Source organism: Triticum urartu, chromosome 1A (genome assembly GCF_056163025.1).
Source record: "Triticum urartu cultivar PI428250 chromosome 1A, HENAU_Tu73, whole genome shotgun sequence".
Lineage (NCBI taxonomy): Eukaryota > Viridiplantae > Streptophyta > Magnoliopsida > Poales > Poaceae > Triticum > Triticum urartu.
The window spans coordinates 62,200,390-62,265,755 of record NC_141873.1 but is presented as its reverse complement, the minus strand read 5'-3'; the positions used below and the strand labels follow the sequence as shown (position 1 = coordinate 62,265,755).

Here is a 65,366-nt window from a genome sequence, read left to right as displayed (position 1 = left end):
ATTAAGCGTCTTGATCTATCTCTATAGATCTTGATGCCCAATATATAAGCAGCTTCACCGAGGTCTTTCATTGAAAAACTCTTATTCAAGTATCCTTTTAAGCTATCCAGAAATTTTATATCATTTCCAATCAATAATATGTCATCCACATATAATATTAGAAATGCTACAAAGCTCCTTGATACGTCCATTTTGCATCATGCTTTTATATTGATATTTATTGCATTATGGGTTGTTATTACATATTATGTCACAATACTTATGCCTATTCTCTCTTATTTTACAAGGTTTACATAAAGAGGGAGAATGCCGGCAGCTGGGATTCTGGGCTGGAAAAGGAGCAAATATTAGAGACCTATTCTGCACAGCTCCAAAAGTCCTGAAACTTCATGGAAGTCATTTTCAGAATATATAAAAAATACTGAGCGCAAGAAGTTCACCAGGGGGGCACACCCTGCCCACGAGGGTGGGGGCGCGCCCTACCCCCTGGGCGCGCCCCTACCTCATGGGCCCCCTGGTGGCCCTCCGATGTCCATCTTCTGCTATATGGAGTCTTTCGATGAGGAAAAAAATCATAAGCCATCTTTCCGGACGAGACTCCGCCGCCACGAGGAGGAACCTTGGCGGAACCAATCTAGGGCTCTGGCGGAGCTGTTCTGCCGAGGAAACTTCCCTCCGGGAGGGGGAAATCATCGCCATCGTCATCACCAACGATCCTCTCATCGGGAGGGGGTCAATCTCCATCAACATCTTCACCAATACCATCTCCTCTCAAACCCTAGTTCATCTCTTGTATCCAATTCTTGTCTCCAAGTCTGGGATTGGTACCTATGGGTTGCTAGTAGTGTTAATTACTCCTTGTAGTTGATGCTAGTTGGTTTATTTGGTGGAAGATCATATGTTCAGATCCTTTATGCATATTAATACCCCTCTGATTATGGACATGAATATGCTTTGTGAGTAGTTACGTTTGTTCCTGAGGACATGGGAGAAGTCTTGCTATTTGTAGTCATGTGAATTTGGTATTCATTCTATATTTTGATGAGATGTAAGTTGTCTCTCCTCTAGTGGTGTTATGTGAACGTCGACTACATGACACCTCACCATTATTTGGGCCTAGAGGAAGGCATTGGGAAGTAATAAGTAGATGATGGGTTGCTAGAGTGACAGAAGCTTAAAACCTAGTTTATGTGTTGCTTCGTAAGGGGCTGATTTGGATCCACATGTTTCATGCTATGGTTAGGTTTACCTTAATACTTTTGTTGTAGTTGCGGATGCTTGCAATAGAGGTTAATCATAAGTGGGATGCTTGTCCAAGTAAGGACAGTACCCAAGCACCGGTCCACCCACATACCAAATTATCAAAGTACCAAAAGCGAATCATATGAACGTGATGAAAACTAGCTTGATGATAATTCCCATGTGTCCTCGGAAGCGCTTTACATCATATAAGAGTTTGTCCAGGCTTGTCCTTTGCTACAAAAAGGATTGGGCCACCTTGCTATACTTTATTTACTTTTGTTACTTGTTGCTCATTACCAATTATCTTATCACAAAACTATCTGTTACCTATAATTTCAGTGCTTGCAGAGAATACCTTGCTGAAAACCGCTTATCATTTCCTTCTGCTCCTCGTTGGGTTCGACACTCTTACTTATCAAAAGAACTATGATAGATCCCCTATACTTGTGGGTCATCACTCCCACTCACTTTCTTGTAAATACAGGCTTCTCCAAAAGTCTGTATAAAACCATATGCTTTGATCACACTATCAAAATGTTTATTCCAACTCCGAGATGCTTGCACCAGTCCATAGATGGATCGCTGGAGCTTGCACACTTTGTTAGCACCCTTTGGATCGATAAAACCTTCAGGTTGCATCATATACAACTCTTCTTCCAGAAATCCATTCAGGAATGCAGTATTTACATCCATTTGCCAAATTTCATAATCATAAAATGTGGCAATTGCTAACATGATTCAGATGGACTTAAGCATCGCTACGGGTGAGAAGGTCTCATCGTAGTCAACTCCTTGAACTTGTCGAAAACCTTTCACAACAAGTCGAGCTTTGTAGATAGTAACATTACCATCAGCGTCAGTCTTCTTCTTGAAGATCCATTTATTCTCGATGGCTTGCCGATCATCGGGCAAGTCAACCAAAGTCCATACTTTGTTTTCATACATGGATCCCATCTCAGATTTCATGGCCTCAAGCCATTTTGCGGAATCTGGGCTCATCATCACTTCCTCATAGTTTGTAGGTTCGTCATGGTCAAGTAACATGACCTCCAGAACAGGATTACCGTACCACTCTGTTGCGGATCTTACTCTGATTGACCTACGAGGTTCGGTAGTAACTTGATCTGAAGTTACATGACCTTCATCATTAGCTTCCTCACTAATTGGTGTAGGAGTCACAGGAACAGATTTCTGTGATGAACTACTTCCCAATTAGGGAGCAGGTACAGTTACCTCATCAAGTTCTACTTTCCTCCCACTCACTTCTATTGAGAGAAACTCCTTCTCTAGAAAGGATCCATTCTTAGCAACGAATGTCTTGCCTTCGGATTTGTGATAGAATGTGTACCCAACAGTCTCCTTTGGGTATCCTATGAAGACACATTTCTCCGATTTGGGTTCGAGCTTATCAGGTTGAAGTTTTTTCACATAAGCATCGCAGCCCCAAACTTTAAGAAACGACAACTTTGATTTCTTGCCAAACCACAGTTCATAAGGTGTCGTCTCAACGGATTTAGATGGTGCCTTATTTAACGTGAATGCATACATCTCTAAAGCATAACCCCAAAACGATAGTGGTAAATCAGTAAGAGACATCATAGATCGTACCATATCTAGTAAAGTACGATTACGACGTTCGGACACACCATTTCGCTATGGTGTTCCGGGTGGTGTGAGTTGCGAAACTATTCTGCATTGTTTCAAATGAAGACCAAACTCGTAACTCAAATATTCTCCTCCACGATCAGATCGTAGAAACTTTATTTTCTTGTTACGATGATTTTCCACTTCACTCTGAAATTCTTTGAACTTTTCAAATGTTTCAGACTTATATTTCATTAAGTAGATATACTCATATCTGCTCAAATCATCTATGAAGGTGAGAAAATAACAATACCCGCCGCGAGCCTCAACATTCATCGGACCACATACATCAGTATGTATGATTTCCAACAAATCTGTTTCTCGCTCCATAGTTCCGGAGAACGGCGTTTTAGTCATCTTGCCCATGAGGCATGGTTCGCAAGTACCAAGTGATTCATAATCAAGTGATTCCAAAAGTCCATCAGAATGGAGTTTCTTCATGCGCTTTACACCAATATGATCTAAACGGCAGTGCCACAAATAAGTTGCACTATCATTATCAACTCTGCATCTTTTAGCTTCAATATTATGAACTAGCGGGGTGACCCGCACATTGCGCGGCTGGATTTTCTATCTATTTCCATATATGTTATTTTTATTTACCTATTTTATTTCATCTTATTTGCATTAAATTTTGATATACATATGGTGTCAAGGATGTTGATATGTCACACCGAAAGACCAACTACTCTTTTACCTCATTCTTGGATATTTTGTAACAATTTATTTTATGGTATTTAGGAAATATGTAATATTTATGGCTCATATCTAAACTTTATAGTCCATTCAATTCCCTGCCTCATCACTTGCGACATTGCATTTTTCTTATCCTATTAATACCATATGGTACATGATCCACATGCCGTGATATCTCCCCATCTTACTCTAGTTCTCGTCGTTGTTCAGTCTAAGTCAACATATTTATTAGTGAATTTTATCGAAATCGCAAAAATCTTGTGTCTGGCCACATTGCAATCATGGTTTTCTATCAGTACTATATCGTAGATCCACATGCTTGGATGTCTTCTCATCTTACTCTAATTATCTATGTTGTCCAGTCATCATAAGTTTTTATTTTCTATTTTTACCCACAGTATTGCTTTGTCTACCATTATCTCCCAAGCAAACACCCAATTTAATTTTTCAGTCATAGTAGCAATGGTATATCACAAATTATGGAATAAAATGACACAAATATATATATATATATATATATATATATTAACTACTCTATCTATTTGATGAAATATGCAGGACAATTAAATTAAACGCTTTCACTTAGGATGAGATGAAATTAAAGCTTTTTGGCCAGACGATAACAGCCAAAGCGAAAACATGGATATTAATTTATCCCGCGAGTACTTTTGCCACATGTGAATGCTATAAAATGAGTGATTTCTTATGGCGGATCACTTTTGTCTTGTAAAACCATCTTTTCACTTAAAATGTGTTTGTGACGGTTTTGGAACGTCACGCCGGCCCTTTGGTTATCCACATCATAAACATTTGGCTATTATATATTACAAAATAATAAGCACAATTGACGCTGATCAACTGATAGGTGGCCTTCTAAAGATCGTGATTGTTTGGAAGGAGAAGGAGAAGGAGAAGGAGAAGGAGAAGGAGAAGAAGAAGAAGAAGAAGAAGGAGAAGGAGAAGAAGCAGAAGGAGAAGAAGCAGAAGGAGAAGAAGCAGAAGGAGGCTGACTGATATATGAACCTTCAAGAATATCAATCCGTACAGTAACTTGAAACTGATAACGAACACATATCTATGAGATTACCTCCAAATAAGTCACTTGCTTTCCTTCTAACATAAAAAGAGCAAAGAGGCCTGACTGATATATGAACCTTCAAGAATATTAGAGTATATAGATTCATTTCTTATCGTGCTTGCTTGATATGCCATAGTAAAAGTAAAATGATCGTGTACATTGTGATTAAATTATACAATTTTCTTCCCTGAAAAAATAAATCAATATACTCTCCCACATATCGTTTCACGGGCATTATTATGAACTTAAATTAGTGATTTTTACTGATGCTTCCCATTCTAGACCACAAGAAATTCCTACATTGTTGAAGCAATCGCTGAACTTTGCAACACCAGCATCAAAACATAAATAAATGACAAACAAAAATGCAGAGGAAATATTTCACGGAAAAGAGGAGTATCGAATCTGAATCTAGTTCACCATCTTGCTGGCACGTATGCTACAAAAGGAAATATTTCAGAACTGTAACTTGGCAAGTTGTCATTTTTTTTCATATGCTATTACGATGAACTGCAAAAGGTGAAACAAATGGCTATCCTTATTTTTAGATAAAGTATATAGGGAATATCCAGATAATCATACATCTAACTGATCTTCAGGGATGCATAAGCAGCAGTAAGAGACAACCTGGCGAATTGAAACATCTTAGTAGCCATCAAGTGTGTCAACCTCACGATCCCCATGTCACTTAAAGTAATAAATTTTAAGGAAGCGCCCTAGTGGGGAAAAAGATGACAAATCCAAAATGGCTGGCAATTTAGTGTCATTATTCTTTGTCAAACTCAAGGTAGTAGTACTATCTTTATCAAGTTAATATGCAAAATCACTACAGTCGGTACCCTTGACATAGGTTGTAGGGAAAGTGCGTACGTGAAATCATTATTTTACCTCCTTTTTTGTTCATACATTCATATATGGCAATGTCCTTTTTTCACGAATATGCAAAAGCCTTGCATATCATTGCATTGATAGGAGAGTGTGAAAATACAGGGTTTAGTTGTTACAGGATATATGCCGCAAGAACAAAAGGCCGCCTACAAGCATGTGCGCATGGATGGCATGAGTAAGCTGCCTCGACGCATGGATCTCTGTGGAAGCGCCTCCCACGATGGACCAGGACTGCGTCTCCGGGATGATGATCGCAAGGCCTTTGGCGCCGGCGCATGCTCACAAGCAGGCCTCCTCCTAAATTGTTTGTATGGCGCGTGTGAAGGATGGTTGATCACCATTGAATAGGTAACTATGCTTAAAGAAAAGTGCCTAGGCTATAAATCAGATTACGTGAATTAGTAGCTGGAAGAACTCTGCCCTGTATTATACAGCCTAAGTACCAGATTGACACCTAAGAAATGGATATCCAGCGTCCACATTTCCCTATTTGTAGTAGAACATAAAACTGAATCAAATCGAAGGTCCCCGTGCATTGCAACGGGATGACAAAATAAACACATGGATATACTTTGATAAAAGAGAGAATCATGCATAATGTAGCATATACATTTTGCACACAACTTTATTGTAAACAAAACATACTCGTGGAAATTGCTAAGCTACTGGCTATGTCCTGAATATACTGAAATTGACTTCACTGGATTTATGACTTCAAGGTGGGCAGGATCTGCATGTTGATCCAGCACAGGAAAATTCATTACCCCTAATATTTGATAGAGACAAAGGCACCGACACATGATCATGGAAAAGCAAAATCCAGTTTTATCACCAAAAATAAATGAAAAAACAAGTTATTGGTGCTTTCTTTCTCTGTAGTCCTGAACCACTGCTTGGATTGTGTGGATAATAGGGAACTTACATATAACAAGAACTCTTTATAATTTGGAAGTATACGATATAACGTGGACAACAGTGTTCTCTCAAAATCTGTAGCAATCAATGGAAAAAAGTAAAAGCTAATCTCCTAACACTACAATATTCTCAGGTATGTATTCTTAAGAATAGGGGTCATCTTACTTTGCCAGGTACAAAATTGACAAATACAATGGTACTGCTAGTAGCCTATTAACGATTTTGAAGATGTGCAACAAGACAAGTTGTGCCATTTGAAAATGAGTGTAACCATGGACAATTAGGTCAACATGTTCTAGTAGTAATAAAACCAGGGACACCTGAATTAGTACTACAATTATGTTAATGTCAAATTCTTCAGTTTGTTCCTATAAAAAACGCCCACTGTAACTATGTTTCAGTTCTTCATCACTCCTTCCACTTTCATGAAAAAGGGAAAAGGAATAGGGCAGTATTAAGGAAGGGGGATATCTTACTGGAGAAATAACGATGAATATCTTAAGACTTTTCTCTGTAGTTCTGAACCACTACTTGTATTCTGTGGATAATAGGTAACTTACATACAACAAGAACGCTTTATAATTTGGAAGTATATGATATAACGTGGACAACAGTGTTCTCCCAAAATCTGTAGCAATCAATGGAAAGAAGTAAAAGCTAATTGCAATTGGACAAGGATTCAGATTAGCACCTGATCGGCACCAATGCAACCGATGCGGGGACAATCTTGGACTCTTCGATGACAACGACAAAGTGGCTGACGGCGCCCTTGGACCTTGGTCATCTTCTTGTTGAAAAGAAAGCCACTCCTGCTCGCGGCCCTTGACGGGGTTGAGCTCCGAGTCGTCCATGCCAATGCTGTCGTTCCGCTCTCATAATTTGAAAAGGAGGTAATGTACCGCACCACCAGGCAAGTAGTCAGAATCAACTTTCACTTTTCATATGGTTAGATATAGTGGACTAAATTAATTAGGCAGGGTTTGTGTACACATTAGTAACAAAATCAGTAATCAATAAGGCATAGTTAGGCAAATCGACACACTGAAAAAACATTGTTAATGCAGTGTGAAATAAGAGAGGGATGGAACATAGTACCTATTCATCGTATGGTAAGAGAAGATGTGGCAGCAAAACAAGTTGTGCCATTTGAAGATGAGTGTAACCATGGACAATCAGGTCAACATGTTCTGATGGAAGCAATATATGAAAGGAACTGATAGTAAATGGATGGAGCAACATGAATCTAACCAACAAATCCTAGCTAATGTTTCAATTTTTTCCATTAAGACCGCAGATTATCCTTTCACATTTATTCCAAGGGTGTGTTCATAGTTATTTGGCTTTATATAGTTTTCAAATTACAAATCTCATAAATGTTCGCACACTTGTTTGGTCAACCTCAGTGCTCGATGGTGCCGGGGAGCCAATGAGTTCCTCTCTATGTGGCAGACCGAATTTCAAAAAAGGTTCACTCGCTATTTTTCTAAAGTAAAAGACAGAACGCAACCTGAATTCTAACGAAGTCATATAATGTGTGAAAAGTCTGATGGAACAAACCCAAGCTGATGACATACAACGTCAAAGCTAGAACAGTTAGTGAATCAATCAAGACACCCTCCCCCCACACACGTACACGACCAAAATAATAATAAAATTTACCTCTAGAAAGGGCACCGAGTAGTAAATCAGAGCGCCGGCACAATTTTAGTCATAGGAGCAACTTATCTCGCCAACAATCTATAATGAACGGTTAGTGCTCACCAAGATGAATCTCTGTTTTCTTCAATGCATATTATATATTCTGTAGATGAATCTTCTTCTTCAGAACTCCTTTGTCCCGATCTCTGTACGAAATGAATGTATGAATGTACATTGTAATGTGTAAATATTAATGCTGATGCATAGTCCAATAGTTAATATGCGTGTACGTACATGTATATATCCACACCAAAATAAAAGGGAAATAGTTCTGATATGGTACAGAACATAGCACCAAATGCCAATGAATTTGAAATAGTAGTTCTGATGTTCGATGACAGAAATGTAGGGAAATCTAATGTTTTTAATGGTCCAGCGTGAGATATACATCTTATGTTTCGATGTTAGCTCAGAAACCGTTGGTTACAAAAATCTCATCATCCCCAACACATCAATGAGTATATACTATTGCACAATATTGGTTTGTAGATGTTCTCATGCCTTCAAAAGGGCCTTTCCAGTTCCATCATGAAACCTGCATCAATGTTTCATGTTCCAGTTTCGTGTTAAGCAAAGTATCCAACACTGTAAGTATGAGAATCAATATCGAGGAGAAGCTACACACTATTGGCTAAACGCAAGGATTGTTTTTCAAGTGTGCGACAATGTAGAAAAAAAACAATATCAAGGAGAACCTACACACCTTGCTTCCTCGACTTAGCAATTAGTATCGCATATATATCTTATCTCCAAATAAAATTAAAATATGCATGCATATCTTGTTTATCATGTCGGCATATGCATCAGCAAAGCTAGCTGCCCCTGCAAGTGTACATATGATTAGTCTTAGGGTAGTTCATACAGAATAATTATATGATGTGTCTTGAACTGTGAGGCTGCTCTTATCACCAATTAACATTAAAAAGTGGATGAACCACCTATAAATTTGTACATGGGATCTTATGTTGAACATGATATCCAGTTTGTAAATTAGAAGTGAGTGATGTAGTCCATAATCAACCAATAGAAAAGAAGCGCATAACCAAGCATGCAATGGTTGTCTATAAACAATACATGATAAGGAAATTAGCTATTGCATAATAATACGTATTTTTGTCTCTTCAGTGTTACTTGGTTATTACATCTCAATAAGCTGTCTCTTGTTCGCATGATATATTCACACACCAAAATTAGAAAACAACATGTGTCGTTGTTGCTTGATCCAGCAAACACTACACACATGCATGCACACGCAACAAGCATCCATCGGCACCCAGCAAGCAGCAAGCAGCACGCACACAAACACGCTGAGTTCATACAAGCATCAATCGGCGGAGAACACGCACGCACACAAGCTAAGCTAGCAAGCCACACACAGAGCACGCCCATCCCATCACTAACGCAGAGCACACACGCACACAGCGCAACACATACACAAAGGTCAGATTTGGCGGAGAGGGAAAGGGAGCCATACCACGAACGGGCGGATCCTATAGGCGGTACGCGGCGGAACCTTGAAGTGATCGGCGGCGGATCCTGTAGGCGGTACGCGGCGGATCCTAGAAGTGGTCGGCAGTGGATCCTGGAAGTGATCTGCGGCGGATCCTGAAAGTGATCGGCGGCGGATCCGGGAAGGGATCATCGTGCGACTCCACAAGTAGATCGTCGTCGGCTCATGAAGCAAAGCGGTGGCGGCTTTGAACTGGGAGGGCACCGGCGAAGGGATGCAGCGGCGGGGGCGAAGTGCAAATGCCGTCGTGGATCTGGGCGCTCCCTCTCCCTTCCCTTCCCTTCCCTTCCCTTGGGATTCCCTTGGGAGAGGAATAGAAGGTTGGGGGCGGCGGTGCAGGGATGGATCGATGGCGGTGAAGGACCGATGGGCGGCGGCGGGCGAAGGAGGGCACTGTCGGGCGACTGTTCCTCGCAAGAAGAACACGAGACCTTGCTCGAGGGCACGAGACCTCGATCGAGTCCGCACAGTGTCCCGTTTTTTTTCGCTGGTTAATTTTTGCCGGTTTGTGGTCCGTGGTTTATTTTCGATCCTCTCAGTTCATAACGACAGGAGTTTGGGCGTGGGCGGGACTCGATCGCGGGGTTTTCATTGATTTTTCGCGACTGAGAGGGAGGTGGGAGGAAGTACCAAAGAAGTACCAAAAAAGACCGGGTGAGGTGGGACGAAAATAAAATCCGGAACGCAACCTACCAACTGAGACATTAGAAGTAGAGACAAGGATAATTTCGTCCTAGATAGTCCATAATTATGTGTCTTGGTTAACGTGCTGAAAATAATACACCTTAGATAAAGGAACGGAGGAAGTATGGTGTATATGTGTAAACCCCAAAATACTATGTATTCTAAAATTACTTTTCAAGATAATTCTCCGCTTGTATGAATGGTTGGCAAAGTTCTTATAGCATCTTGACCTACCCAACCGAACCAACGGGGTATTTTGATAGGGTCTTATTGGTGTAATTACCAATGGAGTGGATCTTGCTAGTTTTTTGTATAGGTGAAGAAATTAAATATGTAGGGATGTAAGTCCATCCAATAGAGATAGGTCAAGGAGAAATAAAGGAGAAAACTAACCTTGCAAATCGGTACTTCGCCTTCCTCACTGTACACGCCATAGTAAGCAATATGAAACGAGTAACTTCATACTAGACTAAAATTAATGATCAATAAAGTTTCCGGTGAGCTACCCAAGGACAAAGTCACAACAAAGAGACTCTTAGACATTGACCCACCAGAGGACGAATAACTTCATGTCAATGTCAACTGCCCAAGCCTTTTATATAGGGTCAGGCTTTTCTATGCGGATAATACATAGCTCATTCTTATTTGTGTTACAGTTTTCCTATTTTTGTGGGTTATTTGTTGTGTGCCTGCTTAGTGGAGATGTGAATTTGATATCCATAGGCATAGAAGGCATCAGGAAGTTTCAATGAATCGCTAGAATTACAAGAATTACAACATGCACAATATCGGCTGCAGTCGCTGCTTCCTGGTACAATTTATGATGGTGATAAAAGGTTCTCAAATCAAAAGAAAACTAAGTGTTAAGAGCGGCTGCCACTGCTTCCTCGACTAGTGGTGCATTTTTCTATAGGCAATCAGGGTGGGGGCCATAGTTAGTCATTTGTGTATATGTGCAGCTTAAGGTTTGGTCTTAGCAAATCATGCAGTGGCTAGCTGGTCTCCATGTTTGTTAATCCTGAGTTATACATTATGAAATCAAATTTCATACATCTATTCCAGTTAAAATTGTCTGTATGCCAGATAAACCTCTTCGGGCAAACTAGTAGGATTTCCACCAACAAATCATTGCAGCACCAAAATATCAGGTTTTTCTTGATGCACTGCAAAGAATTCTCGGCAAAACAATTATACTCATTAAGCTGTGACAACAGTTCTGCAAGAATTTTGTTGTGATACAAGGATGAAGAGAAACTAAAACTACAAGGTTTGCATGTAGAAATCTTGCGCTCTTGGATGCATGCAATGAAACGTAGTAAACGAAAACCACATCAGGGACGCCATTCTTGCCCTTTCCAAAATCTTGCGCTCCCGGATGCATCCAAAAGCATCAACCACCCTCCATTCCCCCCTTCAAAATGTAGCCCCCAGCCAACCGGGCAATAGATTTCGTTGCCTATTCATCATCAGAAAAGTTGTCCAAAGGGACCTCGCTCGGTTTAGCCACATCAGAATCCTGTCGAGTAAACCAAACATTAGTTAATTATACAGGTGCATGTGTTGTTGTACTCGCACAAATAATGCTATATCCAGATGATTTTTACCTGTGCTTTATCCCAGTCCTTCAATTTGGAACCAAGCATGTATGTGTCACGTAGAGGGGCCCACCCTGGCTCATCTTCACCTTTGCCAATATTCTAATAAGTAGATCAATTATGAGTTACATGCACAGAAATCCACAATTAAAGTTCAGTTATATATGCAACACTGTAGTAAAAATATGTTGCAAAATACTTAGAAACCTGCAGTTCAGCTACTTAATTACTCCAACCAGTGAACTAGCAGCTTAATTGGATAAACCAATGATCCAGCTTTATTTTACTATACTGTTAGGCCCTGTTCACCCGATGATTATGGTAGGTATACTGGTATTTATCCCCCAACTACTCATATATCTTTTTCAAAATTGCTAGCCTCAATAAATTAGACAGTGTTCAAACTCCACTATGCCACCACGGTCACGTTCATATGCAAAAGAGAATGGGGACGCAACGGGCTTTGCTTTAATGTCTAATGTCAAGTTGCACTGTGGTAATTTTTCCAGCTATTAGCTTACATGTTTCAACCATGCATAGTATCATTTTCTTTGTACACCAAATAACTAGTTTCAAAATCAAGTCTTGTTTGAAATTTAGTGTGACTGCTTGATACACTAGCAACGATGACTTCCATTGTCCACAAATTTAATCAGACAACAGAACATTAACACCTACTCCCTCCGTCCCATAATATAAAAACGTTTTTGACACTAGTGTAGTGTCAAAAACGTTCTTATATTATGAGACGGAGGGAGTAGTACATAAGCCCCTAAACTGAAGGGACAGACTTTTAGGGGTTGTTTGGATAGCATGTTCTGACAGAATCCGTTTAAGTAAAACTGATTTCACCCCGAGGTTGTTAGCCCGAACTGAGTGCTCAGAGCCAAACTGCGAGTACTCGGGGGACACTATGAGCAAGCTAGCAAAAAAATTGTGGACTAGCACAGGGGAGACTCTTGATTGGTGAATGGAAAACTGATTTCTATTGCCAGCAGTTGGGCTGTATTTATAGTACAATGGAGGGTCGGTTCCTGAAGTTTAAACCGACTATGGCTGCTAGTACAAGCAAACCCTGAATTTGCTACTACCTGTCTAGATGCATTCACTTCCTTATTAAGAGAGCTCTACCTGACCTGTATCTTATCCTGAAATGCTGCTACGATAAGATAACCTGCTCCTAGCAGCATATTTTGACTTATGTTGCTGTGTTGAAGAGACTTCTGTTGACAGGGTTTAACCCACAGAGGTTAGCGCAAACTCTGTTTGCATATCATAGTCCATCTGTGGATTACTAGAACTTATTTTGTCTAAACTCATAATTTTGCGTTTATGGAAAATCGACTATCGTTTTTACAAAAACGCATTCTCTCATGAAGCAACAAAAGCCAGTCTCAGATAGTTTCTTCCGTGACATTAATGCCGCCGCCATGAAGGATTGTGCCACCTCTTGCCAGTCATCATTTTTGCAACGATTACTCATCGTCGCCACCGACGTTTCCCCCCTCCACCACTGTCGGCCCTCGGTCATCGTCGCCGTCGCTTCCGCCCCACGCCACTGCTGGCCCTCGCCCATGGTCATTGCCGTTGCTTCCGCCCTACGCCACTACCGGCCCTCGCCCATTGTCACCAGCGACGCCTCAGCCTTACGTGGCTATGCCACTGCCGACCCTCACCCAGAGCCGCCGACGCCACTCCCATGGTCCTCGTTCAGTAACTACAGTTTCTATGTGAATCTGCTGTTTTGGCTGTCCGTGGAGGATGTATAAGAGCAAGCTACTGCTTGAGGAGATCGAATCTTCCTACCACAGAGCATGCGGACGACGTGACAATAGCTCCAGGGAGTCCCTTGCTGGATGTTGCTGCCACCAGCAACGCTGATGCTACTTCCTACAGTTCACATGGTGCTGCTCTCAGGAGGATGGAGAAGACATCTTGCTCGGCCAAAGCTGTGATTTCGATCTCAGCGAGATAAGCAGGATGCAGCTGCTTATCGCAGCGGCCTCACAATCAGAAAGGTAATGCAGTATTTCTTCAATAGCATCATCATGCTCGGCCAAAGCTGTTGCACAGAGTCGATGATTACATGTGTGTCCGTCAAGGGAGAGAGAGTTCAGGGACAAAGGAAAATCTATTTAATACTCTCGTCCAAATTTGAAGTTTTCAAGTCCAAAGGACATCCTATAAATCAGCTTCAACAAAACAACAACCTAAAACTGGTTTTCCTAAAAAATCCTATTAAAACTGGTTATGCTAACACTTCCTCCAAATACTAGTTATCCAAACAATCACTTAGTGAAGAAAGAAGTAGGTGTAACTACCTTTGAGAACTTGGAAGATCCCTGGCCTTGTTGTCCTTCGTTAGATGGTACAGAGTGTTTTGCCAAAGCTACAAGGACGAACAGGAAACCAATCAGCCCAGTTGGATATCATTCACAGTTCAAAAAAAAAAGTATAGAAATGGTTGTGAGCATCAAAACTAAACACAGAAGATAGGCATCATGTGCACAATCATGCGTCAATATGATGGTGTGCTAGCATCAAAAGAAATATAGCATGTGACATCTCCAGCTGTTTTCAGTTATAATTGATTTTCAAGGTTATTTGCAAATTCAAACCCTCTAAAAATGTAAGCAGTTATATGCCTCTCCCAACACTTGGTCATTCAGTGGCCCATGAAATGGTGATGTTTATAGAGTAGAAAGCAGACATGTATCATGTCCATTGCAACACTAACTAACATCAAGCTGAGCTTTGAAGCTCCAGATTGCACCTAATTAGTTAAAGGCTTGATAAACTATGAGTCCAGATCTGTTTTCCACAAGTTTCACTCTGCAATTGAGATGTTTGGATTTCACATAATTCTTTTCAAGCTTGATTAAACAACAACCACTCTTACAAGATTTCAGAAATAACAACACCCGGATCGCCAAGTTATATGTCATATTGTGATAACATGGGGTCATGGATGCATGCTGATATTTCATTCTTGGATACAGATTGAAAGCGGAAAGGAAAGAAGAGGCAGTTAACATGTTTTGCATAAGGCTGATCTGTTTCAAACAAAAATGGATAAAGATAACCAGATTGTGATAGTGGTGACTAACTGGCATTTCATACAGCAAATTGTATTTCAGACTACTATCCTGTCTAATAGGAAACATGTTCGATCATCCTGTCAACAAATTATTTGAGTTGTCCCATGCCCACTAAAGCTTTTCTTTTCAAGATAATTAATAGATAATGATAATACAAAGTTTGACCATCCACAAATTAGAAGTCCAAAAAAGTAGGCAGAATCAGATGAATTTTAAAATATTGGAGGAAGTCAATAGCATTGAAAAGGAAAAGGTCATACATTTGACATCTTTACTTCTTGATGGATTCAAACCTTTCCTAGTCTGTCGCTTGCTCACCTGAAAAAAAAAACAAATTTTAAGACCTACTAATTAGCTAACACGAGGTTTTCCAAAGTATATACAAAATAGAGTGCAGGACCATATTTAGGAAAGAACCTAAACGTTCCAATAGGTTCCAATTCTTAAGGATTCCAATGAAGTTAATCAAGTAACCTACACCGGAAGAACTCCTAAGGATTCAAATCCTCCAAAACCGTAATGAAATTCGTTTGAATCAAATAAGCGCATAGTAGGTAAGTAACTAAGTGTGGAACTAATTGCAGCTTGAACTAAGCAAATCTCTTTCTCGAATATATACAGGCAACTGAACCGAGTGTGATATGTATGAGAGAGAGTTGCCCTATGTTGTTCATTAGAAAGCGATGTGAAAGGTATCACGGAGCCCCATCCAAGTCTTAGGATAACTGGCGTTGCATAGCATATTTTGCTGAACGCCCAAAAAAAATTAGAACCACAAATTCACCTTAGGATGAGAATCCATGGAAGATCCCTAGAATGAGTAATTATATACACAACAAACAGAGCAACATATATGTCTAGCAGTTAAGAAAAGACAAGTGTGCTTACCTCATTGAACAACCTGACAACTGCATCATCAATAGAGTACATGAAAAGATGTTGGAGAACAAGCGGTGAGTTTAGAGAAGTTTGATATTAGACGGAAGCAAAATGACATAGTAGAAAACAGAACATTACCTCCTTGGGTTGCAACCTTGATAAGCATCTTTTCTTTGTTGTCAATAGCATTCTCGGGTATTTTATGACCCTTCTGCGCAGCCTACATTTGCCACGAAACAAGAGGTCATGCCCTGAACACAAACGCATTCTAAGTGCAAGGTGAATTAGCGAGCAAGCGAATGAGGTGTAGCATACAATGCGCTTCTCCTTGCGGGCCTCTCCCTTGGACTTGTGCTCGTCCGCCTCCTCGGCCAACTTGGCGGCGACCAATTTCTTGTCCGCTGACAGAATCGGACCCTAGCAACAAGAAGAAAAGGTGTTAGCCCCCCCTTTTATGTTATGCATCATCATGACAGAAATGTAAAAACGTTGAGAACTAGCGGAGTATAACCAACCAATGGGTTGTCGGCGAGCTTCTTCTCCATGATCTTGGTGAAGGCGGCCTGGAAAGCCCTGCAGCCTTCCTGGAACATGGTGACCGCCCTTTCCCCGTCGGATTCCCCGCCGGAGCTGGAGGCCTCCTCCTCGGACGAGGGGGCCTCTTTGAGGTCGTCGTCGCCATTGGGAGCAGCATCACGTTGCTTCGGCGGCGGCCGTGGCTGCGACCTTCGTGGTCGGGCTTCGGCATCGTCGTCGTCGTCGGAGTTGTAGTCGCGGGCGCGCTTCTCGAGCAGCTTGAGGAACTTGGCGCTCGGCTTGCGGCGGCGGCGGGTGGCGTCGTCGGGGCCCTTCAGCTTCTTGTTCTTCTTGTTGGGGTTGCCCTTCCCCTTGTTCTTGCGCTTGTGGGGGTTCTCGGCGGCGGCGGCGGCGGCGGCGGCCGGTGCGGGTTGCGCGGGGGAGTCCGCCATGGACGGAGCCCGTTAGGCTGTAGGTTTTGCCTCTCGGCGGCGGCCTCCTCTTACTTCGCAGGTCAGTGACGACGGCTAGCGTAGCGTGCGGCGGTGGCGAACTTGGTGAGGGCACGGCGGTGGCGGGCTCGCGCAATGGGGAATTGGGGAACGGGGATTTAGGATTTAGGGTTTAGGTGCGGTAAGGCCGGATGGAGAAGTACGGTGTTGCCCTGGGCTGGGCTAAAAGCAAAGGAAATGTGCCGCTGGTAGTCCTCGGTTTTTCTCCTGTGGAGTAGCAGTTGTTATGGGCCGTAGTGGTTTATGTATCTCTTCCACCGGCTTTTCTCCTGTTTTATGTGTTTCTGCATTGGTTTTTATGGGTTTCCCTATTATTATTATTCTTCAACGCATCACATGGAATTTTTTTATCAGTTTTGCTAAAGCACATCTAGATGTGCCATAAATATTGCACATCTAAGTCATATGTCATTGATCTTACATTGAGATTCGTGTGAATATTTTTTTCTCTTTTTTCTTTTTCTCTTTATGTCTGATTCACTCACTTAGATGTGCAATAACTAGAGCCCATCTAGATGTGCCCTAGACACACCTTTTTTTATATATGTCAAACACTTTTTAAATGCCTTATGTACATTTTTAGATACATGTTTTTGAAATTTTAAAAATATGTGTTAAAACATTTAAGTAGATGTTGAAATGTTTTTTCAAATGATAAAAGATAATTTATTTAACTAGGTCAACATTCTTGTCACATAGTATAAATATTATTTAAATATCACCAAAACTTAAAATTTTGTTACAATTTTCTAAATGTGACTTATATTTTTGTGAATTTTATGCAACATTTTTTAGTTAAGTGAAATTTTTTACATCGTATAAACTTCTTTTGAAAATGTCACCAACATTTCTACGAAAAGCTTGGACATTTTTTATGTACATAATTTTAATGCCATTAAATTTTTAAAAGTTGCATCAATATGTTTCTAACATTGAATAAACATTTTTTAATGTCACAAACATTTTCCTGAAACATGTGAACTTTTTTATGTATAATTTATTAATGCGATTAACATATTAAAAATTCTGTGAAGATTGTTTTAGCACTGCATAAACATTTTAAATATAAATAATTACAATCTAGGATATTTCATAATATAAGTTAAATTATAAAAGAACAAAAATAGGAATAAACGAGCGAACGAAGAAGCATCCCACTCAGCTATGTTTAATGGGCCAGCTGTAACGCCCCGAGACCGAGACCGTTGCGCCAGGTGTCTTCCAGTTATTCGTTGTTATTGCATTGTCATTCGCTTGCGTGTTGCATCTTGTCATGTCATCATGTGCATTTGCATCATCATGTTTTCAAAACTTGCATCCGTCCCGGCCTCCCCGTTCCTTCTATTGTCCGTTCTGAGTCCAACCACGCTTGCACGAGCCCGCGGCATGTCCGAAATATTATTTTATAAGTGGCCGGAAATGTTCTCGGAATGGGTTGAAAGTTGGCGTGTGGTCTTATTATAGTGTAGATAGACCGCCTGTCAAGTTTCATTGCATTTGGAGTCCGTTTGACGCCCCAACGGTTAACTATAGCGACAATATAGTCGGTCAAAACGTCGGACGTTTTCGGTCTCCAGAAACAGATGCCGGGCCCTCTCTCTCTTCTCCCCTCGCAGTCTCGCCACAGCCCACCTAGTCCATCCTCCTACCCCCCCCCTTCGCGTCCGGAGCCGTCCGATGCGATCGCACGGTCCGAAAACCCTCTCTGCGCAGTGTATCGAACCCCTCGCGCGCGTCCGGAAGTTGTCCCGAACCCGACCCGAACAGTTGTCACCGTTGGACTCAAAACATCCCCGAACATCTATAAAACGTCTCCATTTTTTCTATTTGGGCTACCTAACCTATTTTTCCCGTCCGTTCGATTAAGATCGGAGGGACCAAATGCCCCTATCCAAAAATCCACTTACTATATATAGACCAATCCCCTAGGCAGCAACCCTAAAATCTAGGTCTTTTGTCCCCCCTCAGCCGCCGCCACACTCCACCGAATCCACATCGGGATCCTCCCATTCCTCCTCCCACCAACCAGAGCTCGAGCCCGAGCTCTTCGATTCGAAGCCACCAGAGAACCTCGCCGTCGGTGACCTCGTTCCTCTCCCTTCCCCGTTTTTCTTTCAATTCCCCCTTGTTCCTCTCCCTCATCCCGCAGCCATGGGGCTTCGCAGGTCCCATCCATGGCCGCCCGATGGAGTACAGCACCGTCAACCGCAAGAACCGTCTGCCTCATCTCCGTCTATGATCGGAGCCGCCGTCCTCGCCCAGATCCGCGCCGCCTGCAATCCTTCTGCTCGATCCGGATGGGATCAAGGCCGTGCCCCTCGTCCGCACGCCCCTGTTTAGCTCGATCCAGAGGAGAGGACCCCGCCATCGTCAAGCTCCTCTCGAAGCTTTTCTTCGCCATTGTTGTTCGGCGCCGTCGATGCCCGTCATGGGAGAAATTCAAGCAGCTCCTCCCGTGAAGCCCTGATGCGCCAAGTTCCGCCTCCGGTCGATCCTGCTGCGGCAAGTCCCGCGCCGCGCCGTTCTGCTCCGCTCCTGGCGGCCTCCACCTCGCCTGCCCGTGAAGCTCCATCCGCCGCTGCTGCCCTATTTCGCCAAGCGTCGCGCCCCTGCTTCGTCTCGCTGCGGGAGGAGCAGCGAGTCAGCGCCCAGCCTCCCTGAACAAAGGACGAGCGCCTCGCCCGCTCGCGTTGACCAGCCCTGCCTCGCTGACCTGCTCGACCGCCAGATCCGCATGCGCCTGGGCCGGCCTCGCCTCGGCCCAGCTGGCGGCCTACCAGCTCCTCCACTAACTGGGCTTGGCCCATGGTGTGGCCCAGTCCGCCCCAGTTTTGGCCCTGTAGTGTTTTTTTATTGACTGACGATTTGTCTATTATTCCAGAGACAACAGTTTTGCAGGAAACCCCCTAAACAACATGCATATAATAACTCTCAATTGGTGCATCGGATTAAAATGATTTATATATGAAAAATGCTTAGAATTATGTGTAGGTTAATTATATCCAACTTTCATGCATGTTTGAAATGTTTAAAATTGTTGTTTGTTTAATTTTGCCCCTATGTCATGTTAAAATGCTTTAATTCATAACTTAATAACCGTAGCTCGGTTTTAAATAAACTTTATATGTAAATGGCGTGGAAAAATGCCTAGTTTAACATGGTGGCATCACTTTGCATGTTTAACAACTATAAAATGTGGTTTAGGGCAGAACGGTATCAAACCTAATATATGCATATGAGAATTTTCCGGACTTGTTGCTTGTTGTTCCGGCCTCATTTAAACTTGCCTAGATAGGTAGTTTTCATTTGCTTCACCCTCTTGCCATGTTTAACAACATTTAATATTGTTGGGTACATAAACAAGATCGAACTAAATAAGTCACGTGGTGTTTCGTCGATATGCAACGGAGTTGCATGTTGAGCTCCACTTAATTTGTAGGGTTGTTTGTGCACTTTGACATGCCATGCTTCAATAAACCGGACATGCATCATAATTTCTTGTGCATCATGCCATGTCTATGTGGTGGTTGTTTAGTATATTGTTTGCTTTCTTTCCGGTGTACTTCTTCTCGGTAATCCGGTAATGTCGCGTTTGTGAGAATCCGTTTGACTTGTTGGGGAACGTAGTAATTTCAAAATATTTTCCTACGCACACGCAAGATCATGGTGATGCATAGCAACGAGAGAGGGGAGAGTGTTGTCTACGTATCCTCGTAGACCGGAAGCAGAAGCGTTAGCACAACGCGGTTGATGTAGTCGTACGTCTTCACGGCCCGACCGATCAAGTACTGAAACTACGGCACCTCCGAGTTCTAGCACACGTTCAACTCGATGACGATCCCCGGACTCCGATCCAGCAGAATGTCGGGGAAGAGTTCCGTCAGCATGACGGCGTGGTGACGATCTTGATGTTCTACCGTTGCAGGGCTTCGCCTAAGCACCGCTACAATATTATCGAGGATTATGGTGGAGGAGGGCACCGCACATGGCTAATAGATATCAAGGATCAATTGTTGTGTCTAGAGGTGCCCCCCCTGCCCCCGTATATAAAGGAGCAAGGGGGAGGGGCGGCCGACCAGGAGGAGGTGCGCCAGGGAGGAGTCCTACTCCTACCGGGAGTAGGACTCCCTCCTTTCCTTGTCCAACTAGGAGAGGGGGAAGGAAGGGAGAGAGGAGAGAAAGGAAAGGGGGGGGGGCGACGCCCCTCCCTCCTTGTCCAATTCGGACTAGAGGGGGAGGGGGCGTGCAGCCTGCCCTAGCCGCCCCTCCTCTGCTCCACTTTGGGCCCATGAGGCCCATTAACCCCCGGGGGTTCCGGTAACCCCTGGTACTCCGTTTTATATCCGATAACTCCCGGAACCATTCCTGTGTCCGAATATAGTCGTCCAATATATCAATCTTTATGTCTTGACTATTTCGAGACTCTTCGTTATGTCCGTGATCACATCCGGGACTCCGAACAACCTTCGGTACATCAAAATATATAAACTCATAATGAAACTGTCATCGTAACGTTAAGCGTGCGGACCCTACGGGTTCGAGAACAATGTAGACATGACCGAGACATGTCTCTGGTCAATAACCAATAGCGGAACCTGGATGCTCATATTGGCTCCTACATATTATACGAAGATCTTTTATCGGTCAGACTGCATAACAACATACGTTGTTCCCTTTGTCATCGGTATGTTACTTGCCCGAGATTTGATCGTCGGTATCTCAATACCTAGTTCAATCTCGTTACCGGCAAGTCTCTTTACTCGTTCCGTAATACATCATCCCACAACTAACTTATTAGTTGCAATGCTTGCAAGGCTTATGTGATGTGCATTACCGAGAGGGCCCAGAGATACCTCTCCGACAATCGGAGTGACAAATCCTAATCTCGAAATACGCCAACCCAACAAGTACCTTCGGAGACACCTGTAGAGCACCTTTATAATCACCCAGTTACGTTGTGACGTTTGGTAGCACACAAAGTGTTCCTCCGGTAAACGGGAGTTGCATAATCTCATAGTCATAGGAACATGTATAAGTCATGAAGAAAGCAATAGCAACAAACTAAACGATCAAGTGCTAAGCTAACGGAATGGGTCAAGTCAATCACATCATTCCCCTAGTGATGTGATCCCGTTAATCAAATGACAACTCATGTCTATGGTTAGGAAACATAACCATCTTTGATCAACGAGCTAGTCAAGTAGAGGCATGCTAGTGACACTCTGTTTGTCTATGTATTCACACATGTATTATGTTTCCGGTTAATACAATTCTAGCATGAATAATAAATATTTATCATGATATAAGGAAATAAATAATAACTTTATTATTGCCTCTAGGGCATATTTCCTTCTGTCTCCCACTTGCACTAGAGTCAATAATCTAGTTCACATCGCCATGTGATTTAATACCAATAGTTCACATCACCATGTGATTAACACTCATAGTTCACATCGACATGTGACCAACACCCAAAGGGTTTTCTAGAGTCAATAATCTAGTTCACATCACTATGTGATTAACACCGAAAGAGTACTAAGGTGTGATCATGTTTTGCTTGTGAGAGAATTTTAGTCAACGGGTCTACCACATTCAGATCCGTACGTATTTTGCAAATTTCTATGTCAACAATGCTCTGCATGAAGCTACTCTAGCTAATTGTTCCCACTTCCAATATGTATCCAGATTGAGACTGAGAGTCATCTAGATCAGTGTCAAAACTTGCATCGACGTAACCCTTTACGACGAACCTTTTGTCACCTCCATAATCGAGAAATATATCCTTATTCCACTAAGGATAATTTTTACCAATGTCCAGCGATCTACTCCTAGATCACTATTGTACTCCCTTGCCAAACTCAGGGCAGGGTATACAATAGGTCTGGTACACAACATGGCATACTTTATAGAACCTATGGCTGAGGCATAGGGAATGACTTTCATTCTCTCTCTATCTTCTGCCGTGGTCGGGTTTTGAGTCTTACTCAACTTCACTCCTTGTAACACAGGCAAGAACTCCTTTTTGACTGTTCTATTTTGAACTACTTCAAAATTTTGTCAAGGTATGTACTCATTGAAAAACTTATCAAGCGTCTTGATCTATCTCTATAGATCTTGATTCTCAATATGTAAGCAGCTTCACCGAGGTCTTTCTTTGAAAAACTCCTTTCAAACATTCCTTTATGCTTTGCAGAATAATTCTACATTATCTCCGATCAACAATATGTCATTCACATATACTTATCAGAAATGCTGTAATGCTCCCACTCACTTTCTTGTAAATACAGGCTTCACCGCAAGTCTGTATAAAACTATATGCTTTGGTCAACTTATCAAAGCGTATATTCCAACTCCGAGATGCTTGCACCAGTCCATAGATGGATCACTGGAGCTTGCATATTTTGTTAGTACCTTTAGGATTGACAAAACCTTCTGGTTGCATCATATACAACACTTCTTTAATAAATCCATTAAGGAATGCAGTTTTGTTTATCCACTTGCCAGATTTCATAAAATGCGGCAATTTCTAACATGATTCGGACAGACTTAAGCATAGATACGAGTGAGAAACTCTCATCGTAGTCAACACCTTGAACTTGTCGAAAACCTTTTTGCGACAATTCTAGCTTTGTAGATAGTGACACTACTATCAGCGTCCGTCTTCCTCTTAAAGATCCATTTAATATGAATGGCTTGCCGATCAATGGGCAAGTCAATCAAAGTCCATACTTTGTTCTTATACATGGATCTCATCTCGGATTTCATGGCCTCAAGCCATTTCACGGAATCTGGGCTCATCATCGCTTCCTCATAGTTCGTAGGCTCGTCATGGTCAAGTAACATGACCTCTAGAACAGGATTACCGTACCACTCTGGTGCGGATATCACTCTGGTTTACCTATGAGGTTCGGTAGTAACTTGATCTGAAGTTACATGATCATCATCATTAGCTTCCTCACTAATTGGTGTAGTAGTCACAGGAATAGATTTCTGTGATGAACTACTTTCCAATAAGGGAGAAGGTACAGTTACCTCATCAAGTTCTACTTTCCTCCCACTCATTTCTTTCGAGAGAAACTCCTTCTCTAGAAAGGATCCATTCTCAGCAACAAATATCTTGCCTTCGGATCTGTGATAGAAGGTGTATCCAACATTTTCTTTTGGGTATCCTATGAAGACGCACTTCTCCGATTTGGGTTTGAGCTTATCAGGTTGAAACTTTTTCACATAAGCATTGCAACCTCAAACTTTAAGAAACGACAGCTTAGGTTTCTTGCCAAACCATAGTTCATACGGTGTCGTCTCAACGGATTTAGATGGTGCCCTATTTAACGTGAATGTAGCTGTCTCTAATGCATAACCTCAAAACGATAGCGGTAAATCAGTAAGAGACGTCATAGATCGCACCATATCTAATAAAGCACGGTTACGACGTTCGGACACACCATTACACTGTGGTGTTTCAGGTGGCGTGAGTAGTGAAACTATTTCACATTGTTTTAACTGAATGCCAAACTCGTAACTCAAATATTTTACTTCTGCGATCATATCGTAGAAACTTTTATTTTGTTACGATGATTCTCCACTTCACTCTGAAATTCTTTGAACTTTTCAAATGTTTCAGACTTGTGTTTCATCAAGTAGATATACTCATATCTGCTCAAATCATCTGTGAAGGTGAGAAAATAACGACATCCGCCACGAGCCTCAACATTCATTGGACCACCTACATCTGTATGTATGATTTCCAACAAATCCGTTGCTCTCTCAATAGTACCGAAGAACGGCGTTTTAGTCATCTTACCCATGAGGTACAGTTCGCAAGTACCAAGTGATTCATAATCAAGTGGTTCCAAAAGTCCATCAGCATGGAGTTTCTTCATGCGCTTTACACCAATATGACCTAAACGGCAGTGCCAAAAATAAGTTTCACTATCATTATTAACTTTGCATCTTTTGGTTTCAATATTATGAATATGTGTATCACTACGATCGAGATCCAACGAACCATTTTCATTGGGTGTGTAACCATATATGTAAACAGAACAAAAATTTATTCTCTTACTTAAATGAATAACCGTATTGCAATAAACATGATCAAATCATATTCATGCTCAATGCAAACACCAAATAACACTTATTTAGGTTTAACACTAATCCCGAATAGAGAGTGTGCGATGATGATCATATCAATCTTGGAACCCCTTCCAACACACATCGTCACTTCACCCTTAACTAGTCTCTGTTCATTCTGCAACTCCCGTTTCGAGTTACTACTCTTAGCAACTGAACCAGTATCAAATACCGGGGGGTTGCTACGAACACTAGTAAAATACACATCAATAATCCATATATCAAATATACCTTTGTTCACTTTGCCATCCTTCTTATCCGCCAAATACTTGGGGCAGTTCCGCTTCCAGTGACCAGTCCCTTTGCAGTAGAAGCACTTAGTCTCAGGCTTAGGACCAGACCTGGGCTTCTTCACTTGAGCAGCAACTTGCTTGCCGTTCTTCTTGAAGTTCCCCTTCTTCCCTTTGCCATTTTCTTGAAACTAGTGGTCTTGTCTACCATCAACACTTGATATTTTTCTTGATTTCTACCTTCGTTGATTTCAGCATTACGAAGAGCTTGGGAATCGTTTCCGTTATCCCTTGCATATCATAGTTCATCACGAAGTTCTACTAACTTGGTGATGGTGACTAGAGAATTCTGTCAATCACTATCTTATCTGGAAGATTAACTCCCACTTGATTCAAGCGATTGTAGTACCCAGACAATCTGAGCACATGCTCACTGCTTGAGCTATTCTCCTCCATCTTTTAGCTATAGAACTTGTTGGAGACTTCATATCTCTCAACTCGGGTATTTGCTTGAAATATTAACTTCAACTCCTGGAACATCTCATATGGTCCATGACGTTCAAAACGTCTTTGAAGTCCTGATTCTAAGCCATTTAAGCATGGTGCACTAAACTATCAAGTAGTCATCATATTGAGCTAGCCAAACGTTCATAACGTCTGCATCTGCTCCTGCAATAGGCCTGTCATCTAGCGGTGCATTAAGGACATAATTCTTCTATGCAGCAATGAGGATAATCCTCAGATCACGGATCCAATCCGCATCATTGCTACTAACATCTTTCAACTTAATTTTCTCTAGAAACATATCAAAAATAAAACAGGGGAGCTAAACGTGAGCTATTGATCTACAATATAGATATGCTAATACTACCAGGACTAAGTTCATGATAAATTAAAGTTCAATTAATCATATTACTTAAGAACTCCCACTTAGACAGACATCCCTCTAATCTTCTAAGTGATCACGTGATCCATATCAACTAAACCATGCCCGATCATCACGTGAGATGGAGTAGTATCAATGGTGAACATCACTATGTTGATCATATCTACTATATGATTCACGCTCGACCTTTCGGTCTCCGTGTTCCGAGGCCATATCTGTTATATGCTAGGCTCGTCAAGTTTAACCTGAGTATTCCGCGTGTGCAACTGTTTTGCACCCGTTGTATTTGAACGTAGAGCCTATCACACCCGATCATCACGTGGTGTCTCAGCACGAAGAACTTTCGCAACGGTGCATACTCAGGGAGAACACTTATACTTTGATAATTTAGTGAGAGATCATCTTATAATGCTACCGTCAATCAAAGCAAGATAAAATGCATAAAAGATAAACATCACATGCAATCAATATAAGTGATATGATATGGCCATCATCATCTTGTACTTGTGATCTCCATCTCCGAAGTATCGTCATGATCACCATCGTCACCGGCGCGACACCTTGATCTCCATCGTAGCATCGTTGTCGTCTCGCCAATCTTATGCTTCCACGACTATCGCTACCGCTTAGTGATAAAGTAAAGCATTACAGCGCGATTGCATTGCATACAATAAAGCGACAACCATATGGCTCCTGCCAGTTGCCGATAACTCGGTTACAAAACATGATCATCTCATACAATAAAATTTAGCATCATGTCTTGACCATATCACATCACAACATGCCCTGCAAAAACAAGTTAGACGTCCTCTACTTTGTTGTTGCAAGTTTTACGTGGCTGCTACAGGCTTAGCAAGAACCGTTCTTACCTACGCATCAAAACCACAATGATAGTTTGTCAAGTTGGTACTGTTTTAACCTTCGCAAGGACCGGGCGTAGCTACACTCGGTTCAACTAAAGTTGGAGAAACTGACAACCGCCAGCCACCTGTGTGCAAAGCACGTCGGTAGACCCAGTCTCGCGTAAGCGTACGCGTAATGTCGGTCCGGGCCGCTTCATCCAACAATACCGCCGAACAAAAATATGACATGCTGGTAAGCAGTATGACTTATATCGCCCACAACTCACTTGTGTTCTACTCGTGCATAACATCAACGCATAAAACCAGGCTCGGATGCCACTGTTGGGGAACGTAGTAATTTCAAAATATTTTCCTACGCACATGCAAGATCATGGTGATGCATAGCAACGAGAGGGGAGAGTGTTGTCTACGTACCCTCGTAGACCGGAAGAGGAAGCGTTAGCACAACGCGGTTGATGTAGTCGTACGTCTTCACGGCCCGACCGATCAAGTACCGAAACTACGACACCTCCGAGTTCTAGCACACGTTCAGCTCGATGACGATCCCCGGACTCCGATCCAGCAGAATGTCGGGGAAGAGTTCCTTCAGCACGACGGCGTGGTGACGATCTTGATGTTCTACCGTCGCAGGGCTTCGCCTAAGCACCGCTACAATATTATCGAGGATTATGGTGGAGGAGGGCACCGCACGCGGCTAATAGATCTCAAGGATCAATTGTTGTGTCTAGAGGTGCCCCCTGCCCCCGTATATAAAGGAGCAAGGGGGAGGGGCGGCCGGCCAGGAGGAGGTGCGCCAGGGAGGAGTCCTACTCCTATCGGGAGTAGGACTCCCTCCTTTCCTTGTCCAACTAGGAGAGGGGGAAGGAAGGGAGAGAGGAGAGAAAGGAAAGGGGGGCGCCGCCCCTCCCTCCTTGTCCAATTCGGACTAGAGGGGGAGGGGCGTGCAGCCTGCCCTGGCCGCCCCTCCTCTGCTCCACTTTGGGCCCATGAGGCCCATTAACCCCCGGGGGGGGGGGTTCCGGTAACCCCCGGTACTCCGTTTTATATCCGATAACTCCCGGAACCATTTATGTGTCCGAATATAGGCTTCCAATATATCGATCTTTATGTCTCGACCATTTCGAGACTCCTCGTTATGTCCGTGATCACATCCGGGACTCCGAACAACCTTCGGTACATCAAAAAAATATAAACTCATAATGAAACTGTCATCGTAATGTTAAGCGTGCGGACCCTGCGGGTTCGAGAACAATGTAGACATGACCGAGACACGTCTCCGGTCAATAACCAATAGCGGAACCTGGATGTTCATATTGGTTCCTACATATTCTACGAAGATCTTTATTGGTCAGACCGCATAACAACATACGTTGTTCCCTTTGTCATCGGTATGTTACTTGCCCGAGATTCGATCGTCGGTATCTCAATACCTAGTTCAATCTCGTTACCGGCAAGTCTCTTTACTCGTTCTGTAATACATCATCTCACAACTAACTCATTAGTTGCAATGCTTGCAAGGCTTATGTGATGTGCATTACCGAGAGGGCCCAGAGATACCTCTCCGACAACCGGAGTGACAAATCCTAATCTCGAAATACGCCAACCCAACAAGTACCTTCGGAGACACCTGTAGAGCACCTTTATAATCACCCAGTTACGTTGTGACGTTTGGTAGCACACAAAGTGTTCCTCCGGTAAACGGGAGTTGCATAATCTCATAGTCATAGGAACATGTATAAGTCATGAAGAAAGCAATAGCAACAAACTAAACGATCAAGTGCTAAGCTAACGGAATGGGTCAAGTCAATCACATCGTTCTCCTAATGATGTGATCCCGTTAATCAAATGACAACTCATGTCTATGGTTAGGAAACATAACCATCTTTGATCAACGAGCTAGTCAAGTAGAGGCATACTAGTGACACTCTGTTTGTCTATGTATTCACACATGTATTATGTTTCCGGTTAATACAATTCTAGCATGAATAATAAACATTTATCATGATATAAGGAAATAAATAATAACTTTATTATTGCCTCTAGGGCATATTTCCTTCACGACTACGTCCGTTTGTCTTCCTCATGGACTCGTTCTTCTCTATTGCGGGATCTCAGGCAAGATGACCATACCCTCTAAATCACTTCTATCTTTGCTTGCTAGATGCTCGCTTTATTGCTATGCCTATGCTGCGATACCTACCACTTGCTTCTTTGTGTAGTGTTAGAGTAATGCTTGACGTAGGTTGTTCTAGGATCACTTTTTGATCATAGTTGTTCGACCGTGCCTTTGCCTTCTCTTCTCGCTCTCATTTGCGTATGTTAGCCACCAAATATGCTAGTCGCTTGCTGCAGCTCCACCTCATACTTTTACCCTTCATATAAGCTTAAATAGTCTTGATCGCGAGGGTGTGAGATTGTTGAGCCCCCATGACTCACAGATACTTTCAAAACCAGTTGCAGGTGCCGGTGATACCGTACAGGTGACGCAACCGAGCTCAAGAAGGAGCTCGATGAAGATCTTGTTCGTTGTGTTGGTTCGTTTCCAGTCGATCAGTAGTGGAGCCCAGTTGGGGCGATCGGGGATCTGTGTAGCATTTGGGGTAGTCTTCTTTTATTTTAGTTCCGCAGTCAGACCTTGATTGTATCTAGATGATGTAATGCTTTATTCATGTATTGTGTGAAGTGACGATTGTAAGCCAACTATGTATCTTTTTCCCTTATGTATTACATGGATTGTGTGAAGATTACCTCACTTGCGACATTGTTTACAATGCAGTTATGTCTCTAAGTCGTGCTTCGACACGTGGGAGATATAGCCGCATCGTGGGCGTTACGCCAACACATGCAGGAAGCACTGCACGCGACGCTGCACTTCGGATCGTTGTATGCGGTACATAGTTGCACCCAGGTACAATAGTAGAAACCCATTTTTTTCTAAAATAAATTCAGATTTTAGTATCTGATAGAGATAGAGGAAGCTGTTCGGACTTTATGGGTTTGGGTTTGGGGAAAAGAGCCCACCCCTCATGTAGGTTCCCTATGATGAGTCAGGTCGGGTCGGATGCCTACCTCAGCATAGGACAGGCCAGACCATATGCCTACCATGTTCTGTTTGATGAGCCACACACTAGCCTATACATAAACTTGAAATGAAGGCACCTCGAAATTTATACCAGTTAAGGGTATAGAAAACGATCCTAAGAGCAACTTCAGCTTATAAAAAAAAACCTTACGCAATAATTATTTACGGGGGCTTACAATAACATTTTTTCTGGGTTTAATGCGACTAGACATAGCTCTATTATAAAAATTCACCTAAAATACAAAGCATCCCAAACATAAAAAAAAATGCATTGAGGCCCTGGACCATCGGAGGACCACTACCACCGAGTGGTAGAAGCGGGTGCCATTGTGGCTAACGGCATAGCGGCACGCGCAGGTAGCGCACTCGCGCAATGGGCACGCCCAGATGAGCCGGTCCAATTCGAGTCTTGGGGGAGCACTTTCTAGGAAGTTTTTTACCAGTTTTTACACATTTTTTTCTTGTTTGTTTCTCTGAAGGTTTTGCTTGGTTTTCTGCATGATTTTTTCCCTGTTTGTTTTTTTATGGTTTTGAACGCTTTTCAGGCGGATTTTTTCCTGTTTGTTCTGCAGTGCTTTATGTGTTTCTTTCACCGGCTCTTCTCCTGTTTTATGTGTTTCTTCATTGGTTTTCTATGCGTTTCTTAATTATTTTTTCAACACATGACTATTTTTGTCAGTACAGATTGTATATCTTTTTATACATGTGCACATTTTTTATACATGATAGAAAAAATTTAAATACATGATGCACATTTGTTTCACATACATGCTTTTGACTTTTTTTAAACGTGTGTTAAACATTTTCCGAAGAATTATTTTTAAATGATACAAGATAATTTATTTAAATAGGTGAACATTCCTTTTACATTGTATAAATATTAATTTAAATGTCACCAAAAAAGCTGAAACATGGGAACATTTTTAAAGTCCAACTTATAATTTCCTGATTGTTACAAAATATTTTTCATTACATGAACATTTTTTACGAAATGCATAAAAAATTGTAACTTTAAAAGTTGAGAGAATATTTTTTTAACACAGAGTACAAAATAATGTCACGAACATTTTTTTGAAATGTGTGAAAAAATTGTGTACATTTTTTAATGCTATTAAAATTTTAAAAGTTCCACGGACATTTGTTTAGCATTCATAAAAATTTAAAGCATAAATATATATGTTAGGACATTTTTAGAATATATGAAAGTACATAGAAACACCCAGCTATGTTTCTTGGGCCAGCCCATTTAGGGAGCGTTGCAGGCGACGCTGTGCTTGGGACCGTTGTAAGCCGTACATAGCCGCCCACTGGTAGAAAAGTATAAACCCAAAATTTTCAGAATAATCAGGGTTTTTTTATCTGATAGAGATAGAGGAAACTGTTTAGACTATATGGGTTTGGGCTCAGGAAAAAGTGTCCACCCCTCGTGTTGGCTCCCCTATGATAGGTCACACGAGGTTGGATGCCTACCTCAGCATAGGACAGGACAGGCCGGATGCCTACCTTGTTTTGTTTGGTGGGCCACACACTAGCTAACATATAAACCAAAAATGAAGTCATCCTCAAAATTTAGAAGGGTATGGAAAACGATCCTAAGAGCATCTCCGGCTTCTGAAAAAACTTTCCCAACAATCATTTGTGGGGGCTTCCCCATAACATTTCCCTGGGTTTTTTCAAGTAGATCACCGAACGGCCACTACTGTCACCAGAACGAGTCACGACGTGCCACTGTCGTTGCTCCCATAATGGAGCCGGCTTGACCTTGTGGATAACACTCGGGAAGTCTTTTGCGTGTGTCTGCAGCCGCAGTTGTCGCCATTGAACCCTTGAATCAGTCTGGGTGTCTGACATCTGATCTCACCGTTGCACACCTACAACGAGAAACCCCTAACCTCGTTGTCCCAGGGAGACGGCCGGATTCTACACTAGAGCTCCCTCGACTTCGTCCTGGCAGACGAATTCGAGAAGGAACGAAGCCCAGAAGACCAACTCAACGATGAAGCGTCACCACTACCCCTGCGAGGACTAGAAAACCCTTGCCTGAACAACTATCCGGAACCGAGGCATTAGGGTTCCCCTCCCCGCCACCAGCCATCGGAGTGACAAGCAAAGGGTGGGGGTGAACCATGAGCTAGGCGATGAAGCTTGGAGGGTAGGAGAACTTTTACCCTGGGCGCAAAGGCGTGAGGGAAAGGAAAAGATGCGTTATTTTTCTAGTTATGGTGATGAATGATTTTGCAGATCGCCAACAATCACTTTTCTAATATCAAATCTGACATAGGGACACAGCTTCTCAATAAAATATCTCTCTTTCTCTCTCTCAACTGTGGCACGACAGGGGCGGCGGGTGGAAACACAAGGGACTTTTCAGGTAGTGGCGTGTATTGTGAGAATTTGGAAGAGGGCCAACTCCCCTCAGAGATGGGCTATTTTCTTTCACCGAAAATTATTAGGAAAATTGGACCCGTTGGAGCTGCTTTTTGGCCCAACTCCACAGTACAAGAAAAAAAATTGGAGAAAGAGGAGTTGTTTGGAGATGCTCGGTCATCTCCAATAGCAGACCCAAATTTTGGCTAACCAAATCCATGTTAGATAGAGGAGAGCGAAAAATTGGGTAAGCCGAAAAAATTCTAGTGCTTTTTCAGCATACCCAAAAGTCTGACACCCATGTTTTCAAAACCAAATAAACCGTAGAGATAACATACATAGTACTTCGAAGCTGGAATAGTTCATTCCATAATTGAACTTTTTCCTGAAGGGACTTGTCAAATTCGGAGACCGGCATTCACCAAAGGAGCAAAAGAACAGTGGTGGTACCGGTGGCGTGTGGTGTGCTAAACCCCACTATCACCACCATCGTCCATCAAGTGAAGTATGCCAGCAGTTGTTGCCATCGAACGACAACAGCCAGCATCATACATGATGAAAAGGTTCATGCACGCAGGCAGGATCCAGTCTGCTTCCTGCTTCCACAGAAGCACCGGTCTCTGTCTCTCTGACGCCCAACAATGCAGACACGTCTTCCTTTTTCTCCCACTTTGATTAATCAGCACCGGCCGACCGGAGAGAGCTAAAAACAATTTAGCATCACCGAAAGCTTTCCATCCAAACGTACATAATTTATGTGGGAGCCCTGTGATCCCGTGAACGAAGTCCATGGATTTGACGGGGGCAAATCTCGTCAGAAACAGTGCGCGCCTGTTGCAGAAATTTGACTTGAGAGGGTAATAACATGCACTACAGCGCCATTTTCTTTTATGTTCAGAAAGGGACGCTTTTGGAATGAGCCACGCCCTTCTAGAATATGTGATGAGAGAGTGGCCACGGAGTTATAACCACTTGCAGCCATCCCAAATTCTCAGAGAGTTTTTTGCATGTATATGTACAGGGAAGAAGGAAAAGATAAATTCCGTTTCTTGCTTCCAAGCAAGCAAAAGAAAGAGAAAACGGCGTCCGTGCGTGGGTGCGTCCATCCGCTCCCGTCCAAAGCATTTCGATCACAAATAGGTAGGCAAGGCAAGTCCTTTGTCCATGATAACATGACGCACTTTGCTTCTGAATCCGGATCACTCTGGCTGCTCTGGAAATAGGTTTGCATGGTTCGGAAGAGAAGGAAACTTGTAGTAGATCATTTTGGCCATGTCATCAGGCGCATCCATGTCTTAAGTGGAAGGAGATAGAGTTAAGTGCCGCTGTCAGAGAAGGAACACAGGATTTCTGTGACATGACCACAAGATCCCGGGCTCTCCGAAAAGGGAAGAGATTGCTTCAAAACCTGTCAAGATGAAACAACCTAAGCACTCCTCGATCGACCACATATAATCAAACAAGAACAAGCAAAAACTAATTAGCCCGTAGTAACTTTTTTTTATGGTGTCGAAGGAGTCGGAGCTGCACCTCATGCCCGACAACCCGCGGAGAAGTCGGTCATGCTCCTTCGCATGGCGGGCGGCCTTCGCCTTCGCCGCAGCCTTCTTGTTTGCCTCGCACTCCGACAACTCGATGACGAGCCGGTGCGCCTTGGCATTCTTGCGGTGGAGGCGCCACGCATATATCTCCGCCGTTGTGAGAAGGTGGCGGAGGACCGACGCGAGGAGCGCGACCTCGGGATCGACCGACACGCGGACATCGCCTCCCCTCTCTCGCGCATGTTGCCGCTCGCGCCGGGCTGCATGTGCCTCGTACTCGGGCGTCCGGGTACCACTTCCGTACGAGAGGGTGGTGGAGGTGGGCGGTGTACCTGGCGGAGCGGAGCTGCGCACCAGGCGGGAAGGGCCGGTGACGTCGACGGCGTTGCGTCGACGAGCGACGGACGCTAAGGAAGAAGATCTACCGTTGCTGGTGCCGCCTTGCTTGGGCAGTGACCTCCTCAATGCAATGCGGAGGGCCACCCCCTCCATGTCGATGTTCGAGCCATCGGATTCTGAATCGGAGCCACCCTGCTTCCTTCGTCGGCCATCAGATCAAAGGAGAGGGGATCGAGAGTGAAGTGAACAGAGAGGAGAGTGAAGTGAAGTTCGGATTGACCGGTCTAGAGTTTTATGGATGAGGGTATTTGTGGGGTCGGAATGGGCGGGGCTGACGTGATGAACGCGCCCGGGTGCACCTGTGCTGCTTCCTCATATCCGTCTAATATTTGGGCTGGATATGAAGGGTGCCGGTCAGCCCGAACATTTGAGACCCGTTTAAGACGCTCGACTAGTCACATTTTCATAACCGACCAGTGACCGGACGGGTCGCCCGGACTTTTAAGATCGGTTTGGGACGCCCGGCTGCAAGGCTCTTAAGTGGAACGAGATAAGAGTTAAGTGCCGCTGTCAAAGAAAGAACGCAGGATTTCTGTGACATGACCACAAGATCCCGGGCTCTCCGAAAAGCAAAGAGATTGCTTCAAAACCTGTCAAGATGAAACAACCCATGTACTCCTCGATCGACCACATATAATCATACAAGAACAAGCAAAATAGTAATTAGCCGGTAGTAACTTTCTTTTGTGTGGCGGGAAAGGAGCCCACTGAGCCGAGGCAGGACAGCGGATGCCACCGGAGAGACCAGGGCATCCATAGCTGTATGGTAAAGATCGACCGGTCAGTCAGTCGTCGACGAGACGGTTCACTCGCCGGCCGGCCGGTGGTGACATCGCCACCGCAAATAATCGTGGCCCGGCCATTACTGTCGCCGTCGTCAAGTCACACGCGTACGTGCGCCCGTTCGCCGATGCCGACGTCCATCGCTAGCTAGCTAGGCGGACGCCGGCCGGTGGTGGCTTGGCCGCACGCGCTTGCCGCCTAGCGAGTGCACGTCGCTCTCGCGGCCAAGTGCAGAAATTCCTCGGGAAATTTATGTACGCCTGTGTGGAAATAAAGGTGGCGCGCAGTACGTTCGATGGATTCGATTGGAGTTCAGCGAGCGTGGAAGGCCAAGGGGAAATTTCTTTTGAGGAATTTATGTGTGCTTTGGAAATAAAGGTGGCTCGTGCCCGCCGTACGTTGGATACTTGGATTCGATTGGAGTTCAGGGAGCGTGGAAGGCCATTCACCGGCTTCGTTTATGCTCGCCAGTGGTTTGATTGCTCTTATCCTATTAGCTGCGCACGTTGATTCTTGCTCTGTGACGAAAATAGCACCACGGGACTGTAAAAGAAAGTGTTTAGAGTATTGGAATCGCTTCTGATCACCCAACGGATCACAACTCCCGCGTCCGCCGCCTTCCCTGCAAGCCACGTGCCCCATGGGCCACCACCACTAGATTTGCAACTCGGGTGTTGTTGCGATCTTACCATGAACAACGGTCGACGAAGATAAAGGCGAGGCGGCGACATCAAAATCCCCGCAGCGCCGAACGAGATACGTGTGTCACTCGACGTTTCGGCGCCAGCGCCGACAACCACCCGCCTCGCCGGAGAGAAGGATGGCGGTCAGATTGCACCCGGGGTCCGGCGCATTGGCAGCTGCCATTGCCACACGCTCCCACCACAACCATCACCCCGCGCGCGGTGCACCCACCTCGTCAGAGAGGAGGATGGTGGGGAGGCGACGTGGTCAAAGGTCTGGTGCTCGTCGGCGGTGGTACGATGGCGGGGACAGGCGCTGCCGCTCCTTCCTCGCCACCGTTTGGCGGGAGCTCGCGGCTCTCTGAAGATGGAATAAGGTTATCCCCGCCTAGCCCCCGCTCTGGTGGTGTTTCTAGTATCGTCTGAGGGCGTGTGGAGGTTTATCTCTGACGGATTTCACGGGATTCGGTCGGCGGTTGTCTTAGGTGGATTCACATGGATCACGTTTTCATTTGTTTTGTGTTCGTGTGCTTACAGGTTGAATCCTTCCGATCTACGCTTCTCTTCATCGGTATCGGTTGCTGTTCTGGTGTGTTGATTCTATGGGGGCTTAGTATGACGACTTTCCGACGATCTACTACAACAAGGTTTGCCCCGCTCCAATGAGGGAGGGGCCAAGATGGCGGCGCGCCTTCGGCTGGCTCCAATGCTTGCGGTTGTTGCTAGGTGGTGTACATACCTGGATGCATTTTTTATTGTTGGTGTTCTTTATACTACCTTGACAGCTGATGAGTAGATTTAAAAAGAAAAAAATCTCGCAAAAAGAATCTTTTATATTTCATCCCCACTCAAGGAGGTTTTCGTGATTGCATGGAGGTATTTTCACACACATGACAACCATGCTAAAATTTAGAAATAGGGGAAATAAAATTTGGGAAAGATTATTTGAACCTATAAAATATGTAGTGTAAAGATATATCCAGGAGAAACCAAGGAACCCGGTAAATTTTCAAAAAATCATACTTTGTAGTAGAATTTTCAATATTTAATGGTTTTCTTGTTTTCCATTAATTTCATTTTTTTGAAAAATAAATTTAAGAAACATTGCCTTTTACTAATTTATAGGTTCCTAATATGAGATTATTCAACAATAGTTATATTCTCTAGATATTTTTGCAATTCTTACAATTTAACACCCCCCTCCCCCAACACACACATTCCGGCATTGGTAACCTCTCACAAACATTTCTCCCACTCCCATGCTATCTTTGCAAATCCACAACCTTTTGGTCTTCTTTTCATCTCGCCACACCATCACCTCTATCATCCTCGCCATTTCTCTGACACAGTCTACTCCTTCTCATTGACGTCGTTGTCATATGCCTTCACGACCCTACCTCCTAATCGATTCCGCCCTCCATCAGCCAGTGCTCATAAACGACCTACCCGCCAGCAATACCTCATTTTGACGGCCACCGCCAGCAACTTGTGGCACCATCACTCTAATCGGTGCTCCGACTACTTCAACCGCTACCGTTGTTATCACTGGACCATCCTTGTAGACTTGGAGTGGAAAAGTACCCCCTTCTTAAACCATGATAATTAAGCAATTCTCAAAATAAATAGATAAGAGTTACTCTCTCGATCAAGCACAAAGTATACCTTTATAAGTTTTTTTACCAGACCTTGCTCGGCAAAAAGCATTTCAATCGTAAGAGTTTTGACCAAAATCGGATGTGCACAATAGCCATGGAGCTAGGGAGCAGATCCACAGAGACTCATCATGCTATTGTGCCTACCTACTTGGCTACCCTTGTGCACTTCTTTGTGAGGGGGTGTTTTTAGGCTCTGTTTGTTGTTGTCGAACCATGTTATGCTGAGTTTATTTTACAACTTGTGGAAAAATAGACACCAATGATATAGGAAAACAAGAAAAATAGCCAAAAGCCGGTCAAAAAATAGATCATCATAATGAAGGAAATATGCCCTAGAGGCAACAATAAAGTTATTATTTATTTCCTTATATCATGATAAATGTTTAGTATTCATGCTAGAATTGTATTAACCGGAAACATAACACATGTGTGAATACATAGACAAACAGAGTGTCACTAGTATGCCTCTACTTGACTAGCTCGTTAATCAAAGATGGTTATGTTTCCTAACCATGGACAAAGAGTTGTTATTTGATTAACGGGATCACATCATTAGGTGAATGATCTGATTGACATGACCCATTCCATTAGCTTAGCACCCGATCGTTTAGTATGTTGCTATTGCTTTCTTCATGACTTATACATGTTCCTATGACTATGAGATTATGCAACTCCCGTTTGCCGGAGGAACACTTTGTGTGCTACCAAACATCACAACGTAATTGGGTGATTATAAAGGTGCTCTACAGGTGTCTCCAAAGGTACATGTTGGGTTGGCGTATTTCGAGATTATAATTTGTCACTCCGATTGTCGGAGAGGTATCTCTGGGCCCTCTCGGTAATGCACATCACATAAGCCTTGCAAGCATTGCACCTAATGAGTTAGTTGTGATATGATGTATTACAGAACGAGTAAAGAGACTTGCCGGTAACGAGATTGAACTAGGTATTGAGATACCGACGATCGAATCTCGGGCAAGTAACATACCGATGACAAAGGGAACAACGTATGTTGTTATGCGGTCTGACCGATAAAGATTTTCGTAGAATATGTAGGAACCAATATGAACATCCAGGTTCCGCTATTGGTTATTGACCGGAGACGTGTCTCGGTCATGTCTACATTGTTCTCGAACCGTAGGGTCCGCACGCTTAACGTTACGATGACAGTTTCATTATGAGTTTATGTATTTTGATGTAACGAATGTTGTTCGGAGTCCCGGATGTGATCATGGACATGACGAGGAGTCTCGAAATGGTCGAGACATAAAGATCGATATATTGGAAGCCTATATTTGGATATCGGAATCATCCGGGTAAAATCGGGATTTTACCGGAGTACCGAGGGGTTACCGGAACCCCCCGGGGGTTATTGGGCCTACATGGGCCCTAAGGGAGAAGAGGAAAGGAGGCAAGAGGTGGCCGCGTGCCCCTCCCCTCCCTAGTCCGAATAGGACAAGGAGAGGGGGGCGGCGCCCCCCCTTTCCTTTCCCTCTTCTTCCTCTTTCCCACTTCTCCTTCTCCAACTAGGAAAGAAGGGAGTCCTACTCCCGGTGGGAGTAGGACTCCCCCTTGGCGCGCCCTCCTTGGCCGGCCGCCCCCTCCCCTTGGCTCCTTTATATACGGGGGCAAGGGGGCACCCTAGGACACATAAGTTGATCTTCGTGATCGTTCCTTAGCCGTGTGCGGTGCCCCCCTCCACCATATTCCACCTCGGTCCTATTGTAGCGGTGCTTAGGCGAAGCCCTACGACGGTTGAACATCAAGATCGTCACCACGCCGTCGTGCTGACGGAACTCCTCCCCGTAGCTTTGCTGGATCGGAGCCCGGGGTGCGTCATCGAGCTGAACGTGTGCCAAGAACTCGGAGGTGCCGGAGTAACGGTGCTTCGATCGGTTGGACCGGGAAGACGTACGACTACTTCCTCTACGTTGCGTCAATGCTTCCGCTTCGGTCTACGAGGGTACGTAGACAACACTCTCCCCTCTCGTTGCTATGCATCACCATGATCTTGCGTGTGCGTAGGAATTTTTTTGAAATTACTACGTTCCCCAACAGTGGCATCCGAGCTAGGTTTTATGGTTTGATGTTATATGCACGAGTAGAACACAAGTGAGTTGTGGGCGATATAAGTCATACTGCTTACCAGCATGTCATACTTTGGTTCGGCGGTATTGTTGGATGAAGCGGCCCGGACCGACATTATGCGTACGCTTACGCGAGACTGGTTCTACCGCCGTGCTTTGCACACAGGTGGCTGGCGGGTGTCAGTTTCTCCAACTTTAGTTGAACCGAGTGTGGCTACGCCCGGTCCTTTCAAAGGTTAAAACAGCACCAACTTGACAAACTATCATTGTGGTTTTGACGCGTAGGTAAGATTGGTTCTTGCTTAAGCCCGTGCAGCCACGTAAAACTTGCAACAACAAAGTAGAGGACGTCTAACTTGTTTTTGCAGGGCATGTTGTGATGTGATATGGTCAAGGCATGATGCTAAATTTTATTGTATGAGATGATCATGTTTTGTAACCAAGTTATCGGCAACTGGCAGGAGCCATATTGTTGTTGAAAGTGCGTTATATCGACTAGAGGGGGGGGGGGGTGAATAGGCGATTTTTATGAAAGTCTTCAAAACGTGGGAGTTATGAAGACAAACAGCGAAGATTTTGCCTATTACTATGCAGCGGAAGTTAGATTACACTAGGCAAGCCATGGTCAAGTATTCAATAGAGTGAAAGCACAATGACAAACAGCTGCAGTGTAATAAGGATCAGGTAGGAAGAAGTTATGAAGTTATGAAGCCAAACAGATCATACATTCACGTTGTGAAGACAAAAGATAGAGCAAGCATGCAATGGCTTCACAATGAGTAATAGTAAGAAAAAGGAAGTGAAGATGAAACCGGTGACTCGTTGAAGACAATGATGTGTTGGACCAGTTCCAGTTGCTGTGACAACTGTACGTCTAGTTGGAGCGGCTAGGTATTTAAACCTTAGGACACACAGTCCCGGACACCCAGTCCTGAACACGCAGCTCAGGACACCAAGTCCTCACCGTATTCTCCTTGAGCTAAGGTCACATAGTCCTCGCCCAATCACTCTGGTAAGTCTTCAAGGTAGACTCCCAAACCTTCACAGACTTCGTTCACTGGCAATCCACAATGTCTCTTGGATGCTCTGAACGCGACGCCTAACCGTCTGGAGGATTCACAGTCCTCAAGTGTAATAAGTCTTCAGATCACACAGACAAGAAGACTTAAGTGATGCCCAATGTTCTCTGGCTCTGGGTGGTTAGGGCTTTTCTCCTCGCTAGGAATTTTCTCTCAAAGGCTTCGAGGTGGGTTGCTCTCAAACGACAAAAGCCGTGCACTGAAATCTGAGCAGCCAACCGTTTATGGTTGTAGGGGGTGAGCTATTTATAGCCACTTGGCAACCCGACCTGATTTGTCCGAAATGACCCTGGGTCACTAAGGAACTGACACATGTCTCAACGGTCAGATTTCAAACTCTCATGGCAACTTTACTTGGGCTACAAGCAAAGCTGACTTGTCCGGCTCTGGACAAGATTCGCTCTCATTGTCTTCACTCGAAGACATAGGTTTTTGGTTTAGGCATCACTTCAGTCATTCTGACTGGTTCTCCTGGACCCCACTTAACAGTACGGTGGTTCCTATGACTCAACACAAAAGAAAAAGAACTACGAAAGATCTAAGTCTTCGAGCTCCATAGGCTTCATAACGTGTCTTCTTTTGTCATAGTCTTCAATGTGAATATCTTCATATACCACCTTTGGCTTCAATGTCTTCATACATTTTTAGGGGTCATCTCTGGTAGTAAAACCGAATCAATGAGGGACTTCTACCTGTGTTTTCCTGCAATTCTCACAAACACATTAGTCCCTCAACTAGGTTTGTCGTCAATACTCCAAAACCAACTAGGGGTGGCACTAGATGCACTTACAGTTGTCGCTTTATTGTATGCAATGCAATTGCCCTGTAATGCTTTACTTTATCACTAAGCGGTAGCGATAGTCGTAGAAGCATAAGATTGGCGAGACGACAACGATGCTACGATGGAGATCAATGTGTCGCGCCGGTGACAATGGTGATCATGACGGTGCTTCAGAGATGGAGATCACAAGCACAAGATGATGATGGCCATATCATATCACTTATATTGATTGCATGTGATGTTTATCTTTTATGCATCTTATCTTGCTTTGTTTGACGGTAGCATTATAAGATGATCTCTCACTAAATTTCAAGATAAAAAGTGTTCTCCCTGAGTATGCACCGTTGCCAAAGTTCGTCGTGCCCAGACACCACATGATGATCGGGTGTGATAAGCTCTACGTCCATCTACAATGGGTGCAAGCCAGTTTTGCACACGCAGAATACTCAGGTTAAACTTGACGAGCCTAGCATATGCAGATATGGCCTCGGAACACTGAGACCGAAAGGTCGAGCGTGAATCATATAGTAGATATGATCAACATAGCGATGTTCACCATTGAAAACTACTCCATTTCACGTGATGATCGGTTATGGTTTAGTTGATTTGGATCACGTAATCACTTAGATGATTAGAGGGATGTCTATCTAAGTGGGAGTTCTTAAGTAATATGATTAATTGAACCTAAATTTATCATGAACTTAGTACCTGATAGTATCTTGCTTGTTTATGTTTGATTGTAGATAGATGGCCCGTGCTGTTGTTCCGTTGAATATTAATGCGTTCCTTGAGAAAGCAAAGTTGAAAGATGATGGTAGCAATTACACGGACTGGGTCCGTAACTTGAGGATTATCCTCATTGCTGCACAGAAGAATTACGTCCTGGAAGCACCGCTGGGTGCCAGGCCTGCTGCTGGAGCAACACCAGATGTTATGAACGTCTGGCAGAGCAAAGCTGATGACTACTCGATAGTTTAGTGTGCCATGCTTTACGGCTTAGAATCGGGACTTCAACGACGTTTTGAACGTCATGGAGCATATGAGATGTTCCAGGAGTTGAAGTTAATATTTCAAGCAAATGCCCAGATTGAGAGATATGAAGTCTCCAATAAGTTCTATAGCTGCAAGATGGAGGAGAACAGTTCTGTCAGTGAGCATATACTCAAAATGTCTGGATATAATAATCACTTGATTCAAATGGGAGTTAATCTTCTAGATGATTGCGTCATTGACAGAATTCTCCAATCACTACCACCTAGCTACAAGAACTTCATGATGAACTATAATATGCAAGGGATGGATAAGACAATTCCCGAGCTCTTCACAATGCTAAAGGCTGCGGAGGTAGAAATCAAGAAGGAGCATCAAGTGTTGATGGTCAACAAGACCACTAGTTTCAAGAAAAAGGGCAAAGGAAAGAAGAAGGGGAACTTCAAGAAGAACAGCAAGCAAGTTGCTGCTCAGGAGAAGAAACCCAAGTCTGGACCTAAGCCTGAAACTGAGTGCTTCTACTGCAAGCAGACTGGTCACTGGAAGCGGAACTGCCTCAAGTATTTGGCGGATAAGAAGGATGGCAAGGTGAACAAAGGTATATGTGATATACATGTTATTGATGTGTACCTTACTAGAGCTCGCAGTAGCACCTGGGTATTTGATACTGGTTCTGTTGCTAATATTTGCAACTCGAAACAGGGACTACGGATTAAGCGAACACTGGCAAAGGACGAGGTGACGATGCGCGTGGGAAATGGTTCCAAATTCGATGTGATCGCGGTCGGCACGCTACCTCTACATCTACCTTCGGGATTAGTATTAGACCTAAATAATTGTTATTTGGTGCCAGCGTTGAGCATGAACATTATATCTGGATCTTGTTTGATGTGAGACGGTTATTCATTTAAATCAGAGAATAATGGTTGTTCTATTTATATGAGTAATATCTTTTATGGTCATGCACCCTTGAAGAGTGGTCTATTCTTGATGAATCTCGATAGTAGTGATACACATATTCATAATGTTGAAGCCAAAAGATGCAGAGTTGATAATGATAGTGCAACTTATTTGTGGCACTGCCGTTTAGGTCATATCGGTGTAAAGCGCATGAAGAAACTCCATACTGATGGACTTTTGGAACCACTTGATTATGAATCACTTGGTACTTGCGAACCGTGCCTCATGGGCAAGATGACTAAAACGCCGTTCTCCGGTACTATGGAGAGAGCAACAGATTTGTTGGAAATCATACATACAGATGTATGTGGTCCGATGAATGTTGAGGCTCGTGGCGGATATCGTTATTTTCTCACCTTCACAGATGACTTAAGCAGATATGGGTATATCTACTTAATGAAACACAAGTCTGAAACGTTTGAAAAGTTCAAAGAATTTCAGAGTGAAGTTGAAAATCATCGTAACAAGAAAATAAAATTCCTACGATCTGATCATGGAGAAGAATATTTGAGTTACGAGTTTGGTGTACATTTGAAACAATGTGGAATAGTTTCGCAACTCACGCCACCCGGAACACTATAGCGTAATGGTGTGTCCGAACGTCGTAATCGTACTTTACTTGATATGGTGCGATCTATGATGTCTCTTACAGATTTACCGCTATCGTTTTGGGGTTATGCTTTAGAGACGGCCGCATTCACGTTAAATAGGGCACCATCAAAATCCGTTGAGACGACGCCTTATGAACTATGGTTTGGCAAGAAACCAAAGTTGTCATTTCTTAAAGTTTGGGGCTGTGATGCTTATGTGAAAAAGCTTCAACCTGATAAGCTCGAACCCAAATCGAAGAAATATGTCTTCATAGGATACCCAAAGGAGACTATTGGGTACACCTTCTATCACAGATCCGAAGGCAAGACATTCGTTGCTATAAATGGATCCTTTCTAGAGAAGGAGTTTCTCTCGAAAGAAGTGAGTGGGAGGAAAGTAGAACTTGATGAGGTAACTGTACCCGCTCCCTTATTGGAAAGTAGTACATCACAGAAACCGGTTTCTGTGACACCTAAACCAATTAGTGAGGAAGTTAATGATGATGATCATAGAACTTCAGATCAAGTTGCTACTGAACCTCGTAGATCAAACAGAGTAAGATCCGCACCAGAGTGGTACGGTAATCCTGTTCTGGAAGTCATGCTACTAGATCATGATGAACCTACGAACTATGAAGAAGCGATGATGAGCCAAGATTCCGCGAAATGGCTTGAAGCCATGAAATCTGAGATGGGATCCATGTATGAGAACAAAGTGTGGACTTTGGTTGACTTGCCCGATGATCGGCAAGCAATTGAGAATAAATGGATCTTCAAGAAGAAGACTGACGCTGACGGTAATGTTACTGTCTACAAAGCTTGACTTGTTGCAAAAGGTTTTCGACAAGTTCAAGGGATTGACTACGATGAGACCTTCTCACCCGTAGCGATGCTTAAGTCTGTCCGGATCATGTTAGCAATGTTGGAAATATGCCCTAGAGGCAATAGTAAAAGCATTATTATTATATTTCCTTATTCATGATATTTGTCTTTATTCATGCTATAATTGTGTTATCCGGAAATCATAATACATGTGTGAATAATAGACACCAACATGTCCCTAGTAAGCCTCTAGGTGACTAGCTCGTTGATCAACAGATAGTCATGGTTTCCTGACTATGGACATTGGATGTCATTGATAATGAGATCACATCATTAGGAGAATGATGTGATGGACAAGACCCAATCCTAAACATAGCACAAGATCGTATAGTTCGTTTGCTAGAGTTTTCCAATGTCAAGTATCTTTTCCTTAGACCATGAGATCGTGTAACTCCCGGATACCGTAGGAGTGCTTTGGGTGTACCAAACGTCACAACGTAACTGGGTGACTATAAAGGTATACTACGGGTATCTCCGAAAGTGTCTGTTGGGTTGACACGGATCAAGACTGGGATTTGTCACTCCGTGTGACGGAGAGGTATCACTGGGCCCACTCGGTAATGCATCATCATAATGAGCTCAAAGTGACCAAGTGTCTGGTCACGGGATCATGCATTGCGGTACGAGTAAAGTGACTTTCCGGTAACGAGATTGAACGAGGTATTGGGATACCAATGATCAAATCTCGGGCAAGTAACATACCGATTGACGAAGGGAATTGTATACGGGGTTGCTTGAATCCTCGACATCGTGGTTCATCCGATGAGATCATCGAGGAGCATGTGGGAGCCAACATGGGTATCCAGATCCTGCTGTTGGTTATTGACCGGAGAGCGATCTCGGTCATGTCTACATGTCTCCCGAACCCGTAGGGTCTACACACTTAAGGTTCGGTGATGCTAGGGTTGTAGGGATATGTATATGCAGTAACCCGAATGTTGTTCGGAGTCCCGGATGAGATCCCGGACGTTACGGGTAGTTCCGGAATGGTCCGGAGGTAAAGAATTATATATAGGAAGTGCTATTTCGGCTATCGGGACAAGTTTCGGGGTCACCGGTATTGTACCGGGACCACCGGAAGGGTCCCGGGGGCCCACCGGGTGGGGCCACCTGCCCCGGGGGGCCACATGGGCTGTAGGGGTGTGCGCCTTGGCCTATATGGGCCAAGGGCACCAGCCCCAAGAGGCCCATGCTCCAAGAGATAAAGAAAGGAAGAGTCCTAAAAGGGGAAGGCACCTCCTAGGTGCCTTGGGGAGGAGGGATTGCTCCCTTGGCCGCCGCCCCCTAGGAGATTGCATCTCCTAGGGCCGGCGCCCCCCTAGGCTCCCTATATATAGTGGGGGAAGGAGGGCCTCTCACACCACGCCTTTGGTGCCTCCCTCTCCCTCTCCAACACATCCTCCTCCTCCATAGAGCTTGGCGAAGCCCTGCCGGAGTACTGCAGCTCCATCACCACCACGCCGTCGTGCTGCTGCTGGAGCCATCTTCCTCAACCTCTTCTCCCCCCTTGCTGGATCAAGAAGGAGGAGACGTCACGCTGACCGTACGTGTGTTGAACACGGAGGTGCCGTCCGTTCGGCGCTAGGATCTCCGGTGATTTGGATCACATCGAGTACGACTTCCTCATCCCCGTTCTTTGAACGCTTCCGCGCATGATCTACAAAGGTATGTAGATGCAATCCAATCACTCGTTTCTAGATGAACTCCTAGATGGATCTTGGTGAAACCGTAGGAAAATTTTTGTTTTCTGCAACGTTCCCCAACAGTGGCATCATGAGCTAGGTCTATGCGTAGTTCTCTTGCACGAGTAGAACACAATTTGTTGTGGGCGTTGATGTTGTCAACTTTCTTGCCGCTACTAGTCTTATCTTGCTTCGACGGTATTGTGGGATGAATCGGCCCGGACCAACCTTACACGTACGCTTACGTGAGACCGGTTCCACCGACTAACATGCACAAGTTGCATAAGGTGGCTGGCGGGTGTCTGTCTCTCCCACTTTAGTTGGAGCGGATTCGATGAAAAGGGTCCTTATGAAGGGTAAATAGAAGTTGACAAATCACGTTGTGGCTTTCACGTAGGTAAGAAAACGTTCTTGCTAGAACCCTATTGCAGCCACGTAAAACATGCAACAACAATTAGAGGACGTCTAACTTGTTTTTGCAGCAAGTGTTCTGTGATGTGATATGGCCAAAGTTGTGATGAATGATGAATGATATATATGTGATGTATGAGATGTTCATGCTATTGTAATAGGAATCACGACTTGCATGTCGATGAGTATGACAACCGGCAGGAGCCATAGGAGTTGTCTTTATTTTTTGTATGACCTGCGTGTCATTGAGAAACGCCATGTAAATTACTTTACTTTATTGCTAAACGCGTTAGCCGTAGTAGTAGAAGTAATAGTTGGCGAGCAACTTCATGGAGACACGATGATGGATATCATGATGATGGAGATCATGGTGTCATGCCGGTGACAAGATGATCATGGAGCCCCAAGATGGAGATCAAAGGAGCTATGTGATATTGGCCATATCATGTCACTATTATTGTTTGATTGCATGTGATGTTTATCATGTTTCTGCATCTTGTTTACTTAGAACGACGGTAGTAAATAAGATGATCCCTCATAATAATTTCAAGAAAGTGTTCCCCCTAACTGTGCACCATTGCGACAGTTCGTTGTTTCGAAGCACCACGTGATGATCGGGTGTTAAATTCTAACGTTCACATACAACGGGTGTAAGACAGATTTACACATGCAAACACTTAGGTTGACTTGACGAGCCTATCATGTACAGACATGGCCTCGGAACACAGAAGACCGAAAGGTCGAGCATGAGTCGTATAGAAGATACGATCAACATGAAGATGTTCACCGATGTTGACTAGTCCGTCTCACGTGATGATCGGACACGGCCTAGTTAACTCGGATCATGTTATACTTAGATTACTAGAGGGATGTCTATCTAAGTGGGAGTTCATTGAATAATTTGATTAGATGAACTTAATTATCATGAACTTAGTCTAATTTTTTTTACAATATGTCTTGTAGATCAAATGGCCAATGTAGTCCTCAACTTCAATGTGTTCCTAGAGAAAACCAAGCTGAAAGACGATGGCAGCAACTACACGGACTGGGTCCGGAACCTGAGGATCATCCTCATAGCTGCCAAGAAAGATTATGTCCTACAATCACCGCTAGGTGACGCACCTATTCTCCCTACAGAACAAGACATTATGAACGCTTGGTAGGCACGTACCGATGACTACTCCCTCATTCAGTGCGGCATGCTTTACAGCTTAGAGCCGGGGCTCCAAAAGCGTTTTGAGAGACACGGAGCATATGAGATGTTCGAAGAGCTGAAAATGGTTTTCCAAGCTCATGCCCGGGTCGAGAGATATCAAGTCTCCGACAAGTTCTTCAGCTGTAAGATGGAGGAAAACAGTTCTGTCAGTGAGCACATACTCACTATGTCTGGGTTGCATAACCGCTTGACTCAGCTGGGAGTTAATCTCCCGGATGACGCGGTCATTGACAGAATCCTTCAGTCGCTTCCACCGAGCTACAAGAGCTTTGTGATGAACTTCAATATGCAGGGGATGGAAAAGACCATTCCTGAAGTATTTGCAATGCTGAAATCAGCAGAGGTAGAAGTCAAAAAGGAACATCAAGTGTTGATGGTGAATAAAACCACTAAGTTCAAGAAGGGCAAGGGTAAGAAAGCCTTCAAGAAGGACGGCAAGGGAGTTGCCGCGCCCGGCAAGCAAGCTGCCGGGAAGAAGCCAAAGAATGGACCCAAGCCCGAGACTGAGTGCTTTTATTGCAAGGAAAGTGGTCACTGGAAGCGGAACTGCCCCAAATACTTAGCGGACAAGAAGGCCGGCAAAACGAAAGGTATATGTGATATACATGTAATTTATGTGTACCTTACCAGTACTCGTAGTAGCTCCTGGGTATTTGATACCGGTGCGGTTGCTCACATTTGTAACTCAAAACAGGAGCTGCGGAATAAGCGGAGACTGGCGAAGGACGAGGTGACGATGCGCGTCGGGAATGGTTCCAAGGTCAATGTGATCGCCGTCGGCATGCTACCTCTACATTTACCTTCGGGATTAGTTTTAAACCTTAATAATTGTTATTTAGTGCCAGCTTTGAGCATGAACATTGTATCAGGATCTCGTTTAATTCGAGATGGCTACTCATTTAAATCCGAGAATAATGGTTGTTCTATTTATATGAGAGATATGTTTTATGGTCATGCTCCGATGGTGAATGGTTTATTCTTAATGAATCTCGAGCGTAATGCTACACATGTTCATAGTGTGAGTACCAAAAGATATAAGATTGATAATGATAGTCCCACATACTTGTGGCACTGCCGCCTTGGTCACATAGGTGTCAAACGCATGAAGAAGCTCCATGCTGATGGACTTTTAGAGTCTCTTGATTACGAATCATTTGACACGTGCGAACCATGCCTCATGGGTAAAATGACCAAGACTCCGTTCTCAGGAACAATGGAGCGAGCAACCAACTTATTGGAAATCATACATACTGATGTGTGCGGTCCAATGAGTGTTGAGGCTCGCGGTGGCTATCGTTATGTTCTCACCCTCACTGATGACTTGAGTAGATATGGGTATGTCTACTTAATGAAACACAAGTCTGAGACCTTTGAAAAGTTCAGGGAATTTCAGAGTGAGGTTGAGAATCAACGTGACAGGAAAATCAAGTTCCTGCGATCAGATCGTGGAGGAGAATACTTGAGTCACGAGTTTGGCACACACTTAAGAAAATATGGAATAGTTTCACAACTCACGCTGCCTGTAACACCTCAGCGTAATGGTGTGTCCGAACATCGTAATCGCACTCTATTAGATATGGTGCGATCTATGATGTCTCTTACCGATTTACCGCTATCTTTTTGGGGCTATGCTTTAGAGACTGCCGCATTCACTTTAAATAGGGCTCCGTCGAAATCCGTTGAGACGACACCGTATGAATTGTGGTTTGGGAAGAAACCTAAGCTGTTGTTTCTAAAAGTTTGGGGATGCGATGCTTATGTCAAGAAACTTCAACCTGAAAAGCTCGAACCCAAGTCGGAAAAATGCGTCTTCATAGGATACCCTAAAGAAACTATTGGGTATACCTTCTACCTCAGATCCGAAGGCAAGATCTTTGTTGCCAAGAATGGATCCTTTCTAGAGAAGGAGTTTCTCTCGAAAGAAGTAAGTGGGAGGAAAGTAGAACTTGATGAAGTATTACCTCTTGAACCGGAAAATAGCGCAACTCAAGAAAATGTTCCTGAGGTGCCTGCACTGACTAGAGAGGAAGTTAATGATGATTATCAGGATACTTCTGATCAAGCTCCTACTGAAATTCGAAGGTCCACAAGGACACGTTCCGCACCAGATTGGTATGGCAACCCTGTCTTGGAAATCATGTTGTTAGACAACGGTGAACCTTCGAACTATGAAGAAGCGATGGCGGGCCCGGATTCCGACAAATGGCTGGAAGCCATGAAATCCGAGATAGGATCCATGTATGAAAACGAAGTATGGACTTTGACTGACTTGCCCGTAGAGCGACGAGCCATAGAAAATAAATGGATCTTTAAGAAGAAGACAGACGCGGATGGTAATGTGACCATCTATAAAGCTCGGCTTGTCGCTAAGAGTTATCGACAAGTTCAAGGGGTTGACTACGATGAGACTTTCTCACCGGTAGCGAAGCTAAAGTCCGTCCGAATCATGTTAGCAATTGCCGCATTCTACGATTATGAGATATGGCAAATGGACGTCAAAACGGCATTCCTTAATGGTTTCCTTAAGGAAGAATTGTATATGATGCAGCCGGAAGGTTTTGTCGATCCTAAATATGCTGACAAGGTGTGCAAGCTCCAACGCTCGATTTATGGGCTGGTGCAAGCATCTCGGAGTTGGAACATTCGCTTTGATGAGATGATCAAAGCGTTTGGGTTTACGCAGACTTATGGAGAAGTCTGCGTTTACAAGAAAGTGAGTGGGAGCTCTGTAGCATTTCTCATATTATATGTAGATGACATACTTTTGATGGGAAATGATATAGAGCTTTTGGACAGCATTAAGGCCTACTTGAATAAGAGTTTTTCAATGAAGGACCTTGGAGAAGCTGCTTATATATTAGGCATCAAGATCTACAGAGATAGATCAAGACGCCTCATAAGTCTTTCACAAAGCACATACCTTGACAAGATATTGAAGAAGTTCAATATGGATCAGTCTAAGAAAGGGGTTCTTGCCTGTATTGCAAGGTGTGAAACTGAGCTCAGCTCAATGTCCGACCATGGCAGAAGATATAGAAGAGATGAGTGTCATCCCCTATGCCTCAGCCATAGGGTCTATTATGTATGCCATGCTGTGTACCAGACCTGATGTAAACCTTGCCGTAAGTTTGGTAGGAAGGCACCAAAGTAATCCCGGCAAGGAACACTGGACAGCGGTCAAGAATATCCTGAAGTACCTGAAAAGGTCTAAGGAAATGTTTCTCGTTTATGGAGGTGACGAAGAGCTCGTCGTAAAAGGTTACATCGACGCTAGCTTCGACACAGATCTGGATGACTCTAAGTCACAAACCGGATACGTGTATATTTTGAATGGTGGGGCAGTAAGCTGGTGCAGTTGCAAGCAGAGCGTCGTGGCGGGATCTACATGTGAAGCAGAGTACATGGCAGCCTCGGAGGCAGCGCATGAAGCAATTTGGGTGAAGGAGTTCATCACCGACCTAGGAGTCATACCCAATGCGTCGGGGCCAATCAAACTCTTCTGTGACAACACTGGAGCTATTGCACTTGCCAAGGAGCCCAGGTTTCACAAGAAGACCAGGCACATCAAGCGTCGCTTCAACTCCATTCGTGAAAATGTTCAAGATGGAGACATAGATATTTGTAAAGTACATACGGACCTGAATGTAGCAGATCCGTTGACTAAACCTCTCCCTAGAGCAAAACATGATCAACACCAGAATTCCATGGGTGTTCGATTCATCACAATGTAACTAGATTATTGACTCTAGTGCAAGTCAGAGACTGTTGGAAATATGCCCTAGAGGCAATAGTAAAAGCATTATTATTATATTTCCTTATTCATGATAATTGTCTTTATTCATGCTATAATTGTGTTATCCGGAAATCGTAATACATGTGTGAATAATAGACACCAACATGTCCCTAGTAAGCCTCTAGGTGACTAGCTCGTTGATCAACAGATAGTCATGGTTTCCTGACTATGGACATTGGATGTCATTGATAACGAGATCACATCATTAGGAGAATGATGTGATGGACAAGACCCAATCCTAAACATAGCACAAGATCGTATAGTTCGTTTGCTAGAGTTTTCCAATGTCAAGTATCTTTTCCTTAGACCATGAGATCGTGTAACTCCCGGATACCGTAGGAGTGCTTTGGGTGTACCAAACGTCACAACGTAACTGGGTGACTATAAAGGTATACTACGGGTATCTCCGAAAGTGTCTGTTGGGTTGACACGGATCAAGACTGGGATTTGTCACTCCGTGTGACGGAGAGGTATCACTGGGCCCACTCGGTAATGCATCATCATAATGAGCTCAAAGTGACCAAGTGTCTGGTCACGGGATCATGCATTACGGTACGAGTAAAGTGACTTGCCGGTAACGAGACTGAACGAGGTATTGGGATACCGACGATCGAATCTCGGGCAAGTAACATACCGATTGACGAAGGGAATTGTATACGGGGTTGCTTGAATCCTCGACATCGTGGTTCATCCGATGAGATCCTCGAGGAGCATGTGGGAGCCAACATGGGTATCCAGATCCCGCTGTTGGTTATTGACCGGAGAGCGATCTCGGTCATGTCTACAAGTCTCCCGAACCCGTAGGGTCTACACACTTAAGGTTCGGTGATGCTAGGGTTGTAGGGATATGTATATGCAGTAACCCGAATGTTGTTCGGAGTCCCGGATGAGATCCCGGACGTCACGAGGAGTTCTGGAATGGTCCGGAGGTAAAGAATTATATATAGGAAGTGCTATTTTGGCTATCGGGACAAGTTTCGGGGTCACCAGTATTGTACCGGGACCACCGGAAGGGTCCCGGGGGCCCACCGGGTGGGGCCACCTGCCCCGGGGGGCCACATGGGCTGTAGGGGTGTGCGCCTTGGCCTATATGGGCCAAGGGCACCAGCCCCAAGAGGCCCATGCTCCAAGAGATAAAGAAAGGAAGAGTCCTAAAAGGGGAAGGCACCTCCTAGGTGCCTTGGGAAGGAGGGATTGCTCCCTTGGCCGCCGCCCCCTAGGATATTGCATCTCCTAGGGCCGGCGCCCCCCTAGGCTCCCTATATATAGTGGGGGAAGGAGGGCCTCTCACACCACGCCTTTGGTGCCTCCCTCTCCCTCTCCAACACATCCTCCTCCTCCATAGAGCTTGGCGAAGCCCTGCCGGAGTACTGCAGCTCCATCACCACCACGCCGTCGTGCTGCTGCTGGAGCCATCTTCCTCAACCTCTTATCCCCCCTTGCTGGATCAAGAAGGAGGAGACGTCACGCTGACCGTACGTGTGTTGAACACGGAGGTGCCGTCCGTTCGGCGCTAGGATCTCCGGTGATTTGGATCACGTCGAGTACGACTTCCTCATCCCCGTTCTTTGAACGCTTCCGCACATGATCTACAAAGGTATGTAGATGCAATCCAATCACTCGTTTCTAGATGAACTCCTAGATGGATCTTGGTGAAACCGTAGGAAAATTTTTGTTTTCTGCAACGTTCCCCAACAGTGGCATCATGAGCTAGGTCTATGCGTAGTTCTCTTGCATGAGTAGAACACAATTTGTTGTGGGCGTTGATGTTGTCAACTTTCTTGCCGCTACTAGTCTTATCTTGCTTCGATGGTATTGTGGGATGAAGTGGCCCGGACCAACCTTACACGTACGCTTACGTGAGACCGGTTCCACCGACTAACATGCACAAGTTGCATAAGGTGGCTGGCGGGTGTCTGTCTCTCCCACTTTAGTTGGAGCGGATTCGATGAAAAGGGTCCTTATGAAGGGTAAATAGAAGTTGACAAATCACGTTGTGGCTTTCACGTAGGTAAGAAAACGTTCTTGCTAGAACCCTATTGCAGCCACGTAAAACATGCAACAACAATTAGAGGACGTCTAACTTGTTTTTGCAGCAAGTGTTCTGTGATGTGATATGGCCAAAGTTGTGATGAATGATGAATGATATATATGTGATGTATGAGATGTTCATGCTATTGTAATAGGAATCACGACTTGCATGTCGATGAGTATGACAACCGGCAGGAGCCATAGGAGTTGTCTTTATTTTTTGTATGACCTGCGTGTCATTGAGAAACGCCATGTAAATTACTTTACTTTATTGCTAAACGCGTTAGCCGTAGTAGTAGAAGTAATAGTTGGCGAGCAACTTCATGGAGACACGATGATGGAGATCATGATGATGGAGATCATGGTGTCATGCCGGTGACAAGATGATCATGGAGCCCCAAGATGGAGATCAAAGGAGCTATGTGATATTGGCCATATCATGTCACTATTATTGTTTGATTGCATGTGATGTTTATCATGTTTCTGCATCTTGTTTACTTAGAACGACGGTAGTAAACAAGATGATCCCTCATAATAATTTCAAGAAAGTGTTCCCCCTAACTGTGCACCGTTGCGACAGTTCGTTGTTTCGAAGCACCACGTGATGATCGGGTGTTAGATTCTAACGTTCACATACAACGGGTGTAAGACAGATTTACACATGCAAACACTTAGGTTGACTTGACGAGCCTAGCATGTACAGACATGGCCTCGGAACACAGAAGACCGAAAGGTCGAGCATGAGTCGTATAGAAGATACGATCAACATGAAGATGTTCACCGATGTTGACTAGTCCGTCTCACGTGATGATCGGACACGGCCTAGTTAACTCGGATCATGTTATACTTAGATTACTGGAGGGATGTCTATCTAAGTGGGAGTTCATTGAATAATTTGATTAGATGAACTTAATTATCATGAACTTAGTCTAATTTTTTTTACAATATGTCTTGTAGATCAAATGGCCAACGTAGTCCTCAACTTCAACGCGTTCCTAGAGAAAACCAAGCTGAAAGACGATGGCAGCAACTACACGGATTGGGTCCGGAACCTGAGGATCATCCTCATAGCTGCCAAGAAAGATTATGTCCTACAAGCACCGCTAGGTGACGCACCTGTTCTCCCTGTAGAACAAGACGTTATGAACGCTTGGCAGGCACGTACCGATGACTACTCCCTCGTTCAGTGCGGCATGCTTTACAGCTTAGAGCCGGGGCTCCAAAAGCGTTTTGAGAGACACGGAGCATATGAGATGTTCGAAGAGCTGAAAATGGTTTTCCAAGCTCATGCCCGGGTCGAGAGATATCAAGTCTCCGACAAGTTCTTCAGCTGTAAGATGGAGGAAAACAGTTCTATCAGTGAGCACATACTCACTATGTCTGGGTTGCATAACCGCTTGGTCATGTCTACATTGTTCTCGAACCGTAGGGTCCGCACGCTTAACGTTACGATGACAGTTTCATTATGAGTTTATGTATTTAGATGTAACGAAGGTTGTTCGGAGTCCCGGATGTGATCATGGACATGACGAGGAGTCTCGAAATGGTCGAGACATAAAGATCGATATATTGGAAGCCTATATTTGGATATCGGAATCATTCCGGGTAAAATCGGGATTTTACCGGAGTACCGAGGGGTTACCGGAACCCCCCCGGGGGTTATTGGGCCTACATGGGCCCTAAGGGAGAAGAGGAAAGGAGGCAAGAGGTGGCCACGCGCCCCTCCCCTCCCTAGTCCGAATAAGACAAGGAGAGGGGGGCGGCGCCCCCCTTTCCTTTCCCTCTTCTTCCTCTTTCCCACTTCTCCTTCTCCAACTAGGAAAGAAGGGAGTCCTACTCCCGGTGGGAGTAGGACTCCCCCTTGGCGCGCCCTCCTTGGCCGGCCGCCCCCTCCCCTTGGCTCCTTTATATACGGGGGCAAGGGGGCACCCTAGGACACATAAGTTGATCTTCGTGATCGTTCCTTAGCCGTGTGCGGTGCCCCCCTCCACCATATTCCACCTCGGTCATATTGTAGCGGTGCTTAGGCGAAGCCCTGCGACGGTTGAACATCAAGATCGTTACCACGCCGTCGTGCTGACGGAACTCCTCCCCGAAGCTTTGCTGGATCGGAGCCCGGGGTGCGTCATCGAGCTGAACGTGTGCCAAGAACTCGGAGGTGCCGGAGTAACGGTGCTTGGATCGGTTGGACCGGGAAGACGTACAACTACTTCCTCTACGTTGCGTCAACGCTTCCGCTTCGGTCTACGAGGGTACGTAGACAACATTCTCCCCTCTCGTTGCTATGCATCACCATGATCTTGCGTGTGCATAGGAATTTTTTTGAAATTACTACGTTCCCCAACACATAATTCACCGTAATGCCATACAATCATGTATAAATACTCCCTCTGTAAACTAATATAAAGGCGTTTAGATTATGAAAGTAGTGATCTAAACGCTTTTGTATTAGTTTACGAAGGGAGTACTTAACTACACATATGTTTAAACGGTGAAGATACAATTATTAAGGCAAATGGAGAGCCACAACCAATAGAACCACGATGGACGAATCCACTACCACTAACCTTTCGGAGGTGCTCATAGGGGTAGGGTGTGCGTGTGTGTGTTCATAGGAGTGAGTGTATGCGCGTGTATATGAGCGCTTGTGTCTATACTGATGCTAAAAAAAAATCCACTACCACTAACTATTGGCACACCATCTAGCCAAAGTGGGGTTGGCTCATGCGACCAGAAAACAAAAGGTGATCGAGCCGCACAACACAACACAACACGGGCGCCGGTTTAACTCAAATCCAAGTTGGGTTAGGTATGTCTTGGCTTGTTCCCCTCTAGCTAAGCTAGCACAAACGTATGGCTTTTTCCTGCACCAAAATCATGATGATTCCAACGAATCCATGCATGCATGAGACGAACAACATGATTAGCATCATCAGTATTTTTTAGCGGATCAGTATTCATCAGTTTGTGCTGTATGGAGTCTTCCTCTTTGTCTACTGAACGATATAGTGCTTCTTCTGGAAGTAGATAAACTGGCCCATCAAGGCTTTTGTGGCCCATCATACAGATATTAGTAATCTAGAGTATGATTAGTAAGTACCACGGTGGCTTTTGAGAAGCAAGTTAATTAGCTGAAAGCATTGTTCGACCTTTTTGTGTGTGTGTGTTGAGCAACCTTTTTTTTTTGTGGAAGGATGTTTTTGACTATCTTTTACCATTTGTTTGCTTGTGCCATGTGTTTGTTTGAGTGTCTGCTTCCAACTACACCATGGCCCAAAACAAATACTCCTACTATATTAAGAGAGATTCTACATATGCTGCTTGAGAGGAAATGAAGCCGTACAGGAGGCACCAAAATGGCAAAGCTTAATGATTGAAGAAGGGAACCAGTGCTAACTTGGGTAGGGTCATTGGATTTCGCTCGTGTCTTTTGCAAAGAAAACGCCCATAATCACGCAGTGTAGGTCGGCTCTCATTTATGCGTAGGGCCGCTGCCGCTGGCTAGCTGACCACAGTTGCCAATAATTGAGTATCTTCCATTGATGCAGATTAAAGCAAAGGACTCCAAATTATTTGTGGAAAAACGTACCAAAAGAATAGCAGGTTGTTCGCCCGGCATGAGTTCCATCTGGTCCTAATCCAATAACTCGGCCTCTCTCTATGTGAGGACCAGCTGCTTTTTGTGAGTAATATTTTTAGGTCATTTTGGGGCTTTTAGGTTCTCCTGTTTGTTTTCCTAGAGCAAAGTAGTCTATATATTTGTCATTTACCAAGAATTTGCCAGTTGGATTTTATTTTATGGCTGATGGGTTTCACAAAAAAATTAACTCCAGAATGAGCTTAGTGCTACATGCAATGTATTATAAAAAAATGTGACGAATGAGCCTAGCTCAGATGGTTAGGTTCATTGTGGTGAAACCAGTAGGGTTCAAGTCCTAGACTTGGCACTGTGCTCGCATTTTCCTGAATGATTTCAAACTTTTCGGCGATGTTTGTTCAGTGGGTGAAGACGTTCCCGTCGACGTCTATGGTGACTTCTTCAATTTCAAGATGTGATGCCGGTGTTAATTTATTTTTTATAGATGAACACATTTCATTTTCTAAACATCAAAAATTATACTACAATGGATCATCCCGAATTCCATGCGAATCCAACACATAATTATTAGAACCGGAACATTCTATAATTAAATTCAAAATCTATAAGGATTGGATGTGGAATTCAATCAAATGACCGAATTCAACTATTAAGAGCCATTTGAGATGTTATACGTAATGTTTATGTGTAGGGGCCACTAGCTAGCTCACCACAATTGGCAATCATTGAGTACTATCAATGATGCAATTTAGAAGAAAGAACTTCAAATTATTTGTAGAAAACAACGAAAGATTAGGCACCATAGTTCTATTCATCCGCCATGTGTTCGATTAGGTACATTTCACATAACTCCCCCTTTGTATATGTGGACCAGCTGCTTTTTGGCGCCATATTTATACCAAATTATTCTCTAGTCTCCCATTTGCTAATTCTGTCATAGATACCTTGATAAATTAGTCTCTAGTCTCCTATTTGCCATTAATTTTGCCGCGTGTATGTTACCAAATTAGACTATAGTCTATTACTAGTCTGCATTTTGCCATATGTATCATGCTTAAGTTTGTCTTGGAATGTTGCATCATTAGTCTGCTAATATGTCATTGCAGGTTTGGTGGTATGATTTAGAATGTTGTAGCAAGACATTAGCTGCGCACGTTGATTCTTGCTCCGTGACGAAAATAGCACCATGGGACTGTAAAAGAAAGTGTTTGGAGTATTGGAATCACTTCTAATCACGCGACGGATCACAACTCCCGCGTCCGCCGCCTTCCCTACATGCCACGTTCCCTATGGGCCACCACCACTAGATTTGCAACTGGCTTGTTGTTGTTGCGATCTTACCATGAACAACTGGTGGCTGAAGATGAAGGCGAGGCGGCGACATCCAGATCCCTGCAGTGTCGAACGAGAGACGGCTATCACCCGACGCTTCAGTGCCAGCGCAGGCAACCGCCCACCTCACCGGAGAAAAGGATAGCGGTGAGGTTGCACCCACGGTCGGGTGCGGTAGCAGCCGTTGCCGCACGCTTCCACCACGACCATCGCGCACGCGCAGTGCGCCCACCTCGCTGAAGAGGAGGATGGTGGCGAGGTGACCTGGTCGAAGGTTCGGCGCTCGCCGGCGGTGGTGCGACGGTGGGAACAGGCGGTGTCGGTCCTCCCTCGCCATCGTTTGACGTGAGCTCGTGGTGAATGGCCGACGATTATTTTTTCTTGCAACATCCTCCCCTGTTATAAGAAAGATTTCCACAACGTCATACATTAGCTCTGTTGCAAATTTTTTTTTTGCAGCTATACCTCTGTTACAAAAGTTCCGAAACAAGAACTCGGTTGCAAACGTCTAAGCACAACACCATATTTGTTTCTCAAGGGTTAAAACCGCCAATATTGATCTCTTGACCAATTCAGAGCAATTTTGATGATGACATGGAGGTGTTTTTTCTAGGCTACATATTAGGGGAAAGGTCTACTATTCACCTTCGTTTCAAGTATAGGACACCAATTATTGGTTACTTAAACGTCAAAACCGTCTATATTTCATCACAACTCAAGGAGGTTTTCGTGGTTGCTTGGAGTTATTTCCACACACATGACAACCATGCTAAAATTTAGAATATAAAAATGCAAAAAATTATTTGAACTTATAAAATATGTAGCGTAAAGATATATCCAGGAGTAGAATTTTAAATATCTTATGGTTTTCTTGTTTTCCATTAATTTCATTCTTTTAAAAAAATAAATTTATGAAACGTTACCTTTTACTAATTTAAGTTCCTAGTACCAGATTATTCAACAATAGGTATACTCTCTAGATATTTGTGCAATACTTACAATTTACCTCCCCCCCCACACACACATTCTGGCGTTGGTACCCTCTCACAAACCTTTCTCTCACTCCCACACTATCTTTGCAAATCTACAACTTTCTGCTCTTCTTTTCGTCTCGCCACGCCATTACCTCTATCATCTTCACCATTTCTCTAACACAGTCTACCCCTTCTCATTGGCGTCGTTGTCATATGCCTTCACCACCCTACCTCCTAATCGATTCCGCCCTCCATCAGCCAGTGCTCATCAACGACCTACCCGCTGGCAATACCTCACTTTGATGGCCACCGTCAACACTTGTGGCACCGTCACTCTAAGCGGTGCCCCAATTGCTTCAACCGCTAACATTGTTATCACCGGACCATCCTTGTAGACTTGGGGTGGAAAAATAGCCCCTTCTAAAACCATGATCGATAATAATTAACCAATTCTCAAATAAATACGAGCATATACATACATAAGAGTTACTTTTTCGATCAAGCACAAAGCGTATCTTTATAAGTTTTTTTACCAAACCTTGCTCAGCAAAAAACATGTAAGTAGTATAAGAGTTTGACCAAAGTCGGATGTGCACAATAGTCGTGGAGCTAGCAAGCAGATCCAGAGAGACACCTCGTGCTATTGTGCCTACCTACTCGGCTACCCTTGTGCACTTCTTTGTGAGGGGATGTTCTTAGAGCAACTCTAGCAGAGCCCGCATCTTCCCGGTCCGCAAAACGTGCTTGCAGTTCGCGCAAAAACGCCTTTGCGGGCCGACGCGGACGGCCAAAGTTGCAGACCCTGCATAATGGGCACGTAAAAAAGGATATTCCCGGAATATCCTTTTTTACCGGTTGGCTTTGCGGCGTTTGATCTGGCGCAGCTCCTCCCGGCCCGCAAAATCTATATTTGCAACTTAAATTGATCTAGCATAATGCATTTCTTTGCTTTTACAACAACATTAGATACAAAAGACATCACCAAATCTTTGATAGAATAGCAAAACCAAAAAAAACAAGAACCACAAGTATGTATTTCAGAAGATTTCCAACTTCCATAACTGCTCCCCCTAGTTGGACTAATATCTTCTTCATGCATTCGTTGTTGATTTGTAGATTCTTGATTTTGCATTCCTCTTTCTTCGTCTTTGGTTCGAAAGAAGTAGACGTTGCTTTCTCTCCAGTTGCACATGCAGCCACATCATTGACTTTGATTCTACTAAGGAATGCACCAACATCTATTAGGTTTCTTTCTATCAACAAATCAATGTATTGGCCTTCCCAAAACCAAAATGAGCATCCATCGTCCTACACAAAAGAATGAGCAAGCTCGAAGTGAGCTACCGCAATTGAACTAAAGAATGAGCTGTGAAATGAGGTACCGCAAGTGCACGTACCCCGTCGTTTTCGCATTTGAAGAACACCCATCCGGGGTGCTTCGGCGTGCCCGAAGTGAGCCGCAGCACTTTCCGCGTGCAGTCGTCGCACTCTATGAGCGGCATCGGCAAGCCACAAAGACGCTGCGCAAGCGCCGAGCCCGGTGGACGGCCGGACGAATCCATACACGCAAACTTTCGGCGGCAGCGGGCGGCTGAATTCGTACCTGCATGCGGCAATGCGCCCTTTGTAACGCTGACGATGCGGCTATATCTCCCACGTGTCGAAGCACGACTTAGAGGCATAACCACATTGTAAGCAATGTCGCAAGTGAGGTAATCTTCACACAACCTATGTAATACATAAGGGAAAGAGATACATGGTTGGCTTACAATCGCCACTTCACACAATACATGAATAAACCATTACATCATCCAGATACAGACAAGGTCTGACTATGGAACCAAAATAAAAGAAGACTACCCCAAATGCTACACAGATCCCCAATCGTCCCGACTGGGCTCCACTACTGATCAACTGAAACGGAACAACATAACGGACACGATCTTCATCGAGCTCCTCCTTGAGCTCGGTTGCGTCACCTGCACGGTATCATCGGCACCTGCAAGCTGGTTTTGGAAATATCTGCGAGTCACGGGGACTCAGCAATCTCACACCCTCGCGATCAAGACTATTTAAGCTTATGGGTAAGGTAAAAGGTATGAGGTGAAGCTGCAGCAAGCGACTAGCATATATGGTGGCTAACATACACAAATGAGAGCGAGAAGAGAAGGCAAAAGCATGGTCGAGAAACCATGATCAAGAAGTGATCCTAGAACAACCTACGTCTAGCATAACTCCAACACCGTGTTCACTTCCCGGACTCCGCCGAGAAGAGACCATCACGGTTACACACGCGGTTGATGCATTTTAGTTAAGTTAAGTTTCAGGTTATCTACAACCGGACATTAACAAATTCCCATCTGCCCATAACCGCGGGCACGGCTTTCGAAAGATCAAATCCCTGCAGGGGTGTCCCAACTTAGCCCATCACAAGCTCTCACGGTCAACGAAGGATATTCCTTCTCCCAAGACAATCCGATCAGACTCGGAATCCCGGTTACAAGACATTTCGACAATGGTAAAACAAGACTAGCAAAGTCACCCAGATGTGCCGACAAATCCCGATAGGAGCTGCACATATCTCGTTCTCAGGGCACACCGGATGAGCAAGACGTCGGGTAGGCCAACCTAGAGTTGCCCCTGGTAGCCCCGGACATCGCTCAGTTGGACCAACACTTAGAGAAGCACTGGCCCGGGGGGGTTAAAATAAAGATGACCCTTGAGTCTGCAGAACCCAAGGGAAAGAAAAGGCTAGGTGGCAAATGGTAAAACCAATGTTGGGCCTTGCTGGAGGAGTTTTATTCAAGGCGAACTGTCAAGGGGTTCCCATTATAAACCAACCGTGCAAGGAACGCAAAATCCGGGAACATAACACCGATATGACGGAAACTAGGGCGGCCAGAGTGGAACAAAACACCAGGCATAAGGCCGAGCCTTCCACCCTTTACCAAGTATATAGATGAATTAATTAAATAAGAGATATTGTGATATCCCAACAAAATATCCATGTTCCAAACAAGGAACAAACTCCAATCTTCACCTGCAACTAACAACGCTATAAGAGGGGCTGAGCAAGCGGTAACATAGCCAAACAACGGTTTGCTAGGACAAGGTGGTTAGAGGCTTGGCTTAACAATATGGGAGGCATGATAAGCAAGTGGTAGGTATCGCAACATAGGCATAGCAAAAGAACGAGCAACTAAGCAAGTAAAGATAGAAGTGATTTCGAGGGTATGGTCATCTTGCCTGAGATCCCGCAAGGAAGAAGAATGAGTCCATGAAGAAGAAAAACGGACGGAGTCGAACGAATCCTCACAAACGCGACGTTATCGGAACTAACCCGAAGAAGCACACCGGAAAGAAGCAAACAAAGATAGTAAACAACCATCACATAAACATGGCATGATGCACAATCAAGTATGATGCATGTCTGGTTTAATGAGGCATGGCATGGCAAAATGCACAAACAATCCTACAAATTAAGTGGAGCTCAATGTGCAACGAGTTGCATATTGAAGAAAACACCACATAACTTATTTAGTTCTCTCTCGTTTAGGTACCCAACAATTTTAAATGTTGTTAAACATGGCAAGAGGTGAAACATGAGTAGAAAACATTGTTAGGCATCTTAAATGAGGCCGGAAACAACAACAACAATTCCGGTAAACCCCACATGCATTTATCAATTTGGTGCAACAACAATTCTAAACATTTAAATGTTATTATCATGATGTGAATGACATGCGCAAGTTTTATGCTATTTTTGTTAAAAGTTGACATGAACATGATATGAAGCATTTGGTCACCATGGCGGAACTGAAGGGTGCCACGACAACATATCGGTATCGGTAACTCGATTGAGATACCGATGCAAAAGAGAAGGATGCGGATATGTGGAACATGCAAGCGATGGTGGGGTGCTCTCGGATTCCGGGTGTCCCACGAGTTAGTGGCATGGAAACGAGTGACAAAACGGACACGGTGCAGACAAAGGGTGCATCTCATCCAACATGCATTCATTCGTTCACGGGCGTCGTCTCGGGGTTATACCTTCGAGGTGAGACTTTTCAGAACGGAACAAGTTCTTAGCGGAAGTAGACGGTCTCGCCACGTTCATAGAGGTAGTAGTTGTACTCATGCCGTAGTGGAAGTAGTCGTGCTATCGTTCATCTGTGATCACCGGGACGGTAGAATAAGTAGAGGCACACGATGTCTTGTCAAAACTCACGGCGGCGGTAGTTGTACACACGTGGTAGTCGAACTTGATGGAACCAATGTCCTCGAGGGTAGTCGTGGTACTCATCGCGTTCCGAAACCGAAGTGGTACTTGGCAATATCCGGGACGGTCTTGACGTTTCGGTGCGGTGTAGTGGTACATGTCAACGGTCATCATGGTACTTCGTTCCGGTCCTGTAGTCGTACTAGGCCTCGGTGGACCTTCGAGGATCTTGCGTATCCAAAGGGGTACTTGGCGATCGACAGACATCATGGTACTTGATGGTCCGGGTCTTGGTGTAACCAAAACGGTCATCGGTGATGGAACTTGGCGAAACCCTGGAGACGATGCATTCGCGTAGGGGTCTTGGCGATGTTCTTGCTGGTCCAAAAGAAACAAGACATGAGGCTGGTGGTGCATCTGTCCGGTGAGGCTGAGGTGGATCCGGGCAGCGCAAGTGTCGGTGCGAGTCCTGCTGGAGCTCGGGGAAGCTCCTGGCGAGGCCGTCGGGAACGCCGACGACATGTGGGCGCGGAGGCAGAGGAGCTCAAGGGGAGGCTCGGGCAGAGGAAGAAGTACACACGTGCTTGGTGGCCTTGGTCAACGGCGGGTGACGAGGTAGAGACTGAGTCGCGGGAGGGGCGGCGAGCGGACGTGGCTTCGGTGGAGGTGCTCGTTGGCGGCGGCCGAAACGCGGCGGGGCCTGGGCTCTTGGTGGCGCTCGGGCTGAGCGTGGTTGCAGGAGGGGAAGCATGCTAGCGGCGGTGGTGGAGGAAGTCCAGGTGAGGTCCAGCAACCGGGCGACAGGGCGCGCTGGCGATGGTGGGGATCGATGCAGGGGCGCGCCGGGAGAGGCTCTGTCGTCACCGGCGGCTTGGAGAGGATTGGGCGCTGGGGCTCCTCCCTGGCTCGAGGTGGGAGAGAGGAGAGGGAGACGAGGGAGATGGGTCACGAGCAAGAGGAGAGATGGGATCGAGGCCCCTGGTGGTGCGATGCGTGCCTCTGGCAGCGGAAGGAAAACAATGAGGAGGGGGGTACGCGTGGGGATCGACTAGGGTTAACTGGCACTGGCGCAGGGCCTTAGCCTTGGTGCAACTGGGCTGCGGGCTTAGAGACCGGCTGTGCTGTAGGCTCTCTCTCCCTCCCTCTCTTCTAAAGCCCAGAAAA

General features: G+C 44.4%; 1 protein-coding gene and 1 long non-coding RNA gene across 4 annotated transcripts; both read right to left on the bottom strand.

Annotated features, from left to right (window-relative positions):
- Positions 1-4,796: 4,796 nt before the first annotated feature.
- LOC125528204 (uncharacterized) lies at positions 4,797-10,218 on the bottom strand. 3 transcript variants are annotated; one of them, XR_007292345.2, is made up of 3 exons: positions 9,636-10,195; positions 7,155-8,983; positions 4,797-6,034 (listed from the first exon to the last, which is right to left on the bottom strand). It is a non-coding gene; the product is annotated as an uncharacterized LOC125528204 (long non-coding RNA). The 3 variants fall into 3 exon arrangements; XR_007292342.2 differs by lacking the exon at positions 4,797-6,034 and having other exon boundaries at positions 6,095-8,696; positions 8,865-8,983; positions 9,636-10,194; XR_007292341.2 differs by lacking the exon at positions 4,797-6,034 and having other exon boundaries at positions 6,095-8,983; positions 9,636-10,218.
- Positions 10,219-11,528: 1,310 nt separating this feature from the next.
- On the bottom strand, positions 11,529-17,098 carry LOC125528205 (Rrp15p protein). Its single transcript, XM_048692709.2, has 8 exons — positions 16,443-17,098; positions 16,243-16,344; positions 16,066-16,147; positions 15,937-15,956; positions 15,309-15,366; positions 14,272-14,339; positions 11,960-12,052; positions 11,529-11,871 (listed from the first exon to the last, which is right to left on the bottom strand). Exons 1-8 carry the CDS (start codon positions 16,893-16,895, stop codon positions 11,812-11,814), a joined length of 936 nt encoding a protein of 311 aa, XP_048548666.1. The 5' UTR covers positions 16,896-17,098; the 3' UTR covers positions 11,529-11,811.
- Between the last annotated feature and the right edge of the window lie 48,268 nt (positions 17,099-65,366).

What these genes read in the sequence shown, in the direction of transcription:
- LOC125528205 (XM_048692709.2), bottom strand. Translation starts at nt 16,895, where the DNA reads ATGGCGGACTCCCCCGCGCAACCCGCACCGGCCGCCGCCGCCGCCGCC. An exon ending in AGCTCGCCGACAACCCATTG is followed by an intron (nt 16,345 to 16,442) that starts GTTGGTTATACT and finishes TCTTGTTGCTAG; the next exon opens with GGTCCGATTCTGTCAGCGGA. An exon ending in AGGACTGGGATAAAGCACAG is followed by an intron (nt 11,872 to 11,959) that starts GTAAAAATCATC and finishes TTTACTCGACAG; the next exon opens with GATTCTGATGTGGCTAAACC.